At 53.4% G+C, this 70,281-nt stretch overlaps 1 protein-coding gene across 1 annotated transcript; it reads left to right on the top strand.

Annotated features, from left to right (window-relative positions):
- Positions 1–15,729: 15,729 nt before the first annotated feature.
- On the top strand, positions 15,730–58,192 carry LOC144373655 (uncharacterized). The gene is made up of 5 exons (XM_078036697.1): positions 15,730–15,826; positions 18,000–18,125; positions 25,958–26,324; positions 50,438–50,514; positions 57,984–58,192. The coding sequence occupies exons 1-5, from the start codon at positions 15,730–15,732 to the stop codon at positions 58,016–58,018; spliced, it is 702 nt and encodes a 233-aa protein (XP_077892823.1). The 3' UTR covers positions 58,019–58,192.
- The last annotated feature ends 12,089 nt before the right edge of the window (positions 58,193–70,281 follow it).

The raw sequence follows: 70,281 nt of genomic DNA, 5'->3' as shown, positions 1-70,281 counted from the left end.
GGAGACCCTGTCTCTAAATAAAATGCAAAATAGGGCTGGGGATGGGGCTCCGTGGTCCAGGGCCCCTGAGTTCAATCCCTAGTAGCCCCTCCCCCACAAGAAAAGAGAGACGGGGCCCTCAGTGTTCTAGAAAGGTGGGAAGCTGGAAAAGGCAGATGCAAGGGAAAGTTCCCTTTCTTACCACGAGTTCCCGAATCACGAAGTTCAGAGCCTTGGGTTTGCATCTTTGCAAATTCAGGTGGAGGTGGGCGGCCGAGGGAACTGCAGCACCCAAAGCAGAAGTAGCCCCCCCCCCCCAGTCTACCTACCTCTCTCTGTCTGGCTCGCTTATTTCTGTATTTACTAATTCATTGATATTTAACTTGGTTTCATATTTGGAGCAGAGTTCACGCTATTCAGTGTGATGTGGCCACTCAGTCATCTCCTGTTTTCCTCCTGTCCCAGCAAGAGTTAGAGAGAACAAGGAGGCAGTATCCCCCAGAAGGGGCCACAGAGGGCCCCAGGACTGGCCACGCCTAGGGTTAGAGCAGACCCTGGGCTGTTTCCCTGACTGTAAGTGGAGACCACCCTAGATTGCCCCCGCCCCCCAGTGTCGAGGGGATTAAATGAGATACTATGTGACATTTGCAGCATTTGGAAATGACTGGTTCAGGTCTCCAAATGGATCCAACTCACTTGTTTTACATTTAGGGAACCAAGGCACAGAGAGGCCGTCAGCCCTCCCAGGAGTTGATGACCTTGTGCCCAGAGTCCCTCCATGGTAATGGGCTGGGGAAGCGCCCAGAGAAGGTCCTCAAGGTCATCACGTTAGGGTAGGAAGGTCCTGCCCTCCAGGCCTCACCTCCCCAGCCCACCCCCACCATGGACCTGTGCCAGCCCTTTGACGTCCTCTGGTCCCCAAGGTCCACAGTTCCGACTCCCCCCGGGGGGGGGGGGGGCTGCGTTTGCACCGTCCACGGAGAACTCGCAGAGGAGCCTGGGGAGGGCTAGGGTGGGGGGCAGAGGCACAGGTTTCTTTGGCTATTGTTCTGAGTGCACAAAAGAGCAAGCCTCCGCTTCTGGGCATGAGCCCCAAAGGAGGGAGGGCAGCCCCTCGAGGAGCCATTGTCGCGCCAGTGCGCACCACGGTCCTTCCCCTCAGCCCAGAGGCGGAGGAGGCGTCCCTCCACGGGTGAATGGATCAGCAAAATGCGGCAGATGAGGCGGTGGGTACATTCTGTGACACAGATGGCCCTCCAGGGTGTTAAGCTAAGCGAAATGATGCGAGCACAAAGGGACAAACTCAATTCAGTTCCACTGACGTGGATATCTTTGTCCCCTCGGCTGTAGCGCGAGGTGCTGCGGACTAGCGGCTGGAGACGGTGACTGCGCTTCTCACAGGGTCCGAGACGCGCGCAGGTAGAGTCCGCGTCTGGGGAGGGCCACTCCTCTCCAGGGTCACCTCTTCCTCTGACTTCAGCGGCAGGAGGGGTGAGGGAGCTCCCTGGGTCCCTTTTATGGGGACACTAATTCCATTCACTAGGGCCCCACCCTCCTTAGCGGATCCCCTTCCTGTCACTCAGGGGGCCAGGACATTCTGGGGAGACACCAACATCAGGTCAAAGGAATGGGTCTCCCGGACTAGACAAGTTCATAGAGAAGAAATAGAAAGGTGGTCGCCAGGGACTGGGCCATGGAACGGTCAGTATTTAATGGGTACAGAGTTTCAATCCATAAGAACGTTCTAGAGATAGGTTGCGGTGATGGTAGACTAATGCTGTGTGCTGAGTGTCACTGAACTGTACACTTGAAATGGCCACATCCTGACATCCAGCACCACTGGGCTGGAGGAGATGCCTGGGCCTGTCATGCTAGTTGGCTCAGGAGGCTGAGGCAGGAGGATGCACATTCAAGGCCAGCCTCAGCAACTTAGTGAGGCTCTGGGGGCAAGTCAGGGAGCCCCTGGGTTCAATCCCTGGAATGAATAAAATAAAATAAAAATAAAAATAGAAAAACCCACAAAACAAAAAAAAACTTGTGGAACCATCCTACGTATACGGCAGGTTGAACACCATTCGTCTAAAATGCTGAAATCCTAATGCTCCAAAATCCAAACTGTTCTGGCACCAACATATAACACCCCCCAAGTGGATAATTCTGCGATGGATCAGAACGCAGGTGCTGTAAAAATAAATACAGCCTAACATCCCCTCTGGGCTGTGCACGCTGTGTCTGGGAAACAGATGAGTTTCGTGGCTGGACGTGGGTACCATCCCCAAGATGTGTCACGTAGATGCAGATATCCCAAAATTCAAGGAAAAAAAATCCATGACCCTAAACCCTGTGGGACCAAGCATTTTGGATAAGGGATACTCCACCCTATAAGGTCCCCACCAGGAGGAGGAGAAGGCAGAGCCACTAACTCCCCCGCCCCCCCAGTTTTGGGCCAAGCTTCATGGCCAAGGACAGTCATTAAAATCCCAGTGGCTGTGTCCACCACTGAGCTAACTCCCTGCCGTCGGGGCCACCAGGAGGCTGAGCAAGGCTGAGGGCCTTTTCCCCAGGGCAGGTGGTCAGAGTCCGCGCACAGCGATCGCCCCATGGTGGCTGGAAGGGAATCGGCCATCAAGGGTCCCACAGAGAGCCCAGAGGTCCTTGGTGGTGCTGAAGATGCGTTGGAAGCCATTTATGGACTCGCTGGCTCGTGCAGCAGGGACGCAGGCCTGGGGACATAGGACCAGTAGGACTCACGTCTCCCGGTCTACAGCCGAGAACCCGCTCCTGCAGACCCAGCCCCGTCGGCCTCTCTACCCTCGGAGGACGAGCAGCCTCACTGATGACCAGATATGAAGATTTTTGTGATCAGAGACAGAGCGCAGAAAATATTGCAGGGTTGAACTTTTCCTGTGTAAAATCCCCAGTATGTAATGATGCCAACCTGGAACATGTTCATGACTCAGTCATGAGTTTTAGAGAAAATATTTTACTTAAAACCACCAAACGGTGATCTTGGACAGGAAGGATTATGTGACCTGGATCTTGGATTGGCAGATGGTGGTCTGAGCCTCTGACTGGCTTGCCACGCTTGCTGACAGGCTCACATGCATCCTAGCTCAGCTGCCAGGACAGGGTACCACAAGCTGGGTGGCTTAAATATCAGGAATTCACAGGATGCAGTGGCCCACACCTGTCATCCCAGTGACTCGAGAGGCTGAGGCAGGAGGATCGTGAGTTCAAAGCCAGCCTCAGCCACAGCGAGGCCCTGAGCAGCTCAGTGAGACCCTGTCTCTAAATAAAATACAGAACAGGGCTGGGGTGTGGCTCAGGGGTCGAGTACCCCTGAGTTCAATCCCTGGTGCCTAATAATAATAATAATAATAGAAATTCGTTTTCCCAGAGCTGGAGGCTGGAAGCCAGATCATGCTCCCTGCAGATTCTGTTGCAGAACGATGCCTCTTCTCCTGCCTGTGATGGTCACCTTCTTGCTCTGTCCTTGGAAGAGAGAGATTGAGAGGGAGAATCTGAATACTCTCTCCAAGTCTTTCACCTTCAATACCACCATATTTGGGGTTCGAGCTTCCACCTGTGAGTTTTGGGGAAGGACAGGCTCTCGGCCCATAGCACACACCCTGCAGAGGACCCCCTCAAATCCCTAAACCCTCCCATGGAAGGGTCTGCTCTTGATCTAGAGCTGGTCCGTGAATGACCGCACCACTCTTGCTTGAGGGCCGACCCAGAGCCTGTACCAAATGCCGATTTCCCAGGCGAGAATGTGGGCGGTGCCCAGGAATCTGCAATCACCCACACCTCTCCTCCCCCACCTGCCCTCCTGCCCAGAAGATTCTAGAGATTCCAAGGCTGGAGAATTTCTGCTCCAAGCTTTGGCAATCCTCCAGAGAGTTTTGGAACCTGAGGCTTCTCCTTAAGGCAGACACTTCTAGAATGGACCTGAAAAAGAAAAGTGTGGGGCAGAATGAAGGCTGGGCCAGTGTGGTAGGACAGTATTTGGAACATGGAATTAATGAGCTACTACTTTGGGGGATGGAGGAAGAGAGAATCAGGGAGTATGATCCTGCTGTGCCAGCATTTAGGACAGGAAGAGGGGGCACTGCCTCACTGGAAACCACAGGGCTGCTCTCCCCACCTTGCCATTGCTGTAACAAAGCACCTGAGGTAAACTGCTTGTGAGGAAAGGTTCATTTTGGTTCATGGTTTCAGAGATTTCAGTCCATGGTTGTTGGTTGGCTCTGCTGCTTCAGGCCTGTGGCAAGTCAGTACCTGAGAGCTAGAGCATGTGGCCAGGAAGCAAGGAGAGCGACAGGAAGGGACCAGGGACCCAGTATCTCCTTCAAGGGCATGATTCCAAGGACCTCACTTCCTCCCACTAAGCCCCGCCTCTTAAAGGTGGACCACCTCCCAGTGGCACACAAGCTGGGACCATGACTTTAACACAGTGGCCTTTGGGGGACACTTCCAGACCTCAGCAAGACCTTTTGAGATCAAAGAAATGATTCTCAGGGTCCCCATGCTTGGAGACCACCTGTTTGTGAAACAGGGTTGATCTCCATCTCGTGGAGGGAACTCTTTAACAGGAATGTGACTAATTATTGTTTTCAGTGATTCCTTACGATTGTCTTAGCATCTCGAGGGCCAGGGTGACTCCTTCAACTATTTCCCTTCACCTGCCTTTAAAGTTATTTTTCTAGTGACAGCGTCATGTAAATACCAAGTTCAGGTTCTGTTCCCTTGGGGATGGCGTTGGTGATCCTGTAAGCTCTTGTGAAGTGCAACGTGGAGTCTCAGGTTTTGTTGTCTGGGCAATGGGAAACGTCACGTCCTGGGTATCAGACGCCTTTCAGCTGGACGGCGGGGAAGAGCTCAGGCCAGTTCCTGGTCATGGTTGATGCAGTGTTCACCGAGGTCTCAGCACCGAGCCGCGCAGGGGCATTTGGTGGGTGGGGAGAGTGCTCCTGTTCTTCCCATTTTACAGATAAAGACACTGAGGCCCAGAAAGGTTAGAGATGTCACCAGAGGTCCACAGCCAGCCTGTGGCTGAACCCGTGTCCAGAATCAGGCACCCAACTCCGGAGCCCGACTCCCAGACTCCCGCTATTCTGTCTGATGGAAGGTTCAACAGACACTTGTAGACCGCGCTACACGGTTGTGCATACTATAGGATGCCCAGGACAACTGTCTACGTCATGTTCAAGTGCAGGAACAGCTGTCCGACAGCGTTTGGACACCCGCGTTCATTGGAGAGGGAGCAGCGTGATTTCATGTTACAGAATCAGAGGCCGCAGCAAGAGGTCTGCTTTATATTCCAAAGGAATATAAAGGGAAGGGCTCGTTGGTTCTTTGAACTTCACTCAAAAGCATGTGGTCGGTCATATGCTATCGAGGGTCTTGACACTACTACATGACAGCCATGGAGCTCAGAGGACAGTTCCATACCCAGTTCCAGAGGTAAAGCCCACCCCCGCTGGTGGAAGCCACTCAGAATCCTACTCTCCTCCGTGATTACTTCAGAAACAAGCCTAAGCCCATCAGAACACGGCAGTGTCCCTGCCTTCATGATTGACTCAGAGGTGGGCATGGGACCCAAATTTATTCAATCAAAACAAAACATAGAATCTTGTTTTGATGGTAGAGATCAGGAACCTTCTCTTCAGGAAGATGTGATGTGTATAGTTGTCCAGTCTTTGCCAGTGTGATAAAAGTGAGTCTGAAAATTAATCCATCAAGTGGAAGAAGGTAGAACCAAGACAACTGCAGCACCCTGATCAAGCTCTTCCTGAAACTGGTGACCTACGCTCATTTGCATGAATTCATAAGTTCCTTTTCTGTCCACACTGTTTGAAGTTAGGTTCTCTTTCTCACAACTAAAATAATTCCTTCTGGGACGTGGAACACTGGGCTGGAAGTTTCAACACGGCTGGGTTCTAAAGCGGAGGTCTCAGTTTTAATTCTGAGCCCACCGAAAGGTGAATCTGCAATTAACATCAATCTTAATGAACCGATAAACAAACTGAGTCTAAATACATGATATGTTAATGAAGTGTGGGTATTTTACTTAAGTTGTTATAGAAACACTGTGGAAAGAGTTTCCATGATGTACAAAAATAGAAAAACTTCATCTCCATCACCCTTCGCCACAAAAACCCTGTGACAACACCCATGTCCTCTTCCCTTCTCCTCTCCTCTCTGCCGTCTGACACCTCCTTTGTCACTCTACTCTAATCCTCCCTTAATGTTCTGTACCACATAACAAACAAACAAACAAACAATAAACCCCAATGACAGCAGCAAAATAATCCCAGTGATCCTGTCCCTCTAGCCTGTTCCCAACCCCAGCCCAAGGAAGTTCATTAAAGACTCTGTCTGACCAAACCGAGGTTCACGAGGGACACTGGCATGTACCTGTCATCCCAGCAACTTGGGAGGCTGAGGCAGGAGGATCCCAAGTTCAATGCCAGCCTCAGCAACTTAGTGAGGCCCTGAGCAACTTAGCAATATCCTGTCTCAAAATGAACAACAACAAAAAAACTTTTTTAAAGGATTGGGAATGTTAGTCAGTGGTTAAATGACTAACCTGGGTTCAACCCCTCTACAAAACCCAAACAAAACCCAAACCAAAGCAACCAAGGCTCTTCCTAGAGAGTAATTCAGCTGAGGGTAACTGTGCGACCCACCGTGTTCTTGAAATACACAAGGAACAGGGATGCTCCTGGACTCTTGTGTTCTCCTCTCACCCCTGCAGCTACTGCGGCAAGACAGAGGACAAATCACTACCTTTACCAAGCTCCAGATCCCTCCCTTGGGGGAGGGAAACTGCATCTCTGCCTAAGATAGACTTAACCTTCTGAGCAAGGTGAAGAACACAGCCAAGCAGGGGGGCTTTGCAGATCTACTTGTGGAGAGCCTCAGCCAGTGGAAAGTAACCCTTTGGCATTCCAGAATCAGATCCCGTGTCCCAGAAGGTCATTTATCTGTGGGCGTGACTATGGCTTGCCCTGTTTCCAATGAAGTCCTGATACATTTATCGGCAGCCTATCAGTGAATCTCCACTGCACTGCATTCCTAGTTGTAGCTACACAGTGGTTTTTCCTTTTGGTAATGTGCCGCAGTCTGGCTGCAGCAGAATAAGGGTGGGGGGGGGTGTGACGAACAATTTGTGTAGATTGATACAGCAGGAGAGAAAGCCGTTTATTGTAGGACAACAGAGGTATTTATACATTTTGCACAGCTTATCTTAGTTAGCATAAACTAGATACAGCAGTCGACCAATAAGGAATCTCCACACTTAATGGCTCGCTTTTGTTACTTCTCAAACCACTCCTTCTGGCATTTTGCCAGGTACCATCCAGACTTGTTTACGAACTCTAACATTCCCCTGGCAAAATGCCAGGTGCTATTTTGACTTGTCTACAGACCTTAACAGTAATGTAGATTGAACCCAAGGCACTCCAGTGCTAGGCTGCATCCTCAATTCTTTTTATTTATTTATTTTTATTTGGAGGCAGAGTCTCATTCAGTTGCTGAGGCTGGCCTCAAACCTGTGATCCTCCTGCCTCAGCCTCCCAAGTCTCTGGGATCACAGATGTATGTATACCTGTCCTTACACGGTCTGACCCTTGATGGATTTTTATAATCGTTCAAAACTACTTTAGGATGTCAATCCCTTCAAATTAGACCACCCCTTCTGGTGCAAGCATGTCCATGTTTATTCTTTATGAACAAAGAAGCACCTAATATCTCCACTGTGTGACACTGAGACTCACCTTCCTGTAAGTGGGTATGTACTTATTTTTTTCTCGTGGCGTGTTTGTCTGGCTTTGGTATCAGGGTAATGCTGGCCTCAAGAATGAGTCAGGAAGGGTCCCCTCCTGTTCCCTGTCTCAGAAAAGTTTAGGAAGGATTGTTGTTGGTTCTTCAAATGTTTGGTAGAACTCACCAGCGAGGTCCTAGGGTCCTGTCTTTTCTTGACTGAGAAGTCACTGGTGATTGATCCAACCTCCTGCCTGGTTCTGGGACTATTCAGGTTTTCTATTTCTTTTTGCGTCAGCTTTTAGAGTTCGCCGTTTCTAGGAATCTGTCCACTCCCTATAGGTCATTTAATTTGTGGGTGGACAGTTGTTCATGAGACAATGTGGTTCCCTGCTAAAGAATATTTTAAAAGCCCTGAGCACAGTGCCACAGGAGGTTGCAGGTGGGAAGGGTTTGTCTGGGCTTAGAGCTGAAGAGATGAGAAAGATTCACAGGGCGGGTGACTCTTCAGACTCGTAGGGCGTTGTAGGATGAGTAGGAGTTGGTTAGGGGGAGATGCGGGGGCAGGGCACTCCAGGGACGGAAACACTATGAGCAAAGACAGAGATGAATGAAAATAAATGTGTGGGCTACTCGGAGAAAGAGCAGAAAAGGGAGATTCTGTGAATCAGCAAAAATGAGCTGGGGCCGAATTACACAAGGTGAGGCTGCCAGGCTAAGGGTGTGGACTTTGGGCTTTGTTAGAGCTTTTTCTAAACAGAGCTTACCGACCCTCAGGTGTGTGATGTTCTCAGAAGAGTCGAGCCCAGGGGTGGCTGCGGGAGGGAGGGACCGTGACAGCTGCCATCACCAGGAGGGAGGCTGGGGGAGGACTGGGGCAGGGGAGGTACGAGATGGTCCAGGACATCTCCCCCCGAAGCAGAGGAGCCACTGTATCAGAAGGACTCAGGGTCCCCCACTGGTTCCCAAAAAGTAATGACCACCGTGGGCCTCCCTCCAAGGACGTGAACCTCCAATCTCATTATCCTGAAGACTGGTGAGTAAGGGGACCGAGGATCCATCTTGCCTTGCCTGGGGCACCGCATCTCAGGCTGATCCCACCGTCACCAAAGCAGCGCTGTTTCCTTGGACGTCGTCATTGGACTGATATCAAAGACGGCCTTGATGGGTGGGCACTGTCCTGGCTCCGGTGGTGGTCCTAGATGGCCACTGCTGTCCCCCAACCAGAGACCCCAGGCCATGGGTGCTTTCCAATGGAAGAAAACAGCCACCTATGAAATAAGGCCGAATAAGCCCCCTAGGAGCTCAGGAGGCTGAGGCCGGAGGATGGCGTGTTCAAAGCCAGCCTCAGCAAGAGTGAGGCGACCCCTCAAGGTCACACAACTCGCAAGCGGGAGGGAAGGCTGGCCTCCAGGTCTGGCTCCCCCTGACTTCCAAGTTCATGTTCAAGCTCCCTTGTTCTTCTCCACGGGACGGCCGGGTTCTAGTGTTATTACTATTGGTTTTTTAACCTCAATTCTTTGTCTGCAAATGAACTTGGATTTCAGACCACGTGCAAAGGTGATAAAAGCTATCATTTGGATCTTGCCTGACCCCCAGAGGCCCATGTGGTAAAGGTGTGGTCCTCCGAGTGAGGGGAACTATTGTGGGGGGGTGAAGCCTGGAAGGGGTGGGGCCTAGAGGGAGGTCCTGGGGCCACAGGGACTGTGACTTAGAAGAGGGACCCAGCCCTTCCTCTTTCTCTCTCCACTCCCTGGCCATCCACGGATGGTTTTGCTCCGTCATGTGCTTCCTCTGTTTGTAAACTGAAGCCTCCCAAAATGTGATCCAAAGTAAACCTTTTCACTTTATAAGTTGCTTTGTCTCAGGTATTTGTTATAGTGACGAAAAGCTGATGAACGCAGGAGCACACCACCCACTTTCCCCTCCCCCACGGGTATGATCAATTGGCCTGCAGGAGTGAACCCATACTGATACGTCATCATTAACGGAAGTCCAAACTTCATTCAGGTTCCTTTAACTTTTGCATAATGTCCTTTTTCCATTCTAGAATCCCATCTGAGATGACCACGTTCTGTTACTTCACAAGTCTCCTTAGACTCCTTTTGGTTGTGACAACCTCTCAGACTTTCTGTTTGCGACGACCCTGTTTTGAGGAGTTTTGGGGAATAGTTCTCAGCTGGGATTGGTCTGGTGGGATTTCTCATGGTTATGTCAGGGTGAGTCACTGTAATAAGACATCTGAGATAAACACATGAAGGCAGGAAAGATTCATTTTGGCTCACAATTTTAGAGGTCTCAGTCCAGGGTCAGCCTGCCCCTTGCTCTGGGTATGAGGTGAGGCAGAGCATCATGGGGAAGGGCCTGGGAGAGCTGCCCACCTCAGGGCTGCAGGGAAGCAAAAAGAGGGTGGGGAGAGACCAGGGACAGGACATAGTCCACCGAGCCACGCCCCCAAGGCCCCAGGTCCTTCCACTAGGTCCCGCCTCCTACAGCTTCCACCACCTCCCAATCTTACATGTGGCTGTAGATGGTCCCTCAATGAATCGATCCATTGAATGGTCAGCACCCTTAGGATCCAACCACTTCCCAAGGGCCCCACTGGGGACGATTGCCCAGTGGGGACCAAGGCTTCCACACAGGACCCTTTGGGGGCCACTCCCGATCCAACCCAGGACAACCTGGAGTGGGTTTTAGGAGGATGACCACGTGATAAAGTGCTAGGCTCACCCTGGACATCAAGGGCCCACCTGGATCCCCTGGTGGGGGTCGCATGGTCAGGGCTGGCCAGGTCCTGTTCCTTCCTTCCCGTCACCCTCCACGGTGCCCCTCTGTCACTGGGCACAGACTACACTGGGGAGTGGGGAGCTACGCCAGAAGGAGGCGTAGAAGACTGACGTGTACATTTCTGTGGAATTCTTCCGCCTCGGGCACTTGCCTACTCGATTCTACATCTACTGCACTCTCTATTTCCCGAGGCCCTGGGGGTTGAACCCAGGGTCCAGCCTGGGGTAGGCAGGTGGTTGATCGCGAGAGACATCCCCAACCTTATTGCCCTTACTTAGATCAGTACGGGCCCACACATATTTGTGTTTCTTCTTCAGGTTCTAAAATCCACTCCGATTTCACAGAGGTGCCCCCTTATTCTTGGTTTTGCTTCCAGTTTCCGTTAGCTGTGGTTAACCACAGCCCCAAAACACTACATGGGAAATTCAGAAATAAACCACTCAAAAGTTGAGCATCTCACTGCTCTGAGCCGTGTGAAGAAATCCTGTGTCATCCAGCTGCCAGCTCCCTGGGATCCGAGTCTTCCCCTTGCCCAGTGGATCCAGGCTGTATATGCTACCCACCTGTTAGTCATTTAACAGCCTCCTCAGTGTCAGATTGACAGACCCTTATTTCTTTAATAATGCCCTCAAAGCCAGCGTTAGAAGTGCTGTTGGCAATTCACATATACCAAAGAAAAGCTGTAAAGGGCTTCCTTTGAGTGGAATGTGAATGTTCTCTACTTAATAAGGGAAGAAAAAAATAATCATACGCTGAAGTTGTGACAGCACCGTCACATAAGTTCTGTCACAGTGTACTGCCATCATTTTTTCTATTAATTATTGCTCATCTATTCTCAGGCCTAATTTATAAATCAGATCGTCGTAGGTTTGTATGTGTAAGAAAGAAACCACGTTATGTGCTGAGTTCCGCGTACTGTCTGCAGCTGGGGAATCTGGTGGGGTCTTGGCATGTCCTCCCTGTGGGTGAGGGGGATGGAGCTGGCCTGGCTGGTTGGCCTGCCAGGCTGGGCTGAGCATGGTCACCCAGTGGACGGTGGCCCATCAAGGCTGTGAAACCTGGGAGGACTGGCCGGTACATTGTCCTGGTCCTCACCTGGCAGGCCCTCCCCGTGTCAAGAGCGTAAACACACGAGGGCAAGCCAGGACAAGGACAGCCTCTTGAGGCCCAGGCTCGGAGCCAGCGCTCAGCGATCCCTGCCTTATGCTATTGGCCAGGTAAGTCCCATGGCCTCGCCAGCCTCCAGGGGCGGGTGGGGAAGGGGACTCCCCCATTGTGGAGAAGCAGTTCGTATTCCTGAGGGTCAGTCCACTGGGGATCGGGTGCATTGTTTGTGCAGATCAAAGGGGCCGGGGTGTGACCGGGGAAGGGCGCCCTTCCTCCTGGGGTCTTTGCACTTTCCACAGTGAGCAAGTGACGGACCTGAGAGATCCAGGAGCTGTGACCCACGAGCTACGGCCGGGAAGGTCCTGGTGCCTGCAGGGTCCGTGCTCCTCCTCTTCCTGGGCACCACCAGACCACCTTCCCAGCTCCCCTGGGCCATGTGACTAATGTCAGCCAATGAGGTGGCACCGAATGTGTCACGTGGTGTTGGCCAAGTGCGGGGAGGGTCGGGGTGGGTGCCTCCCATTCTGTTTCTGTGAAGTGGGAAAGTTCTTCACTTAAAAAGGAAAGGAAAAATGATGGTGCTGAGGTGGCCAGGATGGGCGCCAGCCTCCAGCGACGGAACTCAGGCCACGGAGGTCCTTGTGTTCCCCAGCCGTGGTGCCTGGTTGTGGTTCCAGGGCAGTCTTGGGATGTTGGTGGGATGTTGGTGGCTGGGTCAGTTGAAACGCACTGTGACTCCTTCTGTCTGAATTCACAAGAAAACGACAGTCCCGGGAGCTGAGGCACCATCCTGGAGTGACAAGCTCCGGCTGGAGAAGGAGGCCTAGGCTACCCAGGTCAGAGCGCAGAGTGGGAAGAGCAGGCCCTTGGCATCACTGTCAAGCAGCTGGATCAGGCCCTGCCTGAAGCTGATGCTATTTAACTCTTTAGTCAAATAAAACTCAATGAATGGGCCTTATAGTTTATGCCAATTAGTCGAGTCTTCCTTACTCAGACTCAAACTATTTTCAGTGGGTCCAGCCTTAATCACTTTTGGAATCAAATAAAAATTTTAATCATCAAATATTAAATGACATGAAAGTAGATGATCCTCAGAGACGACTCCCAGTTTTAAAATCTAGAGTTTATGGGGCCCAGGAGGCAATTCCTGGCACTTAAAAAGTGTTTACAGGGATCTATATATAGAAACTGTCTGTTCAACTTTACAGCCAGAGAGACTCTAATTATTTAAAGATTTCAGGCAAGAAGACGACTGTGCCAATCCAGACTCTCACACACGACAAACCCTCCGTGGCTCTGGCCGCTCCTCACAGCTTCTGCGAGGGCCCGGGGGATGGTTCCTGTCCCCTCTCTGACCTTGTTGGACGTCCATCTCCCCATCCCCAGCTCTGAGCTCCTTCCTGCCCCAGGCCCTTGGCACTGACTCTTCTGTTGGCCTAGAATGTTCTTCTCCTGACTTCTACCCCTCTGGCGTCTACCCAAATCTCAGTTCTCCTCAGAGAGACCTTCCCTGAGCCCCCAGCCAACAGGCCCCCCCTTCTCTCTTTCTCCCCTTTGTTCCTTTGCAAATTGCCATTTACTTCCTTGACAGCATTTTGTTTTTACGAGTGAAGGTGTCCCGTTTACTTATTCTCTGGCTCTCCCTGTCTCCTGTGACAAGAGCTGGTCAGGGGCAGAGCTCTTGCCTCTTCTGGTGTCCCCAGTGTCCTCAGTACTGGGCACAGAGCCTGACCCAGGGCTGACATGGGCAAGAATAGTCCAAACCTTGGGACCAAGATGGAGGAGACAGTGTCCACAGGAGAGGGGCAGGGAGGGGAGGGGCTGGAAAGGCCATGGTGGGGGGGAAGGGGGAGGGGAGGGAGAGGGAGGGGGAGGGGGAGAGGAGGGGAGGGGGCAGGGAGGGGAGGGGCTGGAAAGGCCATGGTGGGGGGAGGGGAGGGAGGGGGAGGGGGAGGGGGAGAGGAGGGGAGGGGGCAGGGAGGGGAGGGGCTGGAAAGGCCATGGTGGGGGGGAAGGGGGAGGGGAAGGAGAAGGGGGAGGGGGAGAGGAGGGGAGAGGGAGGAGGAGGGGATGGGGGAGGGGGAGAGGGAGGGGGAGGTGTAGGCTCCTGATCCAAGAAGCGAGAGTGCCCACGTGGGAAGCCAGTTTCTGAGAAACTGACCCCAGGCCGGTTTCTCTGCCCTTCCACCTGCCACCTGTGCCCGGGGGCTGCGCTTCTTCAGAGCCTGTGTCGCCCACGCCAACTTCTCCCCGAGGTCGCGGTCTCAGAGCACCCACTCGGGGGGGACAGGAGGACCCTGCAGGCCATCATCACGGCTTTCACTTCCTCCTGAGGAGATGGGAACAAGGGCAGTTCCCTTAATTTCAGAAGAAATGAAAATGGACCCTCTGGGGTGCCGGTCACGGCGCTGGCTCCGTCGGGACACCCCTGCGGTTCTCAGGAGGTTCTCAAGCCGACCTCGGTGCTGAAGGGGGACCTTCTGAAGAACAGAGCTCCAGTCGCTGTGGCTCTCTTTCTTTTTTCTTTTTCTTTAGGAGGGTGGGTACCAAGGATTGAACCCTGGGGTGCTTAACCACGGAGCCACACCCTAGCCCTTTTTATTTTATTTTATTTTTGAGACAGAATCTTGCTAATTGCTCAGGGCCTCACCAAGTTGCTGAGGCTGGCCTCAACCTTGCGATCCTCCTGCCTCAGCCTCCCTAGTTGCTGGGATGACAGGTGTGGGCCACCACACCTGGCTCTCTTTCATTTCTTAACCAAGAACCAGAATATGCCACCAAGACCCACTCTTTTCTTCCTTATCCCACGTGTCTCCCTTTTCCTAGCAGATAAGGGGAATGAGGTGCTTTCTTTAGGACTTAATTTCAGGATGATAGCGTCATATCAGGTCTTAAACTCAGAAAACTGCTCTGGAAATCGGAGCACGCACCTGCTCTTGAGAAGACTGACCAGGCGTGGAAATGGCAGGGGAGACGGAGTCTCTTCCTCTTTATTTTCCTCTTTGCACACTTTCCCTCTGTTGGGCAAACACCTGTTCTCTGCGCGTCCCTGTTTCCGACACGGCTGCTGATCCTGTCTCCTCTTCTCCCTCCGCCGTTTCGTTGATCTGATCCACCTGGTCTCTGCTAGAAAGTCCTGCTTTTGGTCTTGCTTTATGCTTCTTTTTGAGGTGGCAGGGATGGAACCCAGGGCCTCACGCGTGCCAGGCAAGCGCTCTGACCCCTGAGCCACATCGCCGGCCCCCCTTGCAGAGTCCTGAAGTTCTGCCTTTCACACTGGATCCCGAATAAGAAAAGAGTCAACCGCCCCGTTTCAGGGAGGACCTATGCTCCATAAATGGTAAATATTTGCTCAACAAATGATTGATTGCCTTTCATGCCAGGATTAAAGTTTAACTTGCATTGAGCAACTGCTCCCTGGGTACACATGAAAATAAACACTTGGGGACATGTGTCACAGTTTTTTCACTGCTCTCCCCACCCCACTAGCCCAGTCTGTTCAGAGCAGTTGTTTGGAAAACAAAAATATGCTCATGCCCAGCGCCTGCCTAACGCCTTCCATGGCTCCCCATTGCCCCAGGATTTAGTCCGCGCTCCCTCCCCAAGCTTTAAGGTCTCTCAGGCGCAGTTCTTGAAGGACATCCCTGAGCTCATCATTCCTGCCACCTTTGAGGCCGGCAGGGAAAACTGGGTGCCTCTGGGAGGAGCCTTCAGGGAAGCAGAAACACGTGGCTGGGTGTTGCAGAAGTCCCAAGTTCACCAGCCAGAACGCACATGCGCGGAGAAGCTGGGAAGTGAAGGTCCACGAAGGGACCCGAGGACCAAGAGACGTCACCAAGCGCTGATAGAGTGACAGAGCCAGAGCTTGCGGGGGACTCTGGGAGCTGGCTGTGTTCTGGCCGTGGTCGGGGCTGCGAGGAAGTCTCTGGCGTGGGTCTGCGTGGCTGCTGTCCCTGGGGATTTGCAGCCCAGTGTCGGGCACTGGCTTGACAGGCCCACTGACCAGCAGGGCCGGGACAGCTGTCTCCAGTGCAGGGGAGAACAAGGACGGAATCGAAGCCGTTGGCCCCTGCGTCCGGCTGCCTCTGCCCAATGCCCACCAGTGTCCTCTTTCAGAGTGTGGCGGCCACCACTCCCCCTGGGACTCGCTGGCTTCTGGAGAGCTCTGCCCTGGAGCGTCGGGGGAAAGGCGGGCGGAGGCCCAGGCCAGGCTGGGTGTCATGATCCCTCCCCCACGTCCCCAGGATGTCCCCCGTCTCCTGGGACCTCCGCAGGGCCCAGCACACACAGCCCCCATTTCCTGACCAGGAGACCCGGGTTTCCAAGGTCACGGGCTGCACACCCCCAGCTTTTCCATGAATTTGAAGTCACGTGCAGTTACGAGCTCAGACCTCCTCACGGTGCACAGAGCAAGGCAGAAGAGTGACAAGGACAGAAAGGAAAGGTCCCCGCACCCCACTCCTTCCCAGCCCACGTGCTCCTCCCTTCAAGGCCAAGAAAGCACAAGTCTGAACAGGTCCAGGGCCTTGGCCCGCGGGGCACCTCCCCTGGGTCCTCACGGGAGCCCGCCCACCGACAGGGCCTGGCTCTCAAGCCTGGTATCTAAATGCTTGCCACCCACCCGAGGGGTCCTGGGTGTCTCTGCCTGACACGGTCTGCTCTGATCTTTGCGGTCCATCCGCTGCGACAGGGTGGGCAGAACAGGCTCCTTGTTCCCAAGCTGTGACCTGCAGGGCTGGGTATGGGCTGGTCACATCCTGGTTGGAGCCACCCTGGGATCAGACCCAGACCTGGGGTTTAGGAACTCAGCTCTGTGGGGCACCTGGGAGAAGCCCATGTCGTCTCCCACCTTCCCTGTGACCAGAATGCTTGTGGACGTGTCACCAGGCTCAGGGACTCGGGGATCTCTGATCACACCCAGTAAAAGCATCTCTCTCATCCACACACACACACACACACACACACACACACACACAACCAGCACCAACAACAACTGTTCCTCAAAACAACACTTGGAGCTTACTAATGCGTGTGACTCACTCTGAGGGTTTTTATTCCTCTCTGACTTTGATTTAGAAATGCAGCTGGCCCTGCTGCTCACGCCCCTGCTTGACGGGCCTCCAGTCTCAGGACAAAAAGTGCTGACCCATGGCTTCTCTTCCTGCCACCCAGTGACCTTTACAGAAACTAGATGAAACGGAATAACCAGAAAGTCACTGGAGAGGCCCAGAATCAGAGTCGAGGGTCAGCGTGAGCTCTGCAGCCCTGGGACGGACCTGTGGGGCTGTCTCTGCTACTCAGTGGCCTCACGATTCTTTGCTTTTTTCTTTTTCTTTCCTTTGGGTACCAGGGATTGAACCCAGGGGCACTCAGCCACCGAGCCCCATCCCCAGCCCTATTCTGTGTTTTATTTACAGACAGGGTCTCGCTGAGTTGCTTAGGGCCTCACTAAGTTGCTGAGGCTGGCTTTGAACTCATGATCCTCCTGCCTCAGCCTCCCAAGCCCCTGGATTACAGGCGTGGGCCACCGTGCCCCAGGTGTAGGCTTAAAAAATGAGAGAGGTCTAATAATACCATGGAAATGAGTAGAGGGGCGTAATGGGGGAAAAGCAGCCCTCTGCCAAAGGGGTCACCCAGAAACAAGCAGCCTGGAGAGGGTGGTTAACACAGGCGGGGATCGGCGGGAGGCTAAGGGAACGGCGCCTCTGTGGCCCTACTTTGCCCATCCTGAGGGGCAACCAGCAGGAGAGATGCCCCTGGAGGGTTGCTGGGGCTCTAGAGGGAGCTCAGGATCCCAGGGGGAGGTGGAGGCCCTCCCGTGCTGGGAGAGGGGGCGCGCGAGTGAGAGCAGCTATGTTTTGCCCTGGAGAACTCCAGGGGAAGCAGAATGGAGTCTCCACCTGTGTCTGCTCAAGTTCAGGTGCACCATCAATACATCTGGAGGTGCTTCGGTGAAGCAAGTATCGGGGAGACCCAGGTGGCAAAGAACCAAGCGACTCCTAGGTGCTGGGATCAGCCTCTGGCCAGAATCCAAACCCTGAATAAACAGACCACGTTTGATTGGCAGCACCCACAGCAGCTGGGAAGGAGGATCTTCCCCACTCAAGCCATACGTGAGACCCTGGCCCCGGCTGACACTGGCTTGCAGCCTGGCGAGACCCCAAAGGAGGACCCCGTGGGGTCATACCCAGGCTCTCCACCCCGAGGAGATGCTCCGCTGGGGGCGCCTTGTTTCCAAGAGCCAAGAGCGTGATCCTGCCCCTGCGCACAGACCCTCCCACAGAACTCCTGCCCCTGCCTGGAGAGCTGTCCTTCAGCCCAGGGGTGCCCTCTGATTGGCCACCCCGGCTCCCTGGTTTCAGGGCTGGTGATGGACAAGCGCAGGAGTCCAGATGGGCGAAACCCGCCCCGGGCGGGATGCGAGAGGCCCGTAACTCATGACTGGCAGCTGAAGGCTCTGGGAGCCAAAGAGCCCGTGACGTTGGATCGTGATTCCACGGTCCTGGGAAATGACTTTCTCTCCTGTGCATCTGTTGGCTCTAAGCGCAATCAGCGGGGTCACGGGGGCGCCCCATGGACTGTCGGTTGCAGCAGCCCTTCTCCAGCAGGGACTCAGCCGGGGAAGCTTCCAGATCACGCTCTGTCCACATGGAGGGGAGGGTCACTGACGGACGGAGTCGCCTAGGACAGCCTCCAGAGGGGAGCGGATGGATGCTGTCAGTCGCCCTAGGGGCCCCAGGGTGACCCTGCAGAGCTGTGTCCCTGGCCAGTTCGCCCACCAAGCCACTGTGTGCACGCGGTCTCTATCTGCAGAGGCCCCGCTGGCCCGGGCTCTTCCGGGAAGGAGCGCAGGGGCCTTTGGTGGCCGTTGCTTGGCGTTCTTGTTTGTTTAGAAAAACTAAGGCCCGGGTGGACAGAGCTATCATTTGTTTGTTTCCTCTTATTTCTATTTAAAGCAGTTTATAACGAAAGTATTCCAGAAAAATCCAGCCCCCCCCTCCCCCCCAGGCCTGCTTTGGGGCTGCATTCAGAGAAAGGTCATTATCCAGAGAGCAGCTGGACTCCTCTTTGGAAAGGTCAATCTGGTCATGTCACCTTCCTGCTTCATGCCCATCCAGGGCTCGCTGCTGCATTCGGGAGCCCCGTGGCCTCCAGGGCCTGCAGGCTCTGGCCTGTCTCAGGCTTATCTCTTGGTCTCACACCAAGTCCCCTGCTGTCCCTTCTTGCTCCTCTGCCCCTCTGCCTCATCATCCACAGAGGAGGCTGGTTCTGAACACTTCCTCTTCATGCTTTGGTTCTTAGCTGAAATGTCACCTCCTCTGAGAAGCCCTCCAGGATGCACCCAATTGTAAAGGGTCCTGTTCTAGGATATCTGGATCCTTTGGGCATGTAGCACAATTTTAATGAAACACCCAATTAACTGCCACTTCTCCCCAGACCCAGGCTAGAGTGTCACCCTGTGAAGTTAGGGGGTACCCCTGGCTCCCACAGTCAGGCAGCGCCTCATACAGCAGCAGGCCCCAACCAACACTTCCTAAATCAATGATGGACGGAGTGGGGGGGGTCTGGGAGTGAAGGAGTGAATGCAGCTCAGTGCAACTGTTTAACTAAGCCTTTCCTTGACCCCTGGAGGACGAGAGGGAAACGTCCTCACCCTCAGATGATGGCCGCCTTGGCCTTGGAGTTCCTGGAGGCCGAGGGCTGAGGTCTGGTTTGGAGACAGACTTTGCAGAAGGTGGCGGGGTATCAAGTCACAGGGTGACCTCTGTTGGTTTACGGGGACAGGAAGGAGGGCTTTGGGGTTGGCGTCTTTCCCATCCCCAATTAGGTCTGAAAGGCTTCGAAACAGGCCCTGAGCGTGTGACCCTGGGGGACCCTGGGGGACAGCGTCCTACACCCGAGGGCCTCAGGGTTCCAGGCTTCTTGTGGTCTCCTGCCAGAGTCCAGGCTCTGTTCTCTTGGGAAATAATTATGTGCAGAGAGGCCCTGGGAGTGCGTGGGGGGCCTTCAGGCCCAGGCAGGGGACTGGGGGCCAGCTGCCCTGAGGCCCCCTGCCCTGGGGTCTCTGATGGGTTCTGAACCCTCCCCTCACCTTCTAAGGGAGACGGCTAGGGTCAGGGAGGGGCAGGCCTTAGTTTAAAGTCACAGGCCGCGTTAGGGCGAGGTTCACACGGGACCTTTCCCATATTACTGTCCGTGTTCTCGCCTCTCAGCTCCATCACAGGCCCTGAGATCAGCCCACTGTCACCAGGTCAAGCTGGGTGGTCCCCAGGGTTAGAGAAGAACCTGCTGCCCCCAACACCTCCCCCTCCCCGACATGCACACACACACACACACACACACACACACACACCCCAACGGTCCCGATGGATGACATTCTTTTAAAAAGGGCAAAACTCACTATTTTATAATCAAACATATGGTTTAAAATTCAGACCTTTCTGGGAACACTGACCCACCCCAAATCAAAAATCCATACTAGGAAATTCACACTCAGGGGTAGATGACTAATAGGATTCTTTGTTTTTTTTTTTTTTTTTTTTTTTTAAGATTTCCATTAAAAAGGAGAATCAGGAGAAGAAGAGGGGGACATTTTTGCCCCAAGGACTAAAGGGGAGTTAGAAGCATGAGGAGAGGAAGGGAGAAGAGGAAAAAGGGAGAGGGCCTCAGAAAAGGAGCTTCGACAGACTCCAGACTCGTGTCATTGCTCAGAAGTGGCTCCCCCACCCCCCAACAGCTGCCAAGGGCCACGTTAGGGCAGAGATTGGCCTGGTGAGAGACCCAGAGAGCCCTGGAAGGACAGGAGCGAAGTGCCCAGGCCTGGCGCTGGCTTGGCCCATGCAGCCTGAGCCCAGGGGAACTGGGGGGGGGGGCTGCAGGCAACTGGGGGAGAGAATCTCACCTTTTCTCCTTGGAGGACGTGAACGTGGCCAGGCCATCCTGTTTGATTCAGCAGCCCCGCGACCCAGAGCTCGGGGACACTCAGGGGATGGGGCTTCGGGGATCTAGAGAGTCTGGGCTCACACCCTAAGAATTCAGCTGCTGTACTGGTCCCACAAATGACTCGAAGAACAGGTTTTTAAAGTGAGACCGACCACCATCGTGGCAGGCACCGGGAAGGTCTGATGAGAAGGTGTCTCCGTCGGGGATGGGCAGCCGGGAGTCCTGGGTAGGCCCTGCCGACTGCTCCTTCTGTTTCATAACATGATGGCTCCATTGGAAGAGGATTTCAGGGTTAGAGGAGCCCCCAGGACTTCCTCTGTGGAACCTTTAGGTACCACACTCCGGGTCCTGGACCCCTGCTGAGTGAATGAGAGGGTGAGCCCTGGGGCCAGGGGACGGGGGACACGGACATCCCCCCACAGGTGTGTGTGGGGGGAGCTGGAAGATGATCAGGGAGGCCACCTCGCCCCCCTTCCTCCTGTCCCTCGGGGCTCAGCGGATGGGACCCTTCTCTAATCTGCTCTGAACAGCCTCAGGGTCTGGACTTGGGGTTCCCACACTTCTCTGTGTGTAACTGTCCTGGGCCTCGGTCCCCACTGCCGAGGGAGCGTCCCTGTTGACCAGGAGACGGAAGCAGAGCCAGCCAGTCTGGGAAGCGGTGGGGTACAGTCTCCCAGGGCCTGCCACCACTTGCCCACGTGGCAGGTCCCCCAAGTGTCTCGGACTTGCAAGGGGGTGACTGGGAACCCCTAGGACTTTTCTTAGCAGGCTGGGGGCTGGGGTAGTCTTTCCTGCTTTGGTTTTGGTATCATTTCCCAGCTGAACCGCAGTGGGCCCTTTTGGACAGAATGTCGTAGCGAAGGCCACCAAGTTAGGGCTCTGCAAACCAGCTCGGCCTTTGGGACTGACACACCCGGAAGCATCTTCTCACTTCCCTGGGGGGTGAGATGGGCTTTCCAGTCAGGGGGAAGGCCACCACCCATCTTGAGAGTCTGAGGACTCGGGAGCCACTCTTGTCTTGGGACTTCACGGCCTTGAGGCTGGTCCTGGTGTGGACCCCAGGAAGCCAGGAAGCTGTGAGGGTCGCTGGGCAGGCACCATGTTGCCCCTTCACTGCAGAAAACAAGGGCACAGAACAGAGCAGACTGGCACAGGCCTCCTGCTCCCCAGAGCTCCTGGGCACCCCAGTCCAGGGCTGCATTTCTCTGGCCGCCCTGGCTGACTCCCTCCCACTGCCCCTCCCAGGTCTTCTTTGACCCCTCTCTATCCTGGGCCTGAGGTTCCTGGACTCACCTTTGCATGGTTATGCCCACCCAGGTTCGGACCTTCTGTCCAGGCTTTAGTTCCTCTTTTCATTGGCACTTAGATTGCCTTCTGATAGAAGGCGGAGTCTTGGGAGCAAGCTATGATCTTATGTCACTCACTCATTCACCTCCTCACTTACCCATACCACACGGATCTATTGAGCAAGGTCGAGCAATCTCATTACCGTCTCCGAGTCAGCCCAGGCTCAGAGAGGTCAGGCAACTTGTCTAAGTTCACACAGCTCAGAAGAACTGGTGCTGGGTGTCATTCAGCCCATTTGCTGGGGGCACTAATGCAGATGTGCTTGTCCCTAAGAACCTTCCGGTGGACGGCTCACCCTACCTGCAAATTGGGGCGAGTGTGAGGATCTCAGACGCACTAGGTGTCGCCCAGCATGGTGAGACCTAGACCCACAAGGTGGTATTGAGGGGCGTGACTGTGCTTCACCTTCAGAAAGAGTCACTTAAAAGACTTTTTTTTTTTGTTCTTTGTTATTTTTTTTGTCGCCGGCACTGGTCTCTTTCTATCCAACGTTATATTCCAGTAATGACAGTGATAACAAGACCAATATTTATTGAGTACTTTCTATGTGCCAGACACTGCTCTAAGTGCTTTTTATATGTCATATTTTTTTTTTCTCAGAAATCCCATTACTGAGAGACAGAGAGGTTAGGCAACTTTGTCTAAGGTCACACAGCTCAGAAGAACTGGTGCTGGGTTTCACTGGACTTCTGAGCCCATGCTCTGAATCAAAACACTCCAGCTTCTCTTTAGAGGGACTCCCTGCCCAGGAGTCCCTGCATAGAAATGTTCATACCCCTCTATTTAAAGGAAGTTACTTCTGTACTGAACACAATTTCAGTGCTATTAGAACCAAAAGTTGGTGTCACAGAGTTCGGCAGATCTTTTAAAATGTTCCAGGGTCTTGTTCCAAACTTCCTACACGTTGCTATGGGAAAACAACTGCCATTGAAATCTGCAAAGCTGTTGGCGTGAAAAGCAATATATCAGCTGCGAGTGACAATAAGCAGAAGCAGGCAGGACCTTCGTTACAGGGGCATGGGGACAGTTTGCTAGAAACTCCCTCAGAGGCATTCATCTAGGAGGAGATGCTTGGAAATGACATCACTGAAAACCCCTGTTCTGTGTGGTTTTCTTGAGAAGCTACTACAGTTAAAGGACCTAAGCCCATGCAAGTCCCTCTGACCACGGAAGGATTTAAATAGTATGATTTGAATGAATGAAGACCAAGCATGATCTGCCGTTCTCAAACATCCTTCGATTGGCATTGATTTTTTTTTTTTTCCATTTGTGATTAATTTTTGGAAAAACATTCTCTCCCTGCCTGGCCCGCTTCTGCTTTATCATTCAGCGATTCTTTGAGTAGACAGACCCAGTCAAGCCTGGAGTCTAAAACAAATAAGACCAGTCCTTTCCTCTCTCAGTAGCTTTATTCCCCCTTGAAAGCTGTTACTAAAATAAACTTGAACTTTAATGTATTCCTCTCGGCAGCCTCTCCCTCCTGATGGAAATTGTAGGGAAGAGAAAAGGGGACATTACGAACCTTGAGGGAACTGTAGAGTTTTATCTATTATCAGGAGCAGCCTGAGCCTGAAGTCGTTTAAATCTCTGGAGGTGGAGGAGGGTGGGAAGTGTAATTATTTGCAAGGGAGCACTATTGGCTGAGCACGAGAGTTGCTGTTTGTTTTCTCGGTTCGTTTTAGGGATTACAGGCTGCTGGTGGTGTTTAGTGACAAGATACAGCAGTTCGGTTACGACAACTTCATCACTGTCGTCATTGCCTTTGGTTTGCGAGAGCACAGGAAAGCTCTTCTGTATTACAAGAGTCCAGGGATGGACGGGAGCAAGGGACAGAGAAATCAAGAAATCAAGGAGACAGCAGCAAGAGAAGATCACTCACTATTAACACCAGAGAGAAATACCCCTGTGTGATGGAAACAGTGACGTGCTTGGTGCAGGGACCTCAGCAACATGAGCATCTTTTGAACTCTCCATTCTTTCTGCTAGAAGAGTAATTCCTTGTGTTTATAAATGCGTCATTTTTTTTTTTTTTTTTTGGCCATTTGGTTCCTAGGAGTGCCCTGAGGAGGTGTTATTTTTGGTAACTGGTCTTCCTGCTTCAAGTGTAATGACTGAGAATAGCTAGTTTCACTATCTTTTCTAGAAGCGAATAGAGGAAGTAAATTGTTGGTCTATTAGGTGGCTGCAGTGTGCACGTGCATGCTCTTACCCCTCTGTCCTTTCAACAAACCCTGGGGGCAAACGACCCCATCACCACTTTACCTGTCAGCCTGAAAACGAAGAGAGGTGTAATGTTGCTTTGGAGATTCCTCTGGTAGTTAGAATAGAGCAGGGATTTGACTTCCAGGGTCTTGTTCCAAACTTCCTACACATTGCTATCGGAAAAACAAACAATCCCCCCTGCCCCAAATTTAACTGAAGTCTGTGTGGACCTAGAAAATGCAGGTAGGTGCACGTATTTATTTGGTGATTTTGGTTGGAAAGCCCTGATGATAAAGACATATTGGAACACACTGTATTAATTAAATTGTGAAATTTGGTCTTGGGGACTGCTTGAGGGAACTTACCCTTCCTCCTAGGGTGACACTTGATAAGATAGTCTGTTCCTGTTTTTAGGCAAACACGTGGAGGGGTGGGAGGGGATGAGCATTCCACATTTGACTCTGCGTGTCTGTCTCAATAGTTTTGGACACTCTGCTGCTGCACCAAGCTCCTTCCACTCGAATTCTTACTCCCAACAGCCCTCTTGTCCTTTCCTGGACAACTCCGATACCTTTTGTGCCTCAGATCTTCAGAAGTGTCTGGAAAACTGGCCAATTGCAAAGGCAGGCTTAGCAGGGAAATGACAAGGAAGGAACTGGGTGGGTGGGATGGAAAGCAAAAGTCGGAGGGGTCCCTGCCATGAGGGAATTAGGGGGCTTCTGCAGCCACATTCTAAGAACTCTCCAAAATTTGACCTTAACCACCTCTGGTGGATCATTTAAACCTCTAACTCTAGCCCAGTGCAGGCTCAGGGTGCCATGTGACCCATTCTGGAGAATTCAAGGGATTTCCTGCTCCGGATTTCTTCAGATTTTCTGGGTGCCCTTTAATCTCACTCTACCTTGGGTGGCACATGGATTCTGAACGCAGACTTACATTCGCCATTGCAGAAAAATAAGAAGTAACTGAAAACTCCAGGCGGGGGTGGGGAGTGGTGAGAAAAGACACCAGGGCTCTGGGATCAGGAAGCTGGAAACTCCCTCCTGCCTTGGTCTTGGTCTCTAGCATTTGCACTTCCCTAAAGTTGTCCCCCTGGTGGGTCTGTGTCCTCAGTAGGTACTCCATAATTGTCTTTCAGAACTCTTTAGTGCTAAGTGATCATATAAACACCGTCTCCAACTCCTGTCCCCTGAGTGCAAAGGGGGCAGACAGCACCTGCCTCAGTGGGCTTCCCACAGACAGCCCTGCCCCCAGGGGGTGACTTGGTCACACTTAGCACGCTACAAGCAACTTTCCTTAGCTTTCAGATTCCTCTCCGCTGTCTTTACAGGGAATGGGGGTGGGGGGTGGGGACATATTCAGGGTCACAAGGGAGGCTGGGGGCGCAGGCCGTTGGAAATTGTTCAAAGGTGGCTGGGACCACGGATGGCTTATATCGTCCGCGTGGGCAGGTGGGACGCCTGCATTTCTGGGATCACCCCAGACCTCCTGGAGGATGTTGGCTGACAGTGTCCAGTTCGAGAACGACCGCGTCTGAGGCTCAGGACCTCCCCCATGCCCCCTTGGGTGGCGGGCAACTGGCCCAGGGTTCTCCTCGGGGGAAGGGCTGGCCTGGGAGTGCGGAGAGCTGGGGGCGGGAAGTCTGGGCAGCGGGTGAGGAGGAGGAGGAGGAGGAGGAGGAGGAGGAGGAGGGAGGAAGTCCCTCGTGGCCACCCCGAGGGGAGGGTGCTCGCGGGGACTTGGTCAGGAGGCGCGGGTCGACCGCTGGGCGCGTGGCCCTGGCGCGAGGGGCACGGACGGTTGGGCGCGCGCTCCCCGCGGACCCCAGCGGCTGGGGCCGGGCCGGGGGCGGCGGCGCGGGCGCGGGGCGGAGGCGGCGGGCAGGGCGGGCAGGGAGCGCGGGTGCGCGCGGGGACCCCGGTGGCGCGGAGCGGCGACGCGCGCCGGCCGCGGGTGCGCGCGCGGGGGGGCTGCCCCGGGGCGGCCCCCCCACGTCGGGGCGCGGCGGTCGGCGGCGGCGGGAGCGCGTCCCGTCCCGGTGCCCAGGAGCCGCCGCCGCCGCCGCCGCCGCCGCTCGCCAACATGGCGGACCTGGAGGCCGTGCTGGCCGATGTCAGCTACCTGATGGCCATGGAGAAGAGCAAGGCCACGCCGGCAGCCCGCGCCAGCAAGAAGATCGTGCTGCCCGAGCCCAGGTACCGGCTCCCCGCGCCCGCGCGGCCCCGCGCCGCCGCCCCGGGGCCGCCAGCGACCCCCTGCGTCCGGGAGGGGCGGGCGCTCGGTGGCCGCTGTCCCGGGCCGGCCGCTGACCTCCGGGAGCGGGCGCTGCGGGGCCAGCCTCGTCATGCCGCTCCCTGAAATGGGGCTGCGGAGCGCTGTTGGGGGACGCGAGGAGAGAGCGCTCCAAAGTGCGCCCCGCGCAGCCAGCGCCCCAGCAAGGGCTGGCAGGACGCGGTTGTGACTTGGCGGACCCGCTCCATCCCTGCCACCCACTCCTGCCCCAGCCTGGCCGTCCTCCTTTTCCTGGCCGCCTTTTTAGCCCCGTACTTAGGGTTCTGCCCGAATCTCTTCTTGTCCTATCCCTGTCCCCATTCTAGCCCATTTCTGTCACCGCATCTGTCCCACCCTTGTTCTCCCCTTAAGCCCCATCCTTAGGGATCCCTCTGCCACTTGCTTGTCATTCCATCAAGCCATCCTGCTCTTTCCTTCCCTGGTGCCTGCTGCCCACCTTTCCAACTCCATCCTTCCCTCCGCCCCCTCTGCGCGCTTTCGCTAAAGAGTGCAGGCTGGTCGCCTTTTGTCCCAGGTATTCAAACTGCGGTTTTCAGCCTTAGCGCCTCTGGAGGTCCATCTGTCTACTCAGCTCCCTGTGCCCTGTTCCTCTCTCTTGCCCCAGGCAGGAATGAATGTATTTTGACCTACTCAACGTTCTCTTTTGGTATTGTGTCACCTGAGCTGGTTTTCTTAACACGTCTCCTGGTGGCACTTTCTTAAAAAGGTTGAAATGGGGACCTGGGGTTGTGGCTCAGTGGTAGAGTGCTTGCTTGGCATGTGTGAGGCACTGGCTTCAATTCTCAGCACCACACATAAATAAATGAACAAAGTAAAGGTCCATTTAAGAAAAAATAAAAGAATCTCTTTAAAAAAAAAAAGGTTGAAATGGGATCCGCTTAAAAATGCAAATGGAATGGTGATGCCAGAGAGGAATTTGTTGTTAAATTAGCTAGGAGGGGTCCTATTGAATTGGCCACCCACTTGGTGAAGTCCGTGCAAAGTCATCTTATCTCAAGTGATTTATTATTGATTCTACTCTGATTGGTTTAGTTTTGGGGTTTTCCTAGTTCATGTTATTAGCAGTAGTCCAGAAGAGATTGTGCGCCAGGTTAATAGTGAGTCCATCTCCCCAGCCTCTTTCCCAAGGAACAGCATGGTGAGTTGTGACTCCTTGGTGCAGAATAGCTCTGGCTGGAATCACTGGTGAAAAGAGACATCGTCTGTAAGATGGAGCAGAACCCACACAATTCTGTAAAGTGCTGGGATCTCGGCTGTTCTCCTTTCGAAACCACCAGTCCTTCAAGTGTTAGGTGTAAGAGCTCAACCGTGACCTGACCTAAGAAACTAGCAGACTCTTTTGATGGTCCCTAATCACCAGATGGTGGGTTCCCAAGTGCTCTCATGAGCCCTGTGACCCAGAAGACGTGGATCCCTTTGAGTTATTTGCTTTGAAAAGTCAGATGGTGTAAATGAAGACGTGCTTGCTGGGTATTTTTGGCTTGTAGGGTGTGTTGCTCTTGATAAGCTACGTCAAGTGCTGTGAGCCGGATACTCCTAGAGCTGAACATAGCTGAAGCTGATGGGGAATCAGGGCTATTTAATGTTTCTAGCAAATGTGAAATTAGAGAACAAGCTCCCCTACCCGCAACCTAGATTTCAATAAAACAGCATCATCAACAACAATGATTATACATTTCCATGAATGTGATATAAAGATGCTTGATTTCTTTTTCTCCTGCCTTTCCAACAAGGAAATATATAGGGTTTCTATATAAATATATAGGGTTTCTATATAAAACACCAGTTAATCTCAACTCCTGAGCCGTTTCTTTTGGGGGGAGGGGTACAGAATATCACTAAAATTAGGCTCTTGTCTTCATATTTTTTCTTGGTATTTTGAACTTTTAAAGTGACTTCTGCTTTTTAGCGTCCCTCTTAGGAACACAGTTATGGGCCCCAGGGTACCCACTTCCTCGTGTGAAAGCCTGTGTTTTTCAGGGGTATTTTTTTTGGGGGGGTGTAATGTTTGTAGGGAGAACTGGTGATGAAGAGTTTATTTCTCTTGACATTTTAGAATGGAGGAATGTCAACAGGAGAGTAACTGAAGGAAAGGGCCCTTTGGTGATTGTTATTCTGTTGCTACTTTTCAAACGGGCTCTTGAATTAGGCCAAGGGAGCCTCCTCCCAGGGTTCTAATTGGCTTTGTATTTATCTGATGGTTTTGGCTCTAGTTTGTCATAGAACCGTTTGCATAGTAACAGTCACTCCTCGCCTCTGCTTGGCTTCTGGTACATTGGGATCATGGGGGAAAGCATTTGGCAGATTTTTTTTTTTTTCTCAGCTGAACTATCTATTCTATGGGGAGGGGGGTTGGGAAGTTTTTATATCCCACCCGAAATTAACTCATGTTAAATCGTCTCAGCATGGCGACTACCAAGTGCCTCTCTTTACTCTGTGGGTCAAGGGACTGGACCAAGCTTTAAGAGTTACCAAGGACTCTTCCTCCGCTTCATGTTGGAGGGGGCCACGGGATCCTCCGTCTTCAGTGTTCCTGACAAAGGTGCTGAGATTGGACTTTTCTGAATCTGACTGTGTCACCGACTTCTTAAGGAAATGTTGGTGGATCACTGTGGACTTTTCATTTCCGGCTGACTCTCTGAAGTCACTTCGTACCCCTGTGCGTCCTTGTCTCAGTACCTCTGCTTCCCCCCCCCCCCCAAGTCCTAAACAGAAAACTTGAGGGCCCCACCGAGTCTGGGTGTCCGCCCCCTCCGCCTGCGCAGGAGCCTCAGGAAGTGGAACATTTAGTCCAGGGGGCGAGTCGGCTTCCCTGAGATGGCAGGAGGCAAGCATTTTGTTATGTTGACACATTATTCAATTAAGGAACCAATGAGCGTAAATCCTGCAAAAGCTGACTATTTGTTCAAATTACAGAGCGGCTTTCGTTTACTGAGACGTTTGTTGAGCTAATGTAGCTGCTAATGGGACCTATTGGGAATGATCAGTGGTGACCCATGGACTCACCGTGCAGGACCAGTTCAAACGGGAGCATGAAGAGGCAAGGGCCCCTTGGACACCATGTCTGAGAAGGAATTTTTGATTGCATTTGAGTCTAATTCATAAGCGAAGGCCTGCAGAGGACCACAGTTAAGTCCTGGCGTGTCTAAGACAGCTCTGCCTTAGGTTCTATTTCTCTGTTAGCCTTTTCCAAACAGAATGAAATCGAACTGACTTGCTATCAGACAGAGTCGAAAGAAGTTGAATAACCAGAACTTGATCTTTCCCCAGGAGTCTCATTTCTGTTTATTGAATGCTGAAAATTTCGGATGAGCCATTGCAAAGCTTGTCATGTCAATGATTCACACAATATGATAGGAAAGTCTGAAAAGAACATTTTTAGATTCTTTCTACTGTTTAATGCCCTGATTCAGTGTGCAGTGGTAGAGCCATGTCCATGAGCCAGGCATGGGAGCACTGTGACAAACCCCACCACAGCCCCTTCCTTCCAGGAGGCCAGTGGGAAATAAGCAGAGTTGAGTCAAGAAAGATGTTTGCTTTCAAGTGCAATTGCTGGAAGATTCTATTTAGCCGCGGACAAGCAGCATTCAGAGGACTTGTATTATCATGCACAGAACACATTATGCCCTCTAAGTGTTTTGTAATAATTTGCTAATGGCTCCCTTTGAAGAACTATTCCAGACATGGTAACACAGTAATATGGTAGTTTGCATCTTCCTGTTCTTAAAACTACCACTCGTAATGGATCTCGCAAAGTGGCGCAGTTCTAAGTGGTGCCATTTTCTTCTTTTGTGGAAATGAGTTCATTTTGTAACTTGGGGATTCTAATCAGTAAGTGGTCGGTGGATAACGGGAATATTCCTCTATGTGCACCAGAGGGTGTTCCCTGGCTGCGCTCTTCTGACTCCACAGCCTGACTTGGAGCCCAAAGGCCCATGTTAAAAGAATCCACAGGGCTGGGGACGTTCCTCAGTGGCAGAGCCCTTGCCTAGCGTGCAGGAGGCCTTGGATTTGAGTCCCAGTGCTGCGGTGGGGAGAAAGGGTGAGAACCGTCAGGAGGAACATGTCTCTCCTAGAACAGAGCTGTTCTTTTTTTTTTTTTCCCCCACTAAGGCACAGATTCAAAAGGTAATTTGTTCTGACCTTTCAGTTCTTATTTCATTCTTGGTCAAAGTTAATTTGTGCCGGGGACTTCAAGAGGCAAGGGTTGTGTGTAGCTGTCAGTTCTTAGAAATTGATGTACCAGGGCCATGATTTCGGACCTAGAATCTGCCCTGGCCCAGCATTATGAAACGCTCTGATCAAGAGCCTGGTGGAGCTCTCGAGGTACAGGCAGTCCCGGCTCCTAATTAATCAGTTCTTAGAGTCAGCCTCCTCAAGAGCTTCCCCAGCACGCTGAACTTGGCTTTGCCAAACATCTGTGTGGGCAAGGATGGAGCCCGAGAGGAGAGCGTCCGCGGGCGGGGAAGGGCAGGGCGGGCCTCTTCCAGTCTGGGGGTGGAGGGCCAGCGGAGCCCTGGGATGCTGAGCGTTAGGAAGCCCCGAGAAGGGAAGAGGTTCAGCGTCCGCAGGTCATGCTGTAGTAACTGCCCTGTGCTGAGACTTGCCCTCTGGCAGGCAGTTCGTGTTCCCCCCACTCCACCTACCAGGTGAGTGGCACGGGCAACTACCTGCCCTAGGAAGGGGGGAAGGTGAGCCCAGGGAGCAGCAGAAAGCCCTGGGGGTGGGTGAGCTTAGGCACCCCGCCCAGCCCTTCCCACCATGCTGAACCTTTTGGCCAAAACCAGAAGCCTGCCCTTGTCTCTGATTTTCTTTTGGAGGGGTGGGGTACCAGGGATTGAACGTGGGTGCCCTCAACCACTGAGCCCCGTCCCCAGCCCGATTCTGTATTTAGAGACAGAGTCTCACTGAGCTGCTTAGGGCCTCGCTGTGGCGGAGGCTGGCTTTGAACCTGCGATCCTCCTGCCTCAGCCTCTCAAGCCTCTAGGATGACAGGCGTGTGCCACCGTGCCCAGCCTGGCATCTGATTTTGTAAGAAGTGGATGAAGCCACAGTTTTTCTTTTCTTTTTTTCTTTTTTAACCTGCTGCTGATGATCCCAATCAGCTACCGAACAGCGAGGACTGTCCTCTGCTGGAGAAGAGCTGTTCCTTGGGGACCCGTGCAGACCGTGATCAGGGCTAAGTGAAGGAGCAGTTGGCTCCTTGTATCCCGCGAGGCGCAGGAGGGTTAAACGCCTGTTGTGTTTAACAGGAGGAGCACGATCTGGATCTGGCTGGTGCTAATGAGAAATCCAGCGAGAGCCCGCCCCAGCCCTGGCGTCCACACAGCAGGTCTGGATTTCTACCTGGGTTTTAATCCAGAAGAAAGCCGAGCCTGACTGCCCCTCCTGGCCCCCACTTCCATTTCTGGGAAAGAGCAACCAGGGGCCATGCTATTTTTGGCCTGATTAGCAATAAAAGTCCCTTTCCATTCAAGCCATCTTCCTTTGCTGATCCACCACCTCTCGGCCGGTCCCTGCCCCTCTCTGGACACTGTGGCCGTGAGGATGGGCAGCCTGGCCTCAGTTCTTGTGCAGTCATTTACGTGGCTCGTCATTTGCAGGCTGATGGGGCTGGAGTCGGTCGCCTCCCCCCCTCCCACTTTCTCCTTTCCTTTCTGTTTCATCATTGATGAGAAGCCGGAGCCCCTGGGCCTCTTCTGGCTGCTCTGTGGGCCCCAAGGGCAGAAGTGACCACTCGATTCCTCTCATCCCGTAACTGTGTTCTCTAATTTTGGAAGTCTTCTTTTGGGTCATCGATGTTTCAGCTGGAGCATAAGCACATTGCAATTCTGTGTGTGGCCTTATAGGAAAGGCCTGGCGGGCTACTGTGACCGCGCGCTGTGCCGCTCCGATGCTGGCGCCTGGTGGCGGGACGGTGCGCCCAGCCTGGCCTCCCTTGCTGCCATTTCCCTCTCCCAGGGCCTCTGCAGCAGGAAGACGCCAGCCCAGGCCTCCTCGATCTGTGGCCTGAAGGACCCCTGCCACCTCCCAACCCACCTGTCCCCGCCATCCCTGCCACCTGCCATTCTGTGCTAACAGAGAAGGTTCTAGATCAGGAGCCAAGAGGCACAGAACTGACTCAGCTGGCACCTTGCCACGGGACCTCAGCAGAGCCCTAAGATCCAGTGCTCGGCTTCCCTGTGGGTGACAGACACTATTTATTCCCTTCTGAAAGTAAACGTGTCCTAATAAAAACCTCTGTCTCACGAGCATTTTTAATCCACACATTCCTAGACACGGAAAACGTTTGCGTTACTTACACTCGATTTCAGATACAGATAACTCAAAGGAAAAGGGTTGGAGGAATGATTAAGACAGGAGTCTTCTTTAATTCACAGTGTGGGGCTCTTGTCCTGGGGATTGCGTGCAGGAGGAGATGTGACCGCACCTTAAGGCACAGAAGAGCAGCAGGTTGCAGGGGGTCCTGCCAGGAGACCCAGCCCTGTGCTCTGGGGGAGGTGGAGGGGGCTGGGATTTACCTGCGAGTGGGTAAATTCCCCCCCCCTTTTTTTTCTGGGCTGCTTGTCATGGCCTGTGAGTCTAGAACCTTCCACCTGTGCTGCTTCACTCCCATCTTTTCTTCTTTCCTGCTTTCCCTCCTTCTTCCATGGGTCTGTCTGTCCATCAGCAGGTCTGGGCTCTGGTGTGTCCGTGGCTAAGGGTTCCCAGGCCGGCTGCTCCTAAATACGGGCGAGCAGGCGGCCAGGAGACCAACTCATGCCCTGCAGGTCTTGGCTCCAGGAAGACGAACCCAGAGTCGCACAGTAACAGCAGCTGGCTGCAGGGGGTCGAACCCAGGTGACTCACCCCGACTTCCGTGGACCTCCACAGATTCCACGTTAGCAGCGTAGGACCGTAGGATTGCGCGTGGGGAGAGCTCTCGGAGAGAGTCCAGCCCAGGCCCCCATGGACGGCATCTCCAGGGAGCCCCGTTGACACTCTGGATGTGAGAAAGCAGCCTGCTGAGACGTTCTGTGCATTGCCTCCTGTGTCCCTCTGTGGTCCTGCAGCACAAGGCCAGTCCCTCCCATAAGGGACAGAGCATCACACTTTTGAAGATGGCACCTCGTGTCTGCCATGGCTGTTCTAGAGCTGTCCTAGTTCCTTCAGTCATCCCGCGTACCCTGCTGAAGTCTGTTGGCTTCGCCGTGGTCAGCGTCGACATGACCCAGCCAGAAAGAATGATGTGATTCAGAAGTTACTAACGCGGTATCTGTACAAGCCTCATGATCAGTTCAGTAACGACAGAGCTGGCAGTGCACCTATTTCAAGTGTAGGTGCAGAGAACACTGGGGGCCCCTTGAACGACTTACCTTCATGATGCCCAGGGTCTGTGTCAGCCAGAGTTCGGGAGTGAGGTGTGGGGTCACACGTGCATCAGACAGTGGCCATTTGCTGAGTGCTAAGGAACCTGGGCACCATGTGGTTTGAGATTATTATGGGCCAAAATGTTTTAGGGAGAGGGTGAGTTTCAATTATGCCGAAAGTCACCTTTTGAGAATGTTTCAGGTGTTTAAAAACATAAAATCCCATGATCCAGGGAAGATTGTAGGTTTCTTTGATTTTAACAATAAAATATTTTTTGAGGGGGCACCAGGGATTGAACTCAGGGGCCCTCGACCTATTTTGCGTTTATTTAGAAACAGGGTCTCACTGAGTTGCTCGGGGCCTCGCTGTGGCTGAGGCTGGCTTTGAACTTGCGATCCTCCTGCCTCAGCCTCCTGAGCTGCTGGGATGACAGGTGTGGGCCACTGCACCCAGCTAATAAAACATTTTTGAAGAATATTCTTCGTATCTTCTTAATATCTTGTATGTTGGGTGATTAAGTCAGCTCACTGATCTTTATTATCTTGTGTGGAAGATCATGAATCTGCTTATGTTTTCTGGTTATTTCGATAAACTTTTCTGCTTCTGATTTGGGTCTAAGATAAAAACGAACCAGCAGGTACCCGAATGGCTTTTCTCCGGTTAAATACTGCAGCCTTCCACGTGGCTGTGAGAACGTCTCAGGCTGTGCTGAGGTTTTGGATCTACCTTCTTCCAAGACCACAAGGGGGCGGGTGCTCGGTGGGGAGCACTCACCCAGCTCGGGGGAGCCCTGGATTCAGACCCCAGTCCCTGAACAATGGCAGAAGGGATCTGGTGGTGGTGGTTCTGCGACTCCCTTCACAATGGAGCTGGTCCTCGGGGGATGTGTGGACGTGTGTTAGGGAGAGTGACTCTGGCGGTCCCTGCTACTCAGCGGGACGGTTCTCCCACCATGACTTTGCCCCCAGGAAACAAGGTGGCGGTCGGTCATTGTGGACAGGGATTTCTTAGGATCGACTCCTTTGGTCGACGGGTTTCTAAACTCCACGTGGAAGACTTGCGATCATCGCTGTATTTTTGTCCCTCAGGGAGTGACCTCCTTGATGCTGGCTTGACCCTTCTAATTATTTAATACCGAATTCAGGTCACGATGTGGGGAGAGCTGACTCTGGTGGACGCTCTTTCCTGTTAGAGGTTTGGGTCAAGACTTTCGGAGCCTGTGAGCTCCTGAGGATCTGACGTGGCACACGCGATGGTGGAAGAGAGAGGAGCGCCCAGCGGCCCAGCTGGGCCCTCGGCCCTCTGTCCCCCACGCCCCCATGTCCCCCACTCCCCTGGGGTGTATAGTGGCCAGCGCCCACAGGGCATGCTGAGGCCCACTAGCTGGGCTTGTCACTTAGAGCTGCGTGTGGCCCGTCACTTCTCAAGCCCAGTGATGAGGGCTGAGTTTATTCCACCAGCGTCGACTGGAGCCAGAGCTCGCTTAGACGGCCTCGCTGTGCTGCCCAGGCTGGCCTTGAGCTCCCAGCTCCTGCCCCCTGCCGCACCTCCCCGCGTAGTGGGGCCACGGGTGCACCACCACACCCCGATGATTGGGTTCTAAAAACCCCACTAGTCCTGTATACAGTGATCTGTAGTCTCAATGAATCAACTCTTTTTTTTTTTTTAAATCAATTATTCTTTGCAGTAGGTAGAAATTTACAAAATGAAAAAAAAAATGACTGTAGCGGTGTCCACGAGGAGATGTGGAGAGGCAGATTCTGGCCATGCAGGGACAGCCGGCTCCGCAGACCTGAGTCTGTTCAGAGCTTGCTGTCTTGCCACCACCCGGTGGGGAAACAAGGTGGTCATCAGAGGTGCCCTGGTGAGCACAGGCCATGGCGCATGGTCAGGTGGACAGAGGACAGCTCCTCAGCCCCAGCCACGGGGCCAAGCTGGGGTCCGCATCATGCTGATGTGCAACACTGAAGTCCTGGGCTCCGGTGGCTTCTGTGACAGCTCATCTTACACACCCCTCATCTGCGGTTGTCACCGGTGGGCAGGCCTCCGCTGAACCTGACCACACAGTGAACCTGGCCCAGGCCTGGGCGCTTCTCGGCCCTTGGTGTCAGGTGTGGCCCTGGGCTTCACCCCAGGCCAGGCCTCTCTCCTTGTGTGGAGGGTCTGGGAAAGAGCCGGTCATGCTGCCGTCGCTGCTGTAGAGGAGGAGCTGGGTCCAGGAGAAGTTCCTCCCCAGGCCACCGTGATGGGACGCGGCACCGCTGAGCCGAGCCCAGGCCTCCGGACCGCCCAGCCCGTGGGTTCAGGGCGACCTCCAGGGGCTGGACGAGCTGTGTCCACGGCCGCTCCTCCAGGGGGAGGGGGTGGGTGGAGGAGCCCCATCAGTCGCAGGCACCAGGAACACTCTGAACCCGCGGGGTCTTCGCTTCCTAAAGGGGAACAGCTCTGGAGGTCCAGCAGGTGGTCTAGCCGGGGGGCCTCATGGGAGACTTCCACACAGCGGCAAACACGTGGACCATTCCCTGGACGAGACGGGTGGACCCCACGCTGAATAACAGGGAAGTGATCAGTTAATGGTGGTGGCCTTGTTATGACTTGAGAAAAGCTGCATCCTTCTGTGATCCCTAGACACCACCTTATTTTATTTTAATTATTACTATTAGTGATATTTTTAGTGGTTCTGGGGGTTGAACCCAGGGCCACATGCTGGGCAAGTGTCCCACCACTGAGTGATGCCCAGCTCCATACTTTCTGCATTTTATTTTGGCACCAGGGATTGAACGCAGAGGCCCTTGACCACTGCGCCTCATTCCCAGCCCTTTTTGTATTTTATTTGGAGACAGGGTCTGCCTAAGTTGCTGAGACTGGCTTTGGACTCACCATCCTCCTGCCTCAGCCTCCCAAGCTTCTGGGATAACAGGCGTGTGCCACTGCACTGGCTCCAACCTTATTTAAAAACACAAAATTAAAATCCATCCTTCTCCCTGTTTGTAGGCAAATGGATAAACTCCAGTTGAACAACTTGAGTTTATACTAGATAAATAAAGAATTCTCTTTCTTTCTTTTCTTTTCTTTTCTTTTCTTTCCAATACTCATTCATGGTCCATTTCTAAATCGTGATGGAAACAGGGGGCGTGTTGCGTACTGAACCTTTCAGGGAGAGGTTACTGAGCTCACACCGGGGCAGGTGTGTCAGGACCCATTTGTGAAGCCACTCAGCCTGGGGTACCTGGGAACTGGGGTCGGCTCTCCCCATCTGTAGCGTGAGCTCCACCCTCCAGCGGCTCCCTGAGACGTCAGGACTGCTGTGCCCAGCCCTCGGCTCCTGGAAGCTCTGTTAGGGTGGACACGTCGCACATCTTCCTTTGGTCGCCTCGTGAGACTTTCCCTAGGATGGGATTACCAGGAGAGCCAGCGTCAGTGACGTGGCCTGAGAAGGAGTTCCCGCCACTGCTGGCTTTGACGTGGAGGGAGGGGCTGTGGGCCAAGGAGCACAGGTAGCCCCTAGGATCTGGACCAGGCGGGACAATGGGCTGTCCCTTTGGAGCCTCCGAAAAGGGACGCTGACACTGTGACTGTGGCCCAGTTAGACCCAGTTCAGACCTCTGACCTACTGATGGGGAGGTGGCTTTCTGTGGCTTTAAGCCACCAGCTTTGTGGTAGTTTGTTACGGCATCAGTGGCCAACTGAAGTACTCATGGTCTCCAAGCAAGACAGCACAGAGCTGGAGTGGAGCTGGTGAGGTGGCTGAGATGGGACCTGAGATTCGCTCCAGGGTGCTTTACAAGACCAGGAAGGGGTAGACCACAGAGACCATCTAGAATCTCAGTACGAGAGCCGGATGGCGGGCGCCTGGCTCCCCGTGGTGTCCTCTGTGCTTCTGTGTGTGGAGCATTCTGGCTGATTTTTAAGACAGCCGAGTGGGTGGTGGTGCGAAGAGGACAGCCGTCTTCCTGCAGGACCGGGAGCCGGCATCTCGCGGGAGCGCACTGGTGCCCCGGCCTCCAGATCCTGTGACCACCTCTTACACAGAAGGGGGTGCACCGCAGGCAGCAGCCCCCCACTCCAGGGAGGCGATGGGCTTCTTGGAAACCACTTAGATGACTCAAAAAGTGGCTCCGCTCCGGGAGATGTGGGGAGAGTTTGAACGAGCTGCTGTGCCAACCAGAGTCCTGACTCATCCAGTTAGTGTGGACGGATTCACAGCCTCTGGGCCCGGTGGCTTTCCAGGGGAGGACGAGGAGGAGAGCGTGGCGACAGTGGCAGCTTTAGAAAACTCTGTCCCCGTTCTCTTCCCGCGTGCAGAACACCGACCCACTCCAGGCAGATCGCAGGCACCTGTTAAACCCGGGCCCCAGCGCTCAAGCTCAGCAGCTGCTGGTTCAGATGCTCCCCCCACAGTCTGCACCTATCTAAGTCTTTCTCCCCGACATGACTTTAACAGCTCTCTATTTTAAAATTGCATGAATGTGAATATTAATTTGTCAAAACATTTCAAAATGGTGACTCTAAAATGAGTGCTTCCTAATGTGTTACCCTGAGCCAGCCCCCACTAAGTCACCTCCATCAAGACCAGGATGAGGAGCAGGGGACTTCACTAGGAAGGGAGAGAGAACATGAACCCACGGACAGCCACCTCCTCTTACTCCACAGAGGGCTCAGTCTTGTGCTGAGGTCAGCTCTCAAGTCCATCTCACCCAGATGAACCCGGAAAGCTGCTCTTCATTGAGAAAATGGGCCAAATAACGAACAGAAGGCCAGGTGCGGTGGCCCAGGCCTGTCATCCCAGCAGCTCGGGAGGCTGAGTCAGGAGGATCTCAAGTTCAAGGCCGGCCTCAGCAACTTAGTGAGGCCCTGAGCAACTCAGGGAGACCCTGTCTCTAAAATAAAATATAAAAAAGGGCTGGGGATGTGGCCCAATGGTTAAGTGCCCCTGGATTCCATCCCTGGTGCCAAAAATAAATTTAAAAAAAATAGAATTTTGAAAAACGAGAACAATAGGAATTTGTCCTAACAAATATAAAGCACTGCTATAGCAATTAAAGCTGTACCTATTCATATATATTTGAATGTGGTTTAGGAGCAAAACGGGTAGTGTCTGACAGCTGTCTATCATATGATATCATATGAAGTCGTAAACTCCTCACATCATACACCAAAATAAATTCCAGACGGTGGAATGGGGTAATCATAACATATCGACAGTGCAGAAGTGTGAGGGAATATACTTTTGTTGCTCTGGAGTACAGAAGACTTTCCCAAGCAGACCCCAAACCTAGAAACCATAAAGGAGATCCGTGGTTGTGAGGACAGGAAACGGGGACACTCAGGGGACAGTGTCGCCATGTCGCCAATTAAAACACCAGGGGGATTGAGTGTCCCTTGTCTGAAACGCTGGGCTGGAAATGTTTTGGAATTTGGATTTTTTTTTTTTAATTTATACCTGTAGATGGACAGAATGCCTTGTTCTGTTTATTTATTGATATGTGGTGCTGAGGATCGAACCCAGTGCCTCACACATGGAGGCAAGTGCTCTGCCACCGAGCCCCAGCCCCACCCCAGCCGTGAGTTTGGGTTTCCATTGGAGTCTGGGATCCTCGCGGTACGTTGGTGATGTCCAGGGCAGGGCCAGGTCTAAACCCAGAGCCCACGGGTGTTCCGGGCGCCCCCTGCACACGCAGGCTGAGGAACTGTATTCAAAACCTTCAGTGCCCGTGCATTGCACCGCGACCTGCCACGAGAGTGCAGAGGTGGGGTTTGCCACTTGCAGCATCACATGGGGACTCCCAAAGTTTGGGGTTTTGGAGCATTTCAGGTTTTCTGATCAAGAATGCTCAACCTGTAATAGAAAACAACCACAACAACCACAACAACAACAACAACAACCACAACAACAACAACAAACTTACCTTGGGTGATCTTCTGTGGGACACATTTCAGTTTGTGATTTTTTTCCAGCTCACGCTGCTGTGTCAGTGACATGGCCCGAGGGGCAGCGGCCTGGGCCGCGTGGGGGAGGGAGTGTGGCAAGTTCATCAAATGAGTCAGGGGCTTGCTGTGGTAATCCCATCTGTCGGTCACTGCAAAGAAGTGTTTGCTTTAAAAAAGCCACGAAAACGGGACGTTAATGTCACGGGTGGTAATTTTGGAGTTCTTCTCACATAATTGCAAAAAGTGAGCCCAAAGCTGGAGGCTGTCTGTGGCCTGGCATTTTGCTTTGGGTATTTTTTCTTTTTTTGACTGCCTTCATCCCGCGGCTGCGTGGCCTGTGTTTTGGATGCAGGCTGAAGTGCTTGTTGAGCCCAGTCCCTGGCTGTGTCCCACCCCCTTGCCAGGTGTCCCTCACTGTCACAGGTCAGCCATGGTGAGCAGCGCCCTGCGGCTGCCCCTGCCACGCCCACCCTGGATGGGCTCTGCCTGTCCACTCCTGGGCTACCCCTCCAGATGTGGGCTTGGTAAGGCAGGGGGTCGAGCTCAGTGCCTGGCACACACGAGGGAGGCAGTGTTCATCTTTTGAATGAAGGAGTGACAGGTGAGTGCCTGTCCTTGTCCTCCCCAAGAGTGGAGATGGACCCTAACCTCCAAAGCAGTTGGCTCTAGAGGCCTGTGAGGCGAGGATTTGAGGATTCGAGGCTTCGGTGGTGGGTGGTCAGAAATTCTGGAATTCATTTGTACATGACATTATTTAGCTACAAATTTGGATTGATTTGGCAGATAGCTTTTTGTTGGGGGGGGGATGTACCAGGGATTGAACTCAGGGGTAGGGTCTCACCAACTTTCTCATTTGGCTGAGGCTGGCTTTGAACTCACGATCCTCCTGCCTCAGCCTCCCGAGTCACTGGGTTTACAGGCGTGTGCCACCATGCCTGGTGGCATATAGCTTTTTGGAAACTACGCAGATAAACTCTTTTTGAACAATGCTGCTTCTGTGAGGAAAATACTAGCCAGAGAAAAAAAATTGATTATTGATTAGTGAGATATGCAGCTAGAATGAACAGAGGGTGGAGGCTTGAAATCCTAACTTGGGGAAACACTTTCTAGAAGACTTATTTGTTCTGAAAAACGACTGCGTGCTCTCCTGGGGTGGTGACGTCAGCTTCGAAAGCCAGATCTTCTGCTCTCAGATTTTCTTTGGAGACTGAAATAATGTGAGAAACTCAGACAAAGGGAAACCTGGTGTCCTTTGAAATGTCACGGAAAGGCCATTTCTCATAGTCAGGTGTGCCAAAAGCAACTGTAACAGAGACCCCAGAAGGCAGTGGCCCCACGTATAGGCCACAGGAGACTCTGATTCCATTTTGGTCTCCGAGGGAAGGCTGGGCACCAGGATTTTAAGAACCCTCCTCAGGTGGTCCCAGATTCAGCTGAGGATGAGAACCTCGGGGTGACTCTGAGCTGACCAGGGAGGGGAGTGAGGTCTGCAGCCCGGGTTGGCCTGCAGAGGAACCTGGCCGGGCAGCCCTTGGAGGGTCACCTCGAGGCCAGGTGGGAGCTTCAGCCAGGAGAGGCAAGGCAGGAGGCAGAGCCCCAGCGATCTCTTTTTGGGGACGTGACCCGGAAGTGGCCTAAGTCAGTTATCTTCAGGTTCCGTGGGTGAGCAGCAGATCATGTGACCTACCTGTGGCACTGGCCTGGCTGGCCGAGTGCCCGCTATTTCCTGAGGCGGGCGGGTGTCGGTGCTGATAGGTGGAAGGCATGATGGGCACCCAGCGGCTGCCTTCAGGACTAAGGACCGAGTCTAAACGGGCGGAGTGGAGCTGGTGCCCCGCGTACAGCTGCGTCCCCCTGAGTCCCCCCGAGAGGATTTACACGCCGCACACTGAGCTCTGGCGGAGGCCACGGCTGCCGGGAGGCTGGGTTTTCAGGATCCTCGGGTGTCCACCTGCTGCTGCCTGCTGTGTCCTCTGTGGGAGGGACACTCCCACCACTGGCTGTTTCTCATGGGCTTGGCACGAGGGTCCGAGGTGCAGGACAGTGATCCCGCCCAGATGTGGCCCACTGATGCCTGCTGAGATCCTGGGTCCTGGCGCCTCAAGGGCGCAGCCTAACAGAGCGCAGCTGGACGGGGACATCCGCCTTGGTAGCCTGTCCCATGCTCTAGGACCCTCTGGGTGGTCTTCCTGGGCTCAGCCTTCACTGTGGAAGCCCTTCTTGGGAACAGAATCCGTGTGAGTGAATGAGCCGAGTTCATCCGTCTGTGTTTCTGTGGCCAGAATACTTCTGGACTCCGGGCGGATCCTCAGCAAATATCAGCTGATGTAAATACGCTGGTGCCGGATCGTGTCGTGGAATTTACTTATGAAAATGATCCTTCTTCATTCACTGCCTTGGGGACATTCACATTGGTGGCAGGTTGGGCCCTGTGGGAGGTCAGGTGGTGAGGGGCGGTGCAGTACAGGGACGCTCGCTGACGTCCCTCAAGATGCACGTGTAGTGGGAGACTGAACCTCATGGGGACCTTGGGGTGGTGACAGCGGGCAGCCGGTGGGGCTCACCTCTGAGCAGTTGGGGATCACAGACCCGGATCTTGGAGGATACGTAGGAGCTTTTCATGTTTTACCAAAAAGCATTCACGGGGTCGGTATTTACAGAGCTCTGTAAACGGTCTCATGGAGAGTGAGGAGAATCCAGTGTGGCCCCGGGTAGGGAGACAGCACGCAATGTGGCCACTGGAACCGTGGGAGGGTCCTCCAGGACTTTGGACGGTGGTGGAGCGAGTCTTGTAAATGAGGTACTTCCATGGTTGGGCGTGTACTCTAGGAGCCAGCTCTCGGGAACAGGAAGCTGCCACCCCCTGGGTGGGTCTCCTTGCCTCCCCCTGCTCCCACGTGGACGGCCACATCCACAGAGTAGAGGTGCTGCTGCAGGGGGCCGGTCCAAAAGAGTTTCCCTGAACAGGTGAATGGCGTGCATGATGATTGTCGTCCCCAACTTAGAGAGACGGTTTGGATGATGGAGGTTAGTGCTGTTAGTTAGGTAGACTGACCACCCTAAGAAGTCGTCCGAGGGCTTCTGTGCCCAGTGACTTTTGCGTGAGGACTGCTTCTCTCTCCATTCATTTTTTTCGGCCGGTGAAATTCTAGTAGGTTTAGTGTCTCTTGAACACGCAGTTCTCGATTGCAAAGAAATAGGCATCAGAAGCAGAAGGCAGAGGGCCAGGCTACTGTAGGGATGGCACAAGGGACTCAAATCCACGCGCTGTCGATTGGGCTGTGATCCCTGACGTGGACGGGCCCAGGATCAACTGGTTGAGGCTGTGGGGATTACCTTCCAGACTTTCCCACCAAAGATCTGGTGCCAAGGGAACCTGGGGTGGGCTGACACCAACCGATCCTCCCGAAAGGCTTCCCGCCTCGGGCGGGATCCATGTGCTCTCAGATCCAGTGGGACAGCTTTGGATGTCACAGCTCTATTCTGCTTATTGACTAGATTGTGAAAGATATTTAGCAACTACCTTTGAAAAAAAGAAGCAGTTTCATTTTGAGGAAATGGAATCTTGGCGTGATAGCGAGTCATCTTATCTTAACATAAAGTCTGCCTCTTGGGTTTCTTGGTGGCCAGGAGTGGGAACAGCTCCTATCGCGAGCCCCTGGGGGTTCACCAGGCACCCCGCCCTCCTGGCCGCACGTTGCAGCCTAACTTCTCCTAACTTCTTATGTTTCCTTTCTTTCTTTTTTAAAGCAATAGAGCATATCTAAATATTTTAAAAAATGCATTTTATTCGAGACGTTAGAATTTAAACAAAATTCAGCCTCACATGGAACACATGGCCTTGACAGTGGGGCCATCTGATGAGGTCATGAATCCTGTGGTTTCTCTACTCGGGAGGGGAAGGAAGTCCAAGTCCACCAGCAGACCTTCCCCTGGCCTGGACAGCAGGCCTGCAGCCCCCGTAGTACAGAAAGGCTTTAAAAATTACGATACAATGTCATCCTACTTTGATCCATTCACACAGCGGGACCCCCAGCCCGCCACAGCAAGGGGCGGGGGCTGTTGTTCATTCTCTTTTTCTTTTATTTTTTCGGAGTTCATTTTTCACATATACATTGGCCCTCCTGTCCCCATCTGTGGTACACCTGTGCTGTTTTGGAGAGGAGGGGGAAGAACTTACGATCCTCGAGTCCAGGGGCCAGAAGTCAATTCTTTCAAGCTTTCTGCATCGAAGGCAAACACCCGTGCAGGAGGAGGGGCTAGCAGAGTGGCCCTGAGGTTGCCCTCGGGGTCAGCTGTCCATGCACATGCCGTCCATGCACCGTCCGTGCCTGGCCGCCTCCACACCTCGGCCTCCTCTGCTCTTGAGATGACTCTGCAGGATGCCGAGACAGAACGTATCGTCCCATCTGCGCGACTCTGTATGTGTTCCTGCAAGATAAGAGCTCTTTTGAAATACAAAGCAACCGCTGAAAGAAAACACTTCCTTAATATCATCAAATATTCAATTCATATTCATATTTCCCCAGTTTCTTTCTTTCTTTTTTGATACTGGGGGTTGAACCCAGGGGCGCTTAACCACTGAGCCACATCCCCAGCCCGTTTTTGTATTTTATTTAGAATCGGGGCCTCGCTGAGTTACTGAGGGCCTTGATAAGTTGCTGAGGCTGGTTTTGAACTCCTGATCCTCCTGCCTCAGCCTCCTGAGCCGCTGAGGTGACAGGCCTGAGTTACCACGCCCAGCTTCTGCAATTAAAAAAAATAAAATGTTTAATTTAAATCGAGCTTCAAACACGGCTCATGTGCTTTGCTGCTGCTGTTGTTTTGAACCTGTCGTCTCCACCACCCCCCTGATTCCCTCTTGGACGCGGTGGTGGTGGCTGTTAAAGACAGTGGGTGATTTGTGGCATCAACTTCCGCAGCCAGGGTTCTGCTGATTGGGTCTCCATGGAGTAACAGCACAACACAAAACAAACAACAACAACAAACACAGCGAACAAATAGCCACACGGAGGTGTGGTTCACAGAAGGTGAGATGGACTCATTTCAAGGGCACAGCTGGGCAAGTCTGGTCTACGCTGGGCAAGTGTCACCAGAATGAAGGCAGCCAGCGAGTTATGCGGTGCCCCACCAGTTCTCGGTTCTGTGACACCAGCTGGCTGACCTGCAGTTCAGCTGGATTCTGAGGGGACTGAAGTGCTCAGTCCCAGAAGACCACTGCCCTCCAGGCCACCTCCCAAGGGGGCTCCTGGTGTCCCGTGCCTCTGCCCAGCGGACTCACATGCAGGGCTCCCCAGAGTCCTCTTGGGGCCATCGCTGCAGTGACTCACTTGCGCAAAAGCCAGGCTTGGATTAGTTTTGTTATGAACCCGGGACAGCAGGAAGGAAGAAGGATCGGGACTTGGGGGAGGTGGAGGGCGCCCACCCACTTCCCAGCACCCAGATGAGTGGGCCGGACCAGGGCTTCCAGACCCTTCAAGAGTTCTCAGTAAGGGCTTCTCCTTCTCCCTCCTCCTCCTCTTTGAATTGAACCCCTGAGCCCCCTCCCCAGCCCTTTTTTATATTTTATTTAGAGACAGGGTCTCACTGAGCTGCTTAGGGCCTCACTGTGGCTGAGGCTGGCTTTGAACTCACCATCCTCCTGCCTCAGCCTCCTGAGCCGCTGGGATGACAGGTGTGGGCCACCGTGCGGGGCTAGGAGGGGCTTCTTGTGTACAGAGACTCTCCTTTAGGAGCTCAGAAGATCCCAGGGGCCTTAGGGGCTCTGTGCCAGGAGCAAGGGATAAAGACACGTGGAGTCGACATGCTTTAACCTTGGGCACGCTCCACCCTGGAAGGTCTGCACCTTGCTCTTTGTGGCTAAGCAGTGTGTCCTCTTCTGGGACTGGGCTCTGGCTTCTTTAACTCATAATGACTGTTTTGAGATTGATTTTTGTTGTTCCTGTGTGGATGGTTTATTCCTTTATCAGGCCCAAGCAACTCCCTGTCCTGAGAGGCCCATGTCCAGATCCCGTCATCTAGTGTGGGCACTGGCATTGATTCCTGTTATTTTTTTTTTTAATATTTATTTTTCGGTTGTAGATGGACACACACCTTTATTTTATTTATTTATTTTTATGTGGTGCTGAGGACTGAACCCAGGGCCTCACACATGCTAGGTGAGTGCTCTCCTGCTGAGCCCCAGCCCCTTGATCCCTGTTTTTGACGGTCTGAGATGAAGCTGCTGAGAGTATTCATGTGCATATCTTTGTATGGACGCATCATTTCCTTTTTCTGGGGTAAATACCCAGGAGTGGAGTGGGTGGGTCACATGGTAGATGTAGCCAAGCACTTTTCCAAAGCGTGTGCCCTATTTTACATTCCCACCAGCAGCGCAGGAGAACTTCAGTAGTTCTGTGTCCTTGCCAGCAGTTGGTATGGTCCTTTGTATTGTAGCCACACTTTCCAATAGCATGTGTAGGGGGATCTCACTTGATTTCAGGTGCCTCACCCCAGTGAGCACCATGTCAGCTGTCTCCATGTGCCTAGTCGTCCTCCGTCGATCTTCTTTCCTGAAGTGTCCATTCAGATAATTTCCCAATTTTATAGGATATTTTGTTTTCTTGTTCTTGAATTTTAAGAGATCTTTATATATGTTGGATCTAGATCCTTAATCAGGGTATGATTTGCCAGTATTTTCTCTCTGTCCAGGCTTATGTTTTCATTCTCTGAAGTGCTCTTCTGAGGAACAGAAGTTTCTCATTTTGGTGAAATCTAATCAATCCTTGTCTTTGGTTAGTGCTTTTGTGTTGTGTCTGAAGTCTTTGTTTGATCCAGTCACAAAGATTTTGTTCATTTGTTTCCTTTAAAAGGTTTTGTAGTTTTAGGCTTCCTACTTAAATCTAAGATACATATGAAATTACTCATTCTATGTATTATGGGGAAGCAGCTACCTTCTTTCAACTAAAAATAAAACGTGAAATATTTAAAATGCAAATAGGAACCAAATAGTACAACAGAGAAAATTATTAGTAGAGTGTAATAGTCAAGAACTGTAGGGAGGAGATATGAGCCTGGGATAGATTCCTAGGGTGGTTAGACATTTTCTCTTCTTTTTGGCAGCGCTGGGCATGGAACCCAGGGCCTCACACGTGCTACAAGTGCTATCCCTGAGTGACAGCCCCAGCCCCAAATTAGATTTTTATTCTTTGTTTTATTCTTAAATTATTTTGTTGGCTCATAATAGTTAAGCATAACATTGGGATTTATTTTGACACAATCACAAATGCATGGAATAGAATTCCAGTGCTTACCCTTACCCTCCCCTCTGCCTTTCCTTTGTTCCCCCTCCTCAACTGATCTTTCTATTTGTTTACATTTAAAAAATTGGTGTCTTGTGGCTGGGCGCAGTGGCACCCGCCTGTCATCCCAGGGGCTCGGGAGGCTGAGGCAGGAGGATGGCGAGTTCAAAGCCAGCCTCAGCAAAAGCAAGGCCCTAAGCGACTCAGTGAGACCCTGTCTCTAAATAAAACACAAAATAGGGCTGGGGTGGGGCTCAGTGGTTGAGTGCCCTGAGTTCAATCCCTGGTATCTCCCCCCAAAATTGAGTTGAGGTGACATAAGTTTAATAGAAACCAGCTAAGCTACCCTTACGATGTCATGTGCTGTATCATTTACAGCTCAAGAAAGCTATAGAGGAAAAGGACAGATGGGAAAACCTTTGGTGGGATAATGAACTTGTCCAAACCTGCTGGGATGACATTAACGGCAGCTCGTGTAGACACCTCAGCTAAACGGCAGAGGTGGCCACCGGGAGGGGAGAGCGCCACGTGTTGTGTGTGGTGAACTCAACTCTCCCTTCCAATAGACAGAGATACTGGAAAGTAAAAAAGACAACGACAACCCCATGTGAACCCTCACTGGAGTGACCCGATTCACGGCTGGTGAGGCAGGCTGATCTGCCCGTCACCAGGTGTCACCGGCCACCATACTGACAGAGGCACCGCAGCCTCAACTGCCCATGCGCTTGATGGCTGCAAAGTCAATGCCAGAGACAGAGTCAGAAGGAGCAGTGGACAGAGTCACCACTGCAGTTGGGGACTCCAGCGCTCTCCTCTCAGTCACGTATGGAAGGAGGACACGGAAAATCAGTGAGAACACAGAAAAATCTGCCGCAGTCCGGCTGCAGCAAAATAACCGGGGGGTGACGAACAACTTGTTTACATTGATACAGCAGGAGTGGGAGCCGTTTATTGCAGGACAGGAGGGGTATTTATACATTCCACACAGCTTATCTTAATTAGCATAAACTAGATACAGCAGTCAACCAATAAGGAATCTCTACACTTAATGGCTCGCTGGCCTTACTTCACAAACCACTCCCTCTGGCAAAATGCCAGGCGCCATCCTGACTTGTTTATGAACTCTAACAAAAATCTTTGGACCCCATCAACCAGCTGGACCCAGTTGACACTCACCCATGGGTCCGTCCCACGACAGCACGCACATTCTGTTCAAACCTGCACGGTGCTCCACCAGCCCCATCCCATTCCAACCAACGGAACGAACGTCTGTAAATCTGGAAAGAACCGACTCGCTCGGCATAGGCTCCGTGGACACCAAAGAACTAAACTGAAATCCAGTAACTGAAAGGTAACCGGAAGTCTCCACGTGTTTGGAAATGAAGCCACACAGGTCAAGGAACAAGGACCAAGGGAAATTAGAAAATAATTTGAATTGAAAGAAAATGAAAATAGAATGAATCATTATCCGTGGGGTGCAGCTCAGTCCATGCCTAGAAGGAATCCCGGGCTTCAAATGCTTGCATTAGAAATATTTGGATTTGTCAATCCACCTTCTTAAGAAGTCAGCAGCTTCAGACGATACAGTGTTTACATAAGGAGAACCCTAAAGATCAATGCCACACGTCAGTCCAAAGGTAGACCTGCAGGTTCTGGGTGCTGAACCAACCGAGGACCAAGATGACTGAGGCAGGGGGATGACCTTTTCAACAAGTGACCCTGGGACACTTGGGGATTATGAAGAGACCAGAAATGACGACTCCTGCCTTACACTATGCACAAAAATCAGTCTGAAATGGAAATTAGACCTGAATGTAGAAGCTGAAACTCCTAGAGGAAAATTCAGATTGAAATCTTCCTGACCGTGGGTGTCATGGCTTCTTAGCATAGTGTCCATCAAAGAAAGAACCCAGAAACTGATGAAGAGCTTAAAGATCCCACTCTTGGTAGGACTCCCTGAGGAAAATGGAGAGCTAAGGCACTACCTGGGAATTAGCATCACGGACTCTGACATAGCCCTTCTCTATGGAGCCAGGCTTCACAAAGACAGCTCACCACTGAACAATCAGTCCCTCTAAAAGGCAAAAGATTTGACTACACACGTCATAAAAGAAGGTGTATGGATTCCAATAATCATGTACCAACCTGCTTATTGCCGTTACCCATTAAGGAAATGCAAGTTAAAAGACAAATTAAAATAGGATAGTGCTACAGGCTCAACAGAGTGGCTAAACGTAAAAAGATGAGCAACCCAAGTGTTGGCAAGAACACGGAGCCCTGGAGCCGTCCTGCACTGTCGATGGGAATGTAAAGTGGGAGCCCAGCTTGGAACAGAGGTGGTCCCGCCACTCCCCAGGATGTAAAATACACCACTTCGCCCCGTGACCAACAATTTCAATTTGGGGCTGTTGACCCTAAGACATGGAAACACACACCCATAAGTTGTTGAATACACAGATATTTGAGGCGCCTTTATTCCTAATAGCCCCCCACTGGAAGCATCACGGATGTCCATCAACAGGCAGATGGGTGAATTGACTGTGGGCTAATCAGAGTAGCATGCTCCGTGCCATGGAAAGGGACTGAGGGGTGGCACACAGCAGGTGGGTGAAGCTCACTCCCGACGGGTGAAGCCAGACACGGAAGACCCATGGCATCCTGTCCTCTGCCTAGAAGTCTAGAACCGGAGCACGTAGGGGACAGAGGGCAGACCAGTGGCTGCGTGGATCTAGAATACAGGGAAAGGAGGGTAGTTGCAAGGGCGTATTTGTAAAGGCTCATTGAACAATATACACTGTATGTACATTTAATCATGTTTAAATTACACCTTAGTTAGTGTTCTAAGAGTGATGTTGAATCGTTTTTCATTTCCACTGTCTGGATACTGGAGATTCTATCTTCTCCTTATGCCATTTGAATAAACACTTATTGAATGATCCATCCCTTCTCCATTTTTGCATCTTGCTGTTTCTTTTCTATATTAAAGCTCAACACAGCCGGGCGCGGTGGTGCACACCTGTGACCCAGCAGCTCCTCTGTATATATGTGAAGCGTTTGTTTCAGAAAGAAGCTCATGAAGTGACAAGCAGGACCTGTGCGTGTGTGTCGTGCGCTCCGGGCCGTGTATGTTGGTGTGTGTGTGTTGGTGTGTGTGTGTTGGTGTGTGTGTGCACGGGCACATAGACTATTTTGGAGGGCGAAGGGTCTCCAGGGTCCCCAGGGGTGCTGTGGCATTCCCACCTGGAAGGCTGGCCCCCAGTCCCGGGAGAGCAGGTGGCTGGCCAGTCAGGAAGTTGCTGGCTTTGATCTGCTCAGCCATGTCACCGGCCCCTGTGACAGCAGGAAGGGTCTCCCCTAAAGCGGTGTCTTGGACAGGCCGCCCTGCCTGCTCCCTCCTGGGGATGGTTGTCTCGGTGAGGCCCGTGTTGTTAAAGATGTGCCGTCTTCTCTTTCAGTATCCGGAACGTGATGCAGAAGTATCTCGAGGAGAGAAATGAGATAACCTTCGACAAGATTTTCAATCAGAGAATCGGTGAGTCCTGCTGCTCCCGTGGCCTGCGGTGACTGCAGAGGTGAAGTCAGGCGGGGCCGTGTGATTTATAAACAGAACCCCTGGCGCTTTGGTAGCCTTCCTAGCTATTCATTGGAGGGAATGGAGGAGATTTTGTGCACCTAGTAGGGGGCCTAATGCTTACTTGCGTTTCTCATCATGCGTCCTGCGAATGAGCTATTGGGAGACAGACTAGTTCAGCTGGGTTGTAAGTCTCCTTGGGGGCTGGTTGCCCAAAATCAAAGTGGAGCTGAACACAGAGGTTCACCTCTTGGGGATGCAGAGCTGATAAGCAGAGCCAGGAAGTGAAGGGCGGAGGGCTTGACTACTTGCAGCACGTGAGGGGTGCACTGGGTACTTCCCAAAGCGCGACTCCCTGAACAGAGAGGGCATGTGTCCCTGGGCACCCTGGGAAGACTCAGCGTCTCGAAAGAGGTGCGCACACTCCTGGGCACGCTTAGTTCAAGGTCAGGCTTCTCCGTGCATCGCGTATTCAAAGACGGGGGACAGGAACACCCCGAGACCGAGAAGCATCTAGTGAGGTGATCGTCAGCAGAGTTCACACTAGGTCACTAGAAGACTGAGGGGGCGACTTTGGCTGGTGTGAGCGGCTCCTTGTCCTGTTCTCTGGAGCCCTTATCAGAAGCAAAAACACCCGGAGGGGCGGGGGGGGGGGGTTGGCATGCACCTGCAGGGCGCAGCTTGCTCCTGGAAGTTCCCGCCGTCCAAGCAAAGGATGAGGCCCCTGGGAGCCAGGAAAGAAGCTCTCTCTGGGTCCCTGGGGCCTGGTGTGGGGCTCCCCTCCCTCATGCTCAGCGCTCCTCAGCCTCTCTCCTGCTGCTGGCTTTGCATGGCTGCGGGGGCTGGCAGCGTCTCCCCAAGGGCGGCTGGCTCCTCCAGCATGTGGGACTGGGTCACTGGACGCCATCAGTTTCTGTGGTGGGTGGTCTCTTATGCACTTCCTGATCATCAGGACCACTGCGCCGCTCTTTTTTTTTTTTTTAAGAGAGAGAGAAACTGAGAATTTTAGTATTTATTTTTTAGTTATCGGCGGACACAACATCTTTGTTTGCATGTGGTGCTGAGGATCGAACCCGGGCTGCACGCATGCGTGAGCGCGCTACCGCTTGAGCCACGTTCTCAGCCCAAACACTGAGCTGCTCTTACCCCTGTAGGTCATTCGACTTTCTACTCTGTGGGTCACCAGGACGCCACCTGAATGGACACAGGTCAGGGACCATCTCTTCCTGGTCATGCCCAATTCTAGCCAGTGCTGGTCTCTTCTGGTGCAGGTGTCCTGGGGTGCAGGGGTGTTGTGGTGCTGGGGTGCTGGGGTGCTGGGGTGCTGGGGTGCTGGGGTGCAGGGGTGTCCAGGTGTCGGGGTGCAGGTGTCCTGGGGTGCAGGGGTGCTCTGGTTCACTAACGGTGCTCAGGGGGGCAGGGTTGCTCGGGAACTCTGCAGTGTGGCGTTCCAGGGCTGGTGAAGCCCCCAACCACCACCATCCTTCCCTGTGGCCACAGCCCCCCAAGCCCAGGAGGAACATGGGCTCATCCACCTTCCAGAGCTGGTGGTCTGTCTACGGGCACTGTCCTCCGGTCGGGTTAGACCTACAGCCTTTTTGCCACCTTCTTGTTTCCGGTCCCTGTAGAGAGTTCCTACCGTCCCCGTGTTTCCTGAACACGCTTCCCTCTCAGCCAGGGCTGGGTTGCCGGGGGCCTTCCTGGTAGCTCGGCTGCCCGCAGCGCTGACTCCGGTGCAGGCTGGTCCAGGGTCTGCAGGTGCAGTCAGCGCGGCCACCGGTGGGTACTGGGTCTTGCTCCCCGCTGTGCCTGGCTGGCCGCCCACACCACTTGGAGGGCTTGCTGGGGAGCGTGTGTCTCAGCTTTTAAATTATTTTATGGCTGGAGGAAATGACTTTATTAAAATTCTAAGAAATCACAGTGCCCTGGAAGTCCATTTGGGTATATAGTCAGTCAGCCCTGCACGTCCACGAATTCTGCATCCATGGATCTCCGTACCACGGCTGGAAAATATCACCCATCGTGTCTGGGCTCCAGAGAGAGGCACAGGGTCACAGTCAGGCTCGTAACCACAGCATGACAGCCGTGTTCAAACCACTCTCATAGTCTAAGGGATCTAGAGGTGGTGCAGAGTGCACGGGAGGTGCGCAGACTTCACGGGCAGATCTGTGCCTTTTAATGTGGAAACAGCATCCGTGGAGGTTGGTGTCTGCAGGGGTGCTGGGACCGCTCCCCCTTGGGCAGCGAGGGTGACGCACTTCTGTCCCCAGAAGTCATGGAGACTGCCAGGTCTCTGTGAGACCACAGGTTCTTCCAGATCCTTCTGGGCTTTCTTTGCAGGTGAGAGAGTGTAGACTGACCCAAGGGAGGGACGTGGCTTCCGATCCCCAGTTGTCCTCGATTTTTAAAGAGTCCCATGGTAAAGAGTCACTGTGGGGGCGGGGGTGGAGAAGCAGGCTCAGCGTGGCTCTGAGGGGAGCCCGTGGCAGGCTAATGTCCCCGCTGCATAGACCCAGTTCACCCTGTGCCTCAGGTGGTGGCCAGTAACAGAGGAGGTGGATGGTTTGCTCTCTTATTATTTTTGTGGTGTTTGGTTCACTCTCATCTATGTGAAATGCTTTTTTGCTTCTGATTTTGTGCTAAAAACCTTTGCAAGGGAAGGGAAAGTAATTATCCCTCTATTGTTAGTCAAAAATTGCAAATTTCTTTGCGGGTTTATCGAGATGCGTTTCTTAGAGCGTGAACTCAACCCCACTGGACGCGCCCAGCTCCCGCGTTGGGTGCGTCAGCAGCACAGGGCTCCACCGTCAGATTTTGCAACGTCTTCATCACTCTCCAGAGAGTCTCTGTGCCCACCCCGTCCCCCTGCCCGCCCAGCCCCTGGCAACCACTGATCCACTTCCTGCCTCTGTGGCATGCGGCACAAGTGGCCTTTTGACTGGGCGACCCCCTGTGCCACGCCTTCCCTGTCTGCCTGGGTCTACCTGCACCAGAGCTCCCCTGCTTTCTGTGGGGCCAGTAGCCCCCGTGCTGTGGCTGTGCCGTGTCCTGGTTATCCATGTCAGCTGAGGGACGCTGGGGCTGCCCCTGCTCGGTGGCCTGTGGCTAGGTGCTGCTGTGGAAGGAGGGAGGCTCCCCGTTCAGACCCAACTGGTCGAGGGGGTGAGGCTGCCACCCCAGCACCCGCCGGCCTCTGCAGTGCACTGAGGGCCGGCTCGTCCTCTGTGTCCTCTGTCCCTCTCTCTCCTTTGAGCCCCCGACCCCGTCTGTGCCCCCGGCACACCTCCAGCCCCCAGCGTGTTCTCCGTGGTTGGCATCAGCCTGGCTCCCTGGCGCAGGAGCTCAGACTCCTATAGTCCGAGGTCAGCATGGCCAGCCTCAGCGCCTGGGGGTGAAGCCTCGTGGGTTCTCCTCTCACTGATGGGAGGCGTTTTATCTTGGCCAAGATGTTTAAAAAAAAAGTTGGCCTCTCTGCATGATTTTCCCTCTCCTCCTTCCCAGTTCCTGAGCTTGGAGCTGGTGAGGAGAAGCCGAGCTCTGACTCGAAGGGCCATGGTCCCAGGGAAGGATGGAGGCGGACTGGAGAGGGGGCGAGTGACGGGTGGACCTTGCCCTGGCATCACGTGTCCTGTCTGTCTGGCCTGTCCTTTTGCCTTCCACCTCTGCCTGGCATTGGGCTGGGGAGGGGTGGAAGGAGGCCTGGGGGTTGTTGGACCCTCCGGCTCTTCTTTCTGTCTTTCTAGTCCAGCATGTTCCCTGCCCCCTGTCCTTCCTGATGTTCTCCAGCTTCTCCCCTCCACTCCCCTATACTCCTCTCTGATTCCCTGGTCTCCCCTCTGTCCCCTGTCTGTGACTTGTGGAGACCCCGGTCAGGCCTGGAGGCTGCTCTCCGGCCTCTGAGCTGGCTGTGGACCTGCTCTGTGAGGTGCAGGCCTGCAGGACCTGAAGTCCCCTAGCCTCTGACGCCCGGTGGGGTCACGGTGGTTGGCAGGCCTGTTGGCTGCGTCCTGAAGTGGTTGCTCTGTCCTTTCCCTATCTGTAGATGGGGACTACAGCAGTGCCCGCTGCAAGGCTCTGCATGGGGATCGGCAGTGACACACGGGGGTCCCCAGAGCCCCGGCTCTTGTCAGGCCTCTGTGCGGGAATCTCTTCAAACTGTTGATCAAAACTTTTCATCAGGCGCGACAGCAGACTGCAGCAGTGAGCCCACGTGTGCACATCCGTGTACGGAGTGTGGATATGCACATGTCCACGCACACACACACACACACATTAATGTAAGCCACCGAGAATCAAGTTTTCCACATCTTACTTATCCTTGTTTTGTCCATTCTGTCTTTTTTGTGTGGTCACTAAAGTACTTTAAAGCAATTGACCTATGTGTAGCACATCAGCCCCAGTGGCCTCTCCAAAAACCCGGAACGCGTCCTTATGTCACCACAGCGCTTTTACCCAGCCACGGCGTTCCCAAGGCTTCTTAGGGCAACACTTGAGTTTATCTTCAAGTTTTCCTGATCATCTTAAAAATATCCTTGTACTTTTGGTTTTTAATCTGGGTCCAAATACGGCCCCCGAGGTCCCGCCGCGAGCAGCCCGGTGCGCCCAGGAGAGGGACCTGCCAGGTCTGGAGGCAGCTGAGCTGCGCTGTGTCCCCACTGGTCCGCTGACCTGAGGGCTCATCATCTTGGGGGAGAGGCTGGGCAGCGGTGCTGGGAGGGTCGGGCTGGGGTCCCCTCTCTTCCTCACCCTGCTGTCCTCTGCTTCGTGTCTCCCTCCCCTTCGTAGGGAGCTTTCTAACTGTCCTGCTCCTCCTGCCCTTCTGCTGCGACTCCCGAGTCAGGCTGTTCAGGTGCTGTACACAGTTCCCGCAGCAAGGTCCCTGTGAGCAGGATGGCCGCTGCCCGCGGGTGGTACTCCGGGAGCCACGGAGGAGCCCCAGGGAGGAGTCCGCGCACCTGTAAGCAGGCTCCTGGTCTTTGCCGGCTCCTCTGCTCTGCGAGCCCTTTAACAGAGGCATGTCCCAAGTGGCCCCTGGAAGAGCAGGTCAGAAGACAGGTTCCAGTTGCTGCTGGCTTTGCAGACGGGGACCGCAGGACAGAGGAAATGGGCATCACCTGGAGTGAGGGTGATCCCCAGGGACCTCAGTCCTTCCACCAGGGAGGCTGCCAGTGGCCGCAGTGAGTTTGGAGCAGCCTGGAGTTCCTAGGTAAGAACCCAGACCTGCGGCACCCGTGCAGCCCACCCGATTCTGACCCGTGCCTTGAGAGATGCGAAGCAGATATTGCTCTTGAGAGTCTTAAGTTTGCAGTGATCTTTACAGAGCAATAAACAACTAGAGCCGCAGAAAGTGCCAGGATTCAACCCAGAGGGTTAAACAGGAGGTACTGTTGTCCCCCGGCTTCTCCTTGTTGAGGAGTCATACATTGTAAGAGATGTCCATCAAGCTGAGTCCTGATTCACTGTTAATGAAACTCACACCCCTCAACATTCTCAGTTTGACTCATGGAGAGGATGGTTTTAAGGGGATATGGGTTATTGAACAGACCGTAAAATCAACTTATCATTTACAGCTCAGATCATTTTGCTACTCTTCTGTTGAAATAGTGGTTTCATCCTGTGCGAGGGAGGCACATGGCAGGCATCTGATACAATCCATCTGCCTGGAGACCGCCAAGTTTGCTTCTCTATCTCCATTTTCACTCCTATTAAAGGAGGATGTTTCAAATCATAAGGAGACTCCAAAATAGATACTTAATACGCAAAGTATGCCCAGGATATTCCTCCGTGGAAGGAGCATCACGTCAATGAAACATTACATGACGTGCTGTCCCGGGAGGCATTGCATTTTATAACACTGGCTCCAAAGCTTAATCCAGAGTTTGAATGTTCATCTTTTTTGAATTTGTGTGAAATAATTTGGTGTCTGAATTTTTTTTGTTAGGAAAAAACTGATTCTTTTGGCAAAAAACAGATACGTCAAGATATAGTTTTTGTGTTGTGAAATGCATCTACTGTGATTACACGATTTTAATGATTTTTATTAAATTTCTACACAACCATCACCACAATTTTAAAACATTTCCGTGCTGTAGAGGGACCCCTCGTGTCCACAGTGGTCACTTCCGGCCCCACCCTCGGCCCCAGCAGCCGCCCCTCTGCTCTCTGCCTCAGTAGATCTGGTTTTCCGGCATTTCATAAACATGGAGTCAGGCGGCTGTGGCCCCGGGTCTTCTGTGTCTGACCCTTCTCTGTGCCTGAACTTTTGAAGGTGTGTCCCCCCACCAACTGTGTCAGTGCCATGTCCCTCTGTTGCGGTGTGGCATCCCGTTGTGTGGCGGAAGCACCCGTTGATCTGTTCACCAGGTGATGGGCAGTCGGTTTTGTTTCCACAATCAGTCTATTTTGAATAGGCTGCTGTGAATATTGGCATCCAAGTTACTTTGTGCATAAAATGTTTTCCTTTCTCTTGGGTGTGCACCTGGGAGGGCAACGGCAGGCTTGCAACTTGCCTTTGATCTTCCAGGAATGACCACATTGCTTTGGAGGGGCCTGTACTGGCTCAGGTTCCCAGGTCAGACCACAGAGCTCCAGGCACCAAATCCTCTAGCTACTGGGCATCGGCTCTTTCTGGCTGCAGCCGTCCAGTGGAAGTGACCTGGTGTCTCCCTGTGGTCTCGGTTTGTATTTCCCTCACAATGATGATGTTACACGTTTGTGCTCATAGCCACTTGAGCACTTTGTTGGTGGAATGTCTATTCAACTTTTTTTGCCCATCTGAAACCTGGGATCACCTCTGTCTCTTGTTATTTGTCATACATGTGGCTTACAGATATTTCCTTCCACGTGGTGTCTGCTCATTTCCATTTTCTTAATGATGACTTGAAGCACAAAAGATTGCATACTGACGAGGTTCACTTTATACATTTTCTCTTCTGAATCATACTTCAGGGTCATTACCAAAGAGGGTTCTGCCTAACTGAAATGCGTAAAGCTTTTTTCTGTTCTTCTAGAAGTATTTTCGTGTTAGCTTGTACATTTAGGTCTCTGGTTGATTTTGAGTAACTTCTTACCCACAAGGTGAGGCAGAGGTCTCAGGTGGCCTTTCCTCTGCAGGTGGGTATCCAGTTGTCTGAAAAGCATTTGTCAAAAAAGATTTTCTTTTTCCCAGCGGATTGATTGTCTCGGTCATCTCTGTTGAAAAGTAACTGACCATAAATGTCAGGACTTATCTCTGGACTCCTGATTTGAGCCATTTACCTGCTTGTCTGGCCTCATGCCAGGTCCTCCCTGTGTCAGTTACGACAGCTTTGGGGCCTGCTTAGGAAGCAGGAAATGACAGTCCTCACTGTGTCCTCCCCACCCCCAAGCTTGGGTATTCTGGTCCTTTGATTTCCATATGAATTTTTTAGCATCAGTTTTTTAATTTCTAGGAAACAAATGGTTCTGGGGCCTTGACCGAGGTTGACTTGAATCTTTACAGCCATCTGGGGAGAATCACCATCTCAACGCCGTCAAACCTTCCAGTCCCTGAACATGAACCAGCTCCACTTCCTCCTCTGGCCCAGGTCTTCTTTAATTTCTCCCAACACTGCCTTGTAGTTTTCAGTCTTCTCCGTCTTAGTAAATTTGTTCCTAAGTATCTGAAGCTTTTTATGTGGTGCTGAGGATCGAACCCAGGGCCTCCTGCATGCTAAGCTAGTACTCCACCACTCAGCCCCAGCCCCAGCCCCAGCCCCAGCCCCAGCCCCAGCCCCAGCCCCAGCCCCAGCAGGATCTGAATCCTTTTGATTTAAAAGAACATTTACCTGGACAGAATGCATCAATTATATTTGGTTCTTTGGGGCCAAGGCATAAACATTATATTTGCCATAGGCTTTGAAGATAAGAGTATATGTCTTATGATAAAAAAGAATACATTGGTAAAACTTAAATTACTGCCTTACAGGTCCTTTTTTTTTTTTAAAAAAAAAGAAAACATTTATGAGCAGTCTCTGTAGAAATAAAGGTGGACACCAATACATCATAGGTACTTATTGTTAAAAATGGACACTAAACCACAAAAATACTAAGAAACCCAAGCAGAACATTTTTCGATTCCTTGTCAGTTTCAAGGGACAAAGCTGCCAATCTATTTCATATTTCACAAAATCATTGACCGTAGTGTTTTCCTTTAGAACAGAATAGACAGGCAGAATCTGAAAACACTTATAGCTGGGCGGCTTCCTACCCAAAGGCTGGGGTTCAACTGCAGCAAGTGAACCCTCGGCCTGGGGCCTTCCCGAGGGGAATCTGAACCTGGGAACTGGCTCTGTCTCTTTTCCTTTTGTTTCTACTTTGTGTGGAAGTGTTTGCTTCTGTCACAGGGAAGGGCCTTCCCCTGACAAATGCCCCAGGCTCCGCCCTCTCTTATCTGTGAGACCTCCTCTGGCTCAGAGCCACCAGCCTCTCCAGGAGAAAAAGAACCGGCCATCAATTACCAGGGCTCCTGGGACTCCCAGTGAGGGAAAGCGTTAGAGAGGCAGGAGAGCCCTCCCATGGGGAGTGAGCCCTGGGCTGAGCATGGCGGACTGGATTGTCAGCTGAGAGGCGGGGACCACAGGAGGCAGCAGGTCACAGGGGAAACCAAGGTCATTCAAGGTCACGGGTTCTGCACAGTGTCCACTGGGGCTCCTGAGACAAAACTGCTGCCCAGAGAAGAAAGACGCTGGCGTCTGCACAAGCTGGGAGGTGCCACCTGCCCTGAGCTGCAGCCTCGGTATTTTGGAAAATGTGGGACATCCGAGAGGTTTTGGGCAAGAAGGATAAAACAGGATAAAAAGGCTACACCAGTACGATGAGAAAACTTGGTCGTCTTTTTTTTTTCTTTCTTTCTTCAATTCATTATGCAAGTTCTAAAAGCAGCCATAATGATCATTTCCAGAAAAAATAAAAATTCAGAGAAGGTACATCTTGTTGGTGTAACACAATCCTTGCACGCCTACCCGCCAATCACTCGAGCCACAGGAATACCGGCAGATGGCCGCTGCAGCCTGCACCCCGTGGGCTGGCAGATCTAGGTTATCTTTCACAACTTTGCTATTATTTTTTTCTGGGCTGCTTGGATTCCATGTTTGGTAGGAGCTGCTGTTAGCTTAGGACACCGATGGCTCCCTGTGCACCTACCACCAGGCTGAGTGTTTCTGTGCCACACTCCCAGGAGTCAGAGCCAGGGCTGGGGGTCATCCTGGAGTAGAAGTTATGTGCCTTCCTTGTCTGTAACCTGAAAAGGTTAATTTGGAGATTAGCTCACCATGGACTTCCGCCCTCCCCTCCAATAGCAGTTCCCACCCAATGCACAGCATCCTAAAACCCAGGGTCTGGGGCGGGGTGCAGGGATCCCCACAGCTTGTCTACTTTGTTTCAAGAGACATTTCATCATCAAATATGCTCTGAGACCTTCACTGGGAAATGCCTCATCAAACAAAAATGCTCATGGAGAAGTCTTAGCATCAGGCTGTAGAACGCTCCCGTCGCCTGCCAGGCCACCCTGCCAAAGACGGGCACCAAGTGTGAAACCCCAGACCTCAACAGCCCAGGGACCCCGAGGTGCATGGTCAGGGCTGCTGGTCATTTTTCTAAGGCGTGAATTTAAACCCCGAGGTGAACGTGGGGACCAGCTCTTTGGCCAAGGGACGAGCCTGGCACATTGGCTGGCCTCTGCCACTGCACAGGATTTTGTCACTCTGCCTGTCAGGGTCATGTATTTTAGGAAAAAATGCATATGCTCTAGCAACGTTGGCCCCTCTCCACTGCTGGAGAAGGTGGAGCAGCCACGGGACCCCCTGCCTGGGAAGCCATCCACCAGCTGTGTCAACTGGCCGTGGAGGGTAACAGGTCCTTTGAGGAGGGTGAGGGTCCTCCCTGGGTTCTCATGTTCCAGGTGGCAGATCAAGGTGTCTTAAAATACCTCTGACTTTGGCTCTTTTGCAAATATCTTTCTGAAGGTTGGGTACATCCTCTTGATTTGTCTTAGCCTTTCTACTTCCAGCCAAAGCCCAAGCTGGGGAGTGGGGAGGAGTCTCTTGGTGATCCTGGATTGTGCTAGAAACGTACTTCTTCTTGTAACTCCGCCATGCCTGACCCCAGGCGCCAGAAAAGCCTCAGGGAACAAAGTGTGTGATGGGGGGGGGGGGTGGGCGGTGTGAGACCAGCAAATATATTCTGTCCCCATTGGGACTCACGTTTGGAGAACCGCTCAGCCTGGAGAGGTGTGGGGGTGGTGTGGGGGTGCTGGGGTCCGCAGTAGGTCTTGGAAAGGACCACAGAACAAAGACCCGGGTGGGAGGTGAGGAGCCAGCCCCCTGTGTTTTTCTGGGTGCTGTGTCCAGGGGGAGCCGTCAGCCCCCGGAGGTGGGGGCTGGGGGTGAGGATGCTAGGAGCTGGGTGGGCAGAGGTGGGAGGTCTGGCTGTCCCTGGGGGAGAGGGCTTAGGATAGTGTGAGCCCTGGGGCAGTACCATGTGGGTCAAGGGTCAAGGGTCAGTTTGGCTGTTTTGGAAGCTTGGGGAGGGGGTGAGGGGGAGGCTCTGAGAGCTGAGGCCGGCTTTTGGAGCAGGGAGCGGCTGGGGATGGGGAGAAGTCCTTGCATCCCAGATGGCGAAGGTGGAGCCCAGGGGATGTGCAGTTGTCTCGTGTCCACGCAGAGGTGGCGGGCAGGGTGTGTGTGGAGGGTGGGCTCTGCGTCCTCAGGCTCCGTGGGGACTGCAGAGGCTGCCGTGTGGGGCGGTGAGCCTGCTCCTGGGGTCGAGGTGGTGCGGGTGCACAGGGCCCTTGGCATCTGCATGAGGCCGAGAGTCCTGTCCTCATCCGGGGGCTCCCTGCGGCTCCCCCCAGGGCACTCCTTCAAGTTGGGTCAGGACAGCAATTTCAGCAGAGGCCGGCAGGACATGGGCCGTCCCTTAGAGACTGTTCATAACCCTGGGACACCGAAGGGAAACCAGGACAGCGTGTGGAGCACCAGCTTTCTTACCTGGAAAAATGCTCTTATTTTTGGAGGTTTTTTTTTTTTTTTTAATTCAAATTTTCATTTTTTGGTCATGGGTGAAAGATCCAAGTAAAAAATCATCGCTGGTCTTGGGAATGCCCCTCCTGAGCCTGTAGGTAATGGCTGTTTGAGAAGATGGAAGGCACTTTGGGTTGTGGTTCTGGCGTTGAACCAACGGGTGAGTTTGGAGCTGGAGCTGGAGAGGCCCGGAAGAACAGTTGGGGGGTTGGGTGTGGGAGTGTTGCTCCCCTGCTGCTTTTCAGGTTGGTCTTTTCAGCAAACACGGTATTCCCTCCTAGGAGATGCGCGCGTGGGAGACTCCAGGTGTCGCTTCTGTGCTGGTGCAGAGGGTCATCGCCGGTGTGTGCCTTTGAGCAACCTCATGGGCCCACATGCAAACAGCAAGGGGCATCGGTGTGGAGAACGGAGGCCGAGTCTCCACCCCTGTGCTCCCCGCACCTGCAGCTGAGTCCTTCTGGCCGTCGTCGCCCTTTACAAATCACCCTCTGGCCCTTGGCGTCACCTTGCCCAGCCGGGCAGCCTGGACCTACGTTCAGCCTCCACGGGTTCCATGTGCCCTTTCCAGAACTTCACCCAGACGGGCTGGAACGGGACGCACTCCTTCGTGTCTGACGGAGCACGGTGTCCTGCCCCTCTCGCTGCTGAACAGTGTTCCTCTGTGTGGACGCACCACGGTTCACCTGGTCACGGACACCGGGGCTGTTTCCAGTTTGGAGTGGTTGGGAATAGAGCTACTGAGGCTTGTTGAGAACTCAGTCCCTCCATCCTCCTCAGCATAAGAATGGCGGGTCCCCTGTGATGGTGCGCACAGTAGGACTGCTGTCACTTAGAGGAGCTGACCTTTTGCCTTTGTGCCATGTCCTTCCTGGTCCTGGTAACAGACTGTCAAAAATTCTCGTGGGCAGGGGCCGGCGGGGACTCCAACCCTGCTCCCTCTGCCTGGCCTCCCAGGACCCCCTGACCCCAGCGTCCCGCTGCCCTGCAGAACCAGCCCCACGTGGTTGACGCCAGGTCTGCGGCCATCTGGAGCAGTGGCCAAGCCCCCAGGGACCCTGGCTGCAGCAGCCTCTGAGTGTCTGGGTGGCTGAGCAGTTGAAAGAACTTCCCAGGCCCCTGTGCAGGAAGGTGCCTCTTCTCAGGGAATGTTGACCTTGACTTCCTGGAGCTGAGGGGTGTGGTCGGCCAGCTCCTGCGGTGCCCTCAGGCCTTCTTCCTTATTGTCCCTGGGCAGTCTCCATCATTCCTTCAGCGGGGCAGCAGTGTCTCAACAACTGCAACTTCCCAGTTTTCCCCAGTTTCCCTCCTGCCTTTCAAGTTCCTCAAATCTTTCTGCTCCGCTTTTTGTTTCTGAATATCACAATAAATTTGGCCAAAAGGCGCCAGCAATATCCATGCCACCAGCCTCCCAAGCTCTGCCACCTCGTTGCCACCTCTCTCTCCGTCACTCTGTCCTGTCTTGGCCCCCTCCGCCACCTTGGCTCCTGCCTAGATGGCTCAGCAGTTTCTGTCTCCGGTCCTCTTCTGCCGTCCCATGGGAATCTGGGGACAGTTGTATCACACCCTGCTCATGTTCTGACCCTGTCCTGAGCCTCCTCTGCAGGGTCCAGGGCCGCCATCTCTGTAGTTGAGGTCACCAGAACCAAGTGCAGGCTTCTCCTTGTCATCACCCCATGGACTGCACGGTGTCACAGCCAGTGACGGCATCAGCCTAGCGCCAGGTGCTGTGAGTCCTCCAGAGACGAGCTGGCCTGCCCAGGGGGTGTGCGTGGCTTCTGTGCCAACCCTGGTCCATGTGTTTTCACACCAGGGACGTGAGCACCTGTGGTGGTGTCTGAGGTGCCCCTGCACAGGCCCTGGGGAGCGTTCCTGCTTGCCCACTCCCTGGGCTCACCGGGCACTCGTGGGCAAGGCGGACGCTGCCAGGGTCCTTTCAGCGTGGTCTCCCGACTGGAGCTTGGGTTCTGTGTGACTACAGAGGGTCTCTTGTGCGGTTTCCTCGCCATGATTCTGAAGTGTCCAGCACCTTGTGCCAGAGGAATTGCTCTTTATGTTCATTTTCTGTTTCAGGGCTGTGCTAGTCAGCCATTTAGCTGCTGAGACTGAGAGTCCCCACCAGCGCAACGTAGAGGAGGAAAAGTGGTTCTGAGGGCTCTGATTTCAGAGGTCTTTGTTCATAGTAGGCCAGCGCCATTCCTGGGGTGCGAGGTGAGACAGGACCTCAAGGCGGAAGAGTGTGGCAGAGGGAAGCAGCTCACCTGGTGATCAGGAAGCAGAGGGAGACTCCGCCCTCCAGACACAGATGCAAGGCCACGCCCCCAACCAGCCCCTGCCCCAGCCACGCCCACCAGCCCCAGCCACGCCCACCAGCCCCAGCCACGCCCACCAGCCCCAGCCACGCCCACCGGCCTCCAGTTACCACTCAGTTAATACCATCAGGATCAATTCACCCATTAGGTTAAGACCCTCCCAACCCAATCATTTCTCCTGCAAACCTTCTTGCTCTGTCTCACACATGAGCTTTTGGGACACCTCACATCCAAACCATAACAAGTCCAAAATGATCTCAACCTTAGTACAAAACCCTTATTTATAGCACTTACTGTCGGGAGCCATTTGCATATTGAATGGTTATTTTCTTAGTGCGACAACTGTTGTGTGATGTACTAGTCCACACAGGGGAAGTCCTGTCTTCCTGTCATAGGAACCATGGTGTGAGTGACAGGTGAACATCCCTGTGGGTTGGGCAGAGTGACAGGTCATGGAGTAGCAGCCCCCTCACGGTCTAATGGAACCTGCAGGGTGGCAGTGGACGGGCACTGTTGGTCTGTAGGTGTCAACACTGCCTGTTTTAGGTTGAGTCAGGGAAGGGGACAGGGTGCAAAGGCCATCTGGGGACAGGCTTGGTGACACAGGACACAGGAGTATCATATTGCAGAGTGCCCTGGGGCGGGAACAGAGTCAGGATACTAACTTTCAGCTCTGCACAGGGCCTGCTGTTTAGGAGGAAGGATCCCTGTTCTCAAGTCCTCAGCTCTGCATTAGAGAGGTGGGTTTTTACTTTTTGCAAAACAGTTGCCACTTATGTTAAAACCCTCCCCCAGCAGGCTTTTTGGCACTTGGAAGCTTTCAGCAAACATGAAGTATTGTGTAACTGACGGACACAGAGCGCTGGTCCTGTGGGGAACAGCCCCTGGGCCTGCTGGCTGAGGTCCAGGCCTCCCGCACAGCCACCCCACGGTGACAGGCCTACCTTGGCCGCCTCCCTGCAGGAACTTCCTGCTCTGTGCACTCGCTCCTCCCTCCCTCCCTCTCCTGGCCCTCGGGGTGCACCACCTCAGCACGTCCAGGGTGCACCTCCCTTCTTCTGAAACCCTCTGCGGTGTCCCACAAGCCACACGGCCCTTCCCCTATCACATTAGCCAAGCACATGCTGCGCTGCGTGAGTCCCCAGCACGGGGCTGCGGTCAGCGGGAGAAACCAACGGGAGAGAGCCCGTTCCTCTCTCGGCCTGTGGCCTAGGGAGGGGCACGTCAGGAAGCGGGGCCACGCGCCCGCACTGGAAGAGGGGCCCCTTCCTCAGCGTGCTCTGAGCTGTCCATTCCAGAGGCCGGGCATGCCAAGCAGGGGAAATGCTAGAGGTTTTTCCATCAGCCCAGGGACAGGATAGTGAGCCAGAGAAGGACCACAGAGGTCACCCACAGGGGGCCAGGAGTCTCTCCAGCTGAGCAGCTGAGAGGTGGTGAGCTGGAAGGGGGCAGGAGCAGCACGGCTGGCTGGCAACCAAGAGCCCTGGACAGGTGTGAGCAGGAGACCACAGGCAGGTAGCCAGCGGCCAGGGCTGCAGGAGAGCGGGCCATGGAGGAGGAAGAGCGGGGACTCAAACGGGAGGGAGGATCTGATCCTCACTGAAAATCGGAGCGCGATCAAAGTGTCTTAATGTTTCAAATTGGCAAGAAAAGATTCAGAAGTTTGAGGAGACACTCGGGGGTGGCTGTGGGCCTGAAGCAAGCCAGCAGCCCACTGCAGGGGGCCGTGGCAAGCAGGTCTCGCGCACCAGGGTCCCTGTGCTCGGGGCTGTGCCAATAACAGGATGTCCATGGGACCTGGGACACAGAAGCCCCCCTCGAGGTCTCGCGGGAGTCCTGGAACACAGGAGCCACGACGTGCACAGGGTTAGACGTTGCAGCGATTTCATAAAAACAGTCTGTGAAGCAACCCAAGTGCCCATCATGGGTCAGTCTGTGCACCGAGCTGCCCCTGGGATGGGCTGACAGTCAGCCACCACAGGGATCCATGACAGCCGAGAGGGCCTGGAGAGATCTCAGCAGTGTCGGCACTCAGGGGCTGGCGTGGACGGTGCGTGGACACCACATGGCCACTCTGTGGGTGGTGCGTGGACACTGGGTGGACGGGGCATGGGCCCTGAGAAGCAGGGCTCCTGCAGTCCTCCTGGTGCAGACAGTTAGTTCCATTTCCCAGATGTGAAGATTCAGCGCCGGAGACACGGGGAGGCGGGCAGAGGAAGCAAATTTATCTAAAGAACAGTAACGGGCTTCCTGGACGCAGAGGGGGCCACAGCAGGTGTCCAAAGATGTGGGGGCTTCCTGACCCTTTTCTACAGCTTAGGTTGTCTTTGTCCTTCTGCCCTCTATCCCCCCTCCCCATCCTTCTTACCTGCCCAGTGGCCGGGGTGAGCCAAGAGGTGACGACCAAATGGGCAGGGAGAGGACTGAGGGTGGAGTGACCCAGGCAGGAGGTAACAACCCAAGGTGTCACTCAACTCTCAGGACTCCCTGCAGGGAGGAGCCACTGGGGGGGCAGGTTACCTTAGCAACAGGTTGGAGCAGGGGAGAAGGGCAGCTTGTGACTTTCTTTCCAACCAGCCCCACCTTCCGATGGGATCCCGTTATTAATTATCTGTATTGACGGTCATTTTGGCCCCACCCCCGGCTCACTTACCCCGTGTGGCTGTGGCGTTGGAAACTAGTGCAGACCCTGCCCCACGCCCCACAGAGGGGCAGGAGCAGGGACAGGGCTGCCTGGAGGGTGACTGGAAGGCAGGGGAGGACCCTTGTCACTCGGTACCTTGTGGTGTGTCTTTAGAATTCGTCACCACACTATCTGCTCGTGAAACAGAGTTGCAATAACGTGATACAATGACTGGAAGATGGGAAGAACCCAGGGCCTTGGGGACACCGGTGAGGGACCAGGCCCTTAGCCTGGGGAGAGGACTGAGCGTGTAGATGTGGTGTGTGGACACGGTGCATGGGGCACAGGGGCCTCTGCATTGAACCTGACCAGGTGGCTCATGGGGACAGGGCCCCTGCATTCCTGTGGGAGGGGGGTCAGGGCCAGGGGTGGGCTGTGGGGCCTTGAGATAATGTCCTCTGGGCACCAAGGAAAAGCTTAAAAGCAGGGGCAGGGCCTGGTCAGATCTGGCAGCAGCCTGAGGGTGATTTAGAAGGGGACTGGCCGAGTGGCTGGGGACCCGGAGGCCGGGAAGCAATGCCCCTGAAGGGTGATCAGCCTCTCCCCTACAAAAGGAAGTCAGCACTGACTGCAAGGCCACCAAGCACACCCGTGGGGTCTCCAGTGAGACTGCAGCTGCTTGCGAGCCCCTGGGCTTGCGTTTGCAGCGTCACGCCACAGACAGGAGCCTCCTGATCTCAGTGAACTTGCACTGACAGCCAACGCGCCCAACAGGAGGGTGTTGGCACCCGAGTTCACGGCTCGGGAGTCGTCACGTGGTGGACACCGAGTCCGATGGCTGGCCCTGCCCGAGTCTTCTCCTGGAGATCCTGGCCCTGTCCCTTTCTGCCCTGGTCACCTTTGGTCTGCGACGTGCACCGAGGCCCGGACTTTGTACGCACAGTGGTCCTAAGAAAAGTCCCCGAGGGAGCCTGAGTCCGGCAGCGTGTTTGATAATGGTTCTGTTTCATCACGGGTCATTGTAAATCTGTCTGCATTGCCAGTGTCCTTCACTGTCGGGCATGTACACGACTGTGACGAGTCAAAGAACTGACCGCATCCTGCCCGGTGTTTGCCTGTGGCCTCGCCAGGAGTCTCACTTTTCTACCCCCGTGCAGTGAAGAGCGGGAACGCACCCAGCCAGGGAAGGGCTCAGAGAGGAGCTTCTTGCCGCCGGGTTCTCGCGGGTCTCCCCCAGTCCATTTTCTCTGTCTGTGTTTGGTGAAGAGTGGTCACTTGGAGCGCTGGACACATGGCCACCTGGCCACGTGCCTCACCGTTGCCCTCTTTTTTTTTTTTTTTGGACTCTCCATTATCTCCATGACTGATCCCATTAATTGATCTGGGAATGTTTTGTTGACACTTCAGGAGAACGTGTGTGTGGATCAGCCATGACAGCAGGAGTGGCGGAGTCAGAAGGCCGGGTACCTATTCATGGCCTTCCTGATGGCCTTTCATTCGTGGATTTTTCTTCCTCTACAGTTCTAAGAAGTGAAAGCTCTCGTACCTACACAATTCTCGTGTGTCATGTAGACATTTTTAAATAGAGCCATGGCTCTGGCTGATAAGTCGAGTTCAGTGAGGACGTACCCAAGGCTGCAGGAGGACTCACTGCGCCCTGGACCGTGCTCACCCTGTTGGGACTTGGAGACACAGGGCCAGTGCCCATGGGAGGTGGGTCAGGAGTGCCCAGCCAGGACGTGGCCTGCCGAGGGGGTTTTCTGTTTGACATCCACGTGCTCTTTGTGTTTCTCTTCTGAGTTTGCTCTTCTTGTCATTGAAGAGTCCTTTGATTTCCCTTTAAAGAGGCTGCGTGTCCTGCACCCACCAGAGCGGGTGTTTCTGACTCCGAGTTCTTGGCCCCGTCCCTGCGGTGCGTGCTCATCGCTGTGCCTCTATGCACCATGGCTTTTGTCCCGTAGCTCGTGAGCGCTGTAGGCGATCAGTGTTGTCCACCATCGGGAGCCTGTGTTGAGCCTTGTTCCTGACTTAATGGGCTGGACCCTGTTCTGTTTTCATCTCTGTTGCGCCGCTGTTGCCCAGTGTGTGGACGTCAGCTGTACTGAGCTGTAACTTAAATCCAGTGCGGCTCACCATTCGACACGCCCTGGTCCAGACACAGGGTGTGTGACACCGACATCCGGGCAGGGCCTCATGCCCACACCATGCGCTAGTGCCCGCAAGGGCCTCCAGCCTCCGGCCACTACCGACCTGTGGCTCTCCTATTCCGGGATGGCAGGTAAGGGGAATCCCTCAGGATGTCACCTCTTGAGGTGGCTTCCATCCTCCCCTAAGGTGTGTGGGACTAGTGAGTTGCTGGTTTCCTCGCTCATAACTTTCTGCAGGGCAGGAGGCGCTTCCTCAAGGTGGGCGCACGGCTTGCTCACCTGCTCACCCGCTGAGGGGCAGGGGGTTGGTCCCGGTTTGGGGGTGTGTGCGTGGGTGACCCCGGGCTCATCTGTACCGCACTGCTGTGTGACTGCAGGGTGTGCGTCTGCACTTCTTCTGGATAAGTACCTGGTTTGGGGCTCTTGGGTCAAGGACAAACATGCACCTAACTTAAAGAGGCTTCCCAAAGAGGCCGTAGGGTCACCTTTGCAGTGGCAGTGGCAGGATTTCCAGTTGCTCTGCAGCCTGGGCGGCAATGGGGGATTTTGCTGTTTGTTTTGCTTTTCTTCTAAGGATGGCGGCACCTCACTGGGGTCCGAGTCTGCACTTTCCTAGTGACTCCTGAGGGTGGGCACCCTTTCCTGTGTGTATTTGACTTCTACATACCTTCTTGGGTGAAGCGTTCAAGTCTTATGCCTAACACCAAGGTTTAGAGTGGACTATTTGGGCTGTTATTTTTGAGTTTTGAGAGTTCTTCATGCATTTTGGATGCAGGTCCTTCATCAGACATATGTGGTGCAAACATTCCATATACGTGGCTTGTCTTTGCAATCTCTTAAGCAGACATTTCTAGTGTAAGGACGTTCAATCTGCCCATTTTTTTCTTTGTTAGATCACATGGGATCTTAGTGGGTTTTGCTCACCCCAGGGTGGGAGAGATTTTCCTGTGTGTTTTCTTTTTCTGGGAGGGGGTGGGTACCGGGGATTGAACTCAGGGGCACTGGACCTCTGAGCCACATCCCCAGCCCTATTTTGTGTTTTATTTAGAGACAGGGTCTCTCTGAGTTTCTTAGCGCCTTGCTTTTGCTGAGGTTGGCTTTGAACTCGAGATCCTCCTGCCTCAGCCTCCCGAGCCTCTGAGATGACAGCCGGGGGCCACTGTGCTCAGTTCCTGTGGGTTTTCTTTCTGCAGAGGTTGTGGATTAGGGAGGGACGTCCAGCCTGCGGTTTGTTTTTGTAGAGGCTGCCTGTTTTTACATCTGGATGTATGTCCAGCACCATTTCCTGGAAAGACTTTCCTCTCCTTGAATCCCTTGTGCACCTTGGTGAAGAACCCACCGGCCTCGTGCCTGGGCACCTCCTCTGGCATCTCTTCTGATCCACTCTGGGCTCCTCCTTTCTCCACAGCCTGCTGCCTGGATGACCATAGATCCACCTTGAAACCAGACGGTGCAAACCTCTAACTTCGGTCTTCTTTTTCTGAAAGTTGTTATTTTCTCATTTCTTTGCTTTTCTTCATATGCACTTTAGAATCATTTCATTGATTGTGACACAAATTGCTATTGCATTTCTGACTGGGATCATAGCTGGATCTGGGGAGAAGCAACAC

This window comes from Ictidomys tridecemlineatus, unplaced genomic scaffold (genome assembly GCF_052094955.1).
Source record: "Ictidomys tridecemlineatus isolate mIctTri1 unplaced genomic scaffold, mIctTri1.hap1 Scaffold_454, whole genome shotgun sequence".
Classification (NCBI taxonomy): Eukaryota; Metazoa; Chordata; class Mammalia; order Rodentia; family Sciuridae; genus Ictidomys; species Ictidomys tridecemlineatus.
The sequence above is the reverse complement of the archived record's forward strand: the minus strand, read 5'-3'. Positions and strand labels throughout refer to the sequence as shown.

Excerpts from the sequence above, each read along its gene's own strand:
- LOC144373655 (XM_078036697.1), top strand. The coding sequence starts at position 15,730 with ATGCCCACCAGTGTCCTCTTTCAGAGTGTGGCGGCCACCACTCCCCCT. Across the intron at positions 15,827-17,999 it reads CCTGGAGCGTCGGGGGAAAG|GGCTGGTGATGGACAAGCGC; the intron begins GCGGGCGGAGGC and ends CCCTGGTTTCAG. Across the intron at positions 26,325-50,437 it reads ATCGTGCTGCCCGAGCCCAG|TATCCGGAACGTGATGCAGA; the intron begins GTACCGGCTCCC and ends CTTCTCTTTCAG.